This window comes from Thamnophis sirtalis, unplaced genomic scaffold (assembly GCF_051295495.1).
Source record: "Thamnophis sirtalis isolate CommonGarterSnake01/CBP01778 unplaced genomic scaffold, rThaSir2_p1.2 scaffold_5, whole genome shotgun sequence".
Taxonomy (NCBI): Eukaryota; Metazoa; Chordata; class Lepidosauria; order Squamata; family Natricidae; genus Thamnophis; species Thamnophis sirtalis.
Genome location: NW_028261385.1, coordinates 60,356,430 through 60,428,518, shown reverse-complemented (window position 1 = coordinate 60,428,518; position 72,089 = coordinate 60,356,430). Strand labels below are relative to the sequence as shown.

Sequence of the window (72,089 nt, the reverse complement as noted above, 5' to 3'; positions counted from 1 at the left end):
GACTAGCAAATAGATCTCTAGAATTTCCCACCTTATAGCTCTCTATAAGGCCTTCGCTTTCCCATCCTTCAGGTTCTTCTTTCTTGTAATACCAGGAAAGATTCTGGAAAAGATAATCAAGCAACGAATTAGCGAACACCTAGAAACAAACAAAGTAATAGCCAAAAGCCAACATGGGTTTGTCAAAAACAGATCATGCCAGACTAATCTTATTGCATTCTTTGATAATGTGACAAAATTAGTGGACCAGAGGAATGCCGTTGATATAGTTTACTTGGACTTCAGTAAGGCATTTGATATGGTAGACCATAACCTACTACTAGATAAAGTAGAAGAATGTGGGTTAGACAGCATCACAAACAGATGGATTCATAACTGGCTGACCAACCGCACTCAACATGTACTCCTCAATGGAACTGCATCTTCATGGAGGGAAATATGCAGTGGAGTACCCCAAGGCTCTGTTTTGGGCCCAGTACTCTTCAACATCTTCATCAATGATTTGGATGAGGGACTAAATGGGGAACTCATCAAATTTGCAGGTACACCAAGCTGGCAGGAAAGCCAACACTCCAGAAGATATGCTAAAGATATAGAATGACCTTGACAAACTTGAACATTGGGCACTGTCTAATAAAATGAAATTCAATGGTGAAAAGAGTAAAGTTGCACATTTAGGCAACAAAAACTATGTACTAACGTACATAGTACTAACTAAATGTACTAACTGTGAGAGGGATCTTGGAGTCCTAGTGGACAACCATTTAAATATGAGCTAGCAGTGTGCAGCAGCTGCCAAAAAAGCCAACACAGTTCTAGGCTGCATAAACAGAGGGATAGAATCAAGATCACATAAAATGTTAATACCACTTTATAATGTCGTGGTAAGGCCACACTTGGAATACTGCACTCAGTTTTGGTCACCACGATGTAGAAAAGATGTGGAGACTCTAGAAAGAGTGCAGAGAAGAGCAACAAAGATGATTAGGGGACTGGAGACTAAAACATATGAAGAACGGTTGCAGGAACTGGGTATGTCTAGTTTAAAAGAAAGAAGGACTAGGGGAGACATGATAGCAGTGTTCCAATATCTCAGGGGTTGCCACAAAGAAGAAGGAGTCAAACTGTTTTCCAAGGCACCTGAGGGTAGAACAAGAAGCAATGGGTGGAAACTAATCAGGGAGAGAAGCAACTTAGAACTGAGGAGAAATTTCCTGACAGTTAGAACAATTAATCAGTGGAACAGCTTGCCTCCAGAAGTTGTGAATGCTCCAACACTGGAAGTCTTTAAGAAGATGTTGGATAGCCATTTGTCTGAAACAGTATAGGGTTTCCTGCCTAGGCAGGGGGTTGGACTAGAAGACCTCCAAGGTCCCTTCCAACTCTGTTATTGTATTGTATTGTAAAATCAACAGGTACTCAACGGCAATAAATCTGGTTATTTCTCCCCAGTGTTGTACTCTACTTCTGAATTACTCATGACGCAGATTGTTTTTGCTGCATCCAATGGTCATCACAATTCCACCTCTTTTATACTCTTAATACAGATGCCCAATAACTAGATTTCTTTTCTAAAACTGAGTATTTTAATTTAGCTCAAGCGATATGTGTGCTTTCTTAGTGATGGGTATATACTTTAGAAATCAGTTTTTTGAAATCTTCATCAGCCCAGGAGAAAATAATATAGAAAGCAGGAAAAAACCTAGCCTCTTATTTTAGCTGAGAAAAAGTCCCCTGATTCACCTAAAGTTTTACCCACCATAGCCACCTTGATTTCAGAGAAATAAACAGGCAGCAGCCACACATTCAGATTACCAAACACACTTACATAAATCACTGAGAAAGCTTTCCCTGCCCTTCCTGGCAACTCCTGGACGCATGTAATAGAGAAACTAAGACATTTCTTAGTTTCTCTTTCTCTGAGCAATTATGTGGCCTATTTTGCCTGTCAGCAGCAACTTCCTTCCAAGCAAGAGCTGCCAACAGATTTATTTGTTCGGGAGCATTTGATTCCCAACTTTCCTTTTTTCCCAAATTTAAAACTATATATCAAACCATGGAGAAAAATGCAAAAAAATCCAAGAATATTTGATACCTGCCCACTCCTGCTACTATCATTTTTTCAACTGGTTTCTGAAAGTCACGAATTCAGCATTAGGACTCACTGGATTTACCCCTCCTCCTTCCAAAGACCAAAAACTCTTGCTGAGTCATAAGTGTTGCAACTTTCTCGTAATCGAAGTCCTGTGCCTTTAACAGTGGTTATCAGGCTGAAATTCTACAAGTGAACCTTTCCCTGCCCCAGAGAACAAAAAACCCCACTGCATGATTAGATTTGGCTCACTGTGTTGTTATAGAAAGGCCAGGAATCCTCCTAGAGAGGATGCAGACAGTTCAAACCATGGGCAATTGCCTTAATTGCCTTAGGGAAAAGATCAAGTCACTGATTCAAGTAGCAGAGTGTTTTTTTACACTCAGCAGTCACAGTTTTTCAGGCTTTGGGGCAGGAGTTTCTATTACATTTGTATCTTTGCTATTAAAAACTCAAAACAGCAGGCATTATTTTTCCTGCTATCCTACTGTATATTCCAATTATAAGTATATAGATGGATAGGCAGGAAATAAGTCATTGGTCAAAATTGCCCACTAGGTTTAAACATGGCTCTTCACATTCCTGCCTTATACTAACTATGTTAGACTGGTCTTAAAAATCACAAAATTGGATCTCACTTATTTTGACCCTGTCATGCAGGGGAATTCACTGGAGAAGCAAATTATATTTGGAAAAGTTAGCCCTAAAAGGAAACCAGGCCACCAAAAACCAGGGTGACTAGACACCATCAAAGCTGACACCAGCCAGAACACAGAAAAACACACAGAAGTCGTGCAAGATTAGAAAATATGGAGATATCTTGCCCATAGAATCGTCAATAGTCGGACACAACTAAATCAACATTATCATCATCAGACTTGTTTTATTGATGGATAAGGACAAGCACTTCATACAAAGGAAAAGAGATGCTAGGTATAACTGATTTTCTGTTGGCCATGAATAACTTTGGGGCATTGAGAAAAATCCCGTTGGGTATCATCTCATCTCTTTTAACCACTTTACTATGCTATTTGTTCCTCTTGCCTACAGAGGAACAAATAGCTTTTCAGGAATATCCAAAGGACATGTGTAATCTATGGCTACTTTCAGTCAGGTGGCTCCTATGCAAAGCTTCTCCCTGACTAGGTAATATGATTTTTGTGACAACATCTCTCAACTATACCAGCATTGTGATAATCACCTGAACCTCACATCTTCAGCTATTGATCACAATCACTTAATTTTTTTATGGGGAATTGTTCCATAAGATCTTGGGTTGCAAAATTACAATTGAAAGATTCACATTTTAATATGAGTTTAAACTAAGGGATTATAATATGAGATTCCAGGGTCTCCAGTATGTCCCCCATTCAAAAAATCTTTATTAAGAGCTTCAAAAACCTCTGTGAATACTTCTGCTGAATTATTATCTTTTAATATGGCCTAATAAAAATATTCAGTACATGTACTATAAGACTCTTTGTCCTGATCCTGTATTCTTGTTGGAGTATAATCCTATTATACTCTGCGTATTCTTGTATATATTATATAATGTATATTTTATTAAGTTTATTAATCATATATTATATTCATGCCCATATAGGCCTTACCAGCCACCTGCGGACACATTGTGGGCAGCCCACAACCTGTTAGATGTGAAGCTTCTCTTTCACCACGATGGAAGAACATCATCATAAATCCTATTATATATCAGACAAAGATCAACTCTGTATAGGTAGTCCTCACTTAACAATCATGGCAATAAAAATAAGACCACTCACTTCACAACAGCCTTGCTTACAAATGAAAATGTTGGTACCAATGGTGATAGCAAGCCAAGGACAACCTGTATTTTAAAAAAGGGTTATATGGAAGAAGAACGTGAAGGAGGTATGAGGCAAAGATGATAAATAGCATGAATTAGAAAGTAAAATGAAAATAAAACATCTTGCATATTTGTGAAACTAAGAGCAAGGAGAAGAATATAATTCATTTATGGTAAATGAAAATGGCCTTTTCTGGATTTTATGAAAATATCCAGGAAAGTGATGATGTAGGTTTGATTATAAACAAAAGCCCTAAAGCCTATGTCCAAAAACATGAATTTACAGTGTTGTGGGATAGGTATGAAAATAGGAATCCATAGGCAGCTGATAACTGCATGATGTTGTTGTGTGAATGACAATAGTGGAATAGCTAGATTTGAGTTTGGGATTAATTGTGGAACATTCTGAAATATGCGATTTGGGGGGGGGGAGATATTCTGTTGAGCTCCATGAATAACTGAGAATGAGACAAGACAGATAAAGAACTTGGGCCATTTGGAGACCTAAGAATGAAAGTGAATGCTTACTTGTGAGCATTTAGAAAAAGAAGTTTTGTTTATTTCAAATAAGTGATTTGAAAAAAATAACTAAGACCTGCTATTGCAACATACTACAAGGACACCAGGATTAGAATACTAAGGACAAACTGTTGATAAAATAGCACTCTGGGCTGCACATATGAGGAATAGTGTTTTGATGAAGATGTTTTCAATTTCCTTTGCTAGAACTCTCCATATAAAATGTTCAAAGCTTTCATTTAAATTTAACAAAGACATAACCATTGTTATGTACATATGTTGTACAGTACTTTCATTGACATAGTTGTTTACAACTCATCATTCATTAATTTGCATCTAGCCTACTCCATTATAGTAATGTTCTTTGTATAAATGTAATAGGAAGCATGTTTTACAATGAACAGCACAACTGAAAGACAGAACAATAACATGAAATATAACAAACAATTGGAGGAATAGGTTAATAAGTTAATTTTTGGGGGATTTTGTTTTTACACCCAACCTGAGGATAGCAATCATCATGCAAATTAGCCATTAATGGACACATAGACATAAACAATATTTACATACTATGCAAAAGAGAGACTCAACAAGCCAAAATGTAAACAAAAACTTCTCCACCAGCAATCAACACCCAGATGAGCATAGATTAACTCCAAGATTAACATCAAATTAACAATCAACTTTGCTTGCTTGCAGTAGGTGTGAGCTTAAATGGACTCCAGAAGATGGTAGAGGACAGGAAGGCCAGGAGGAATGTTGTCCATGGGGTCATGATGGACATGACTGACTGACTACTAACAACAACAACAATCAAGAAGTAAACAATACACTGATCAAGGAACTGCCAAGGAAACTAACAGTAAACAGTCCAATTAAAGAACTTCAAAATCACTCTCACCAACACATCCCACTCATTCCAGCAGTGATAATGTTACCTAAATTGGGTGATGAAATGTCTGCAAGTACATAACCAAGCTCAAAAGAGCACCAAAGTTCATCATTTCAACCTTGAGCTACAAATATTCTTCTTTATCGATACCATCCTACTGTGATCAGACTTAGACATACCATACTTAAGACAATCTATGTTGTGTAAAATAAGAGCTGTGGTGGTGCAGTGGTTAGAATGCAGTAGTACCACAGGCTAATTCTGCTGCATGCTGGTGGTTTCATTCTCACCTGGTCAAGGTTGACTCAGTCTTGCATCCTTCTGAGGTGGGTAAAATGAGGACCCAGATTGTTGAAGGCAATATGCTGACTCTGTAAACCGCTTAGAGGGAGCTGTAAAGCACTCTGAAGTGGTATATAAGTCCAAGTGCTATTGCTATTGTTCTAATCCAGTAACTTTAAACCACTGGAGATTTTATAGTAGTTTGTAGTAGTTCTATGCTTTGAAAATGAAACATGGAAGTATCAAAGTGGTGACTGCTGAAATTGGCCGACACCAACATCTGAATCTTTTGAATGGAAATACTAGGAGGGAAAATGATCTTCATCATTTGATTTTGCAGTGAAATGTAAATCATACCAGGCAGAATTGTACTAGAACTAGATACTTTTCAATTTAGTGTTTGTAAACAAATCTTTTGAAGGAGCCCTCTAATTCAATAGAGAGCAGCTGGTAGCCAATCACAATGTCAAGTTTTCATCCTATGATAGCATTGAAGGTTATTCAAGGTCACATCACTTTACAGAATAGTATGAACACTTGCAACATTTGTCATCATCACATGTTTCTTCTGGAATAACAAGCAAAACTTCAGAGGATAGACTCTAGGGGCATTGTGACTGATGTCCTATAGCAGTGATGGCGAACCTATGACACGCGTGTCAGTGCTGACACGCGTAGCCATTTGGGGTGACACGCACAGGATTTCATGCGATTCATCCTCGGCTCCTGCACGGCCGCCGAGGATGAAAGAATCTGTGCTGGAGGAACGGGGGCGTGGCGTGTGATCTCCCCCGCCCACACTCACTTACTGTATCGCCGCCGCCCCTTTCTGAGCACAGGGGCTGCTGGTAAGGCATGCGTGCCGTGCGCACACATGTCATCAGCGCGGCGAGGGAGGACCCGCAGGAGAGGAGCGCGGGAACAGTGCGCGCCTCTCTCCAGTCAGGCCGGCCCAGAGAGTCTACTCCTGGGACTGTCGGTTATGACCGCACCACAGCAGGGAACAGCGGAGTGCCAACGGGAACTGTGAGCGCCATTAGCAGCAACTATTGGGGTGCCAATAGTTTAAGGGTAACTCCATCCTTAAATTTATGAAAGGCTCTACAAATTTAAACTCTGCAAGTTTGAGCATTGCTCACTCCATAGCTCAGCATGCAAAAGCGCTTAATGAGGGAGAATTTATTAAAGAAACTCTCCTAAGATGTGCGCCAGTTCTATTTCACGATATGCAGAATAAAGATGCAATTATTAAGAGAATATCTGAGTTCTCTTGGGGCGGGCTGGAGCGGCATGTTGATGAGGACGTGGAGCTGGAAGCAGCCGACTCCACAGCCCTGGTTCACGGCACCCCAAACAAGTTCAATAATATCAAGGGCAACATACGAAATCGACTGATGAACAAAGAAGTTACTAAGCAGGTATGTTAAATAATTTGTTTTTGGTTTATTAAATACAATTATATATTGCAATTATACATTTTTGTAGTTTAAACTATAAATTGCGCAAAATTATGTTTTTGTCGAAGTGACACACAACTTGAGTTATGCTCGATTTTTTGCCGATTTTTGACACACCACGCCAAAAAGGTTGCCCATCACTGTCCTATAGAGTAAGGTATAGGTCTGGTAAGAGGATTTTTCATTCTTTCTGACACCAATTTTGCACATTTTTCACTGCATAAATCTTAGTTCTGGAAGCTGGTAAGAATGTACAACATCTTCATTGTAAAAATTATTTGATTTCTTTTTGGGTCATTTTGTGGTTCATCCACTTAGACAGACACAGTGTAAACTTTCCAATTTGCAGGAAATGAAGGAATGTTAAGGTCTTGCTTGAAAACATTACTCTGGCTTTATTTATACAGTGAGCTATTTAGGGCAAAGGGGAAGGTGTCTGAATGGAGGTTTTGCTCATCCTTGACTAAAGTGCAAGTTTGCTATTGAGAAATAAAAGAAATACATTGTGCTATACATAGAAAGGTCACCAAGTTCACACCCAATTCGTTCTAGATACGTCTAGCCCGGAACAGATTAATTTCATGACAAGGGAGCAGTTTGATCTATAAGTCTCCATTTCTCAATGCATGTTCCACCCTTACTTCTTAGAAACAGAGAACATCTGATTGAATTACCTATTGTCACCTATACATATCCGTGGCAGATCTGTGGGACGGGGATTGTTTTCAGTGCTTCATGCTATGGATGTCTGGATCCCTTCCTCCTTTTTTCAGTTTTATGCCACTTTAATCCATAAAGCTGATTACAATTCCAACTTCCAATAATTAAAATATAAAAAATCAAATATGTCATCATAATACCAGTAGCAACATCCATCATAAAAATAAACACTAGCCATCAATGCATCTGGATTCCTCTTCTCAGCTTTGGGAAGAGCTAAATAACATGCCCAATTCATTCCTGGAGCCCAACAGAAGGGGCAGAGACTTACAGTAATAGGGATGATGAAACTATTCTTTTTTTCTGGGGATAATAGCTCTAGATGAGGGGGAGATGACTGAAAAAGATCTTCTCCTGGTCTGCTCTAAACAACACGCTGTAGGATCTAAATCCTTTAGGAAATCCTCACTTGTTGGGTGGATTCCACATTGAACAAGAGCTATCAAAGGTTGTTTCAATTGTTTATCAAATTGTTATAAGTGGACATTCTAGATGAACACCTGTATTTTAGCCTGTAAAGATAAGATATGCTCTTAAGGCATCTGCTTATTTGGAAGAAGTGTTGCTATTGACCTTATGAATAATTGTTTGTTTATATGTAGCCTGCCAACCTAGCAGTTCAAAAGCATGCAAATGTGAGTAGATAAATAGGTATCGCTTTGGTGGGAAGGTAACATGTTCCATGTGCCAGATGACCACAGAAATGTCTTTGGACAATGCTGGCTCCCTCGACTAAGAAATGAAAATGAGCACCATCCCCTAGAGTTGGACAGGACTGGATAGGGCAAACCTTTATCTTTATATATCAGGAAGCTCATGCCTGCTATATAATAGATCCATTCTCCTGAATTTTCTTTCTAAAGGTCAAGTAAATGTGTGTTGCCAGCAATCCAACTATCTCAACTCTAGAGCTGCCATATCTGGGTTGCAAAACTCAGGATATCCGCTAGATGAATGCAGAGATAGAATTGCCTGGATCTTTTTGCTGCTACCTGGACTGTTGTAGTTCTCCATTCTACTATATTTATGAAAGATTGTTAACTAATTAAATATGAAGAAGTTCGAACATGATAAGTTGCTTTGAAATGAAACAGAACATACTGTTATCTAACTAATTCACTAAGACATTGATTTCAAAAGTATTTTGCTACGCAGTATTGCAGCGAGGTCACAAACTGCAAAGGACAGAGACTAATCAATACGTAGAATAACCTGCTCATGTGTTCTCCATGAGGTTCACTCCCTTTGAAACATAACATTGAGTCATAAGAGAGAGTTGGCCTTGCAGGTGTCTGGACATACTCTTTGGTCAGAGCATGGATGAATGAGTAGGAGGGTTGACTTCTTCACAGGATAGGATACTTTGATCCTGCTTCACCTTAAGCAATACATAATGATGTACTTAACCTTGGATAGAAATCATCTTCACAGTAGTTCGCACGCTATAACAATTATGTGTAAATTATTTCCTGGAAGTGGCCTGTGTACACTTTGAAAAGAAATGAATTTTTGGAATATTGTTTATCATTGTCATTGCAATCTGGACAGGGATTTGTTATATGCAGCTAAATACATGCATGTATTCAAAATGTGATCAAAACTCTGAATCAGTTTTAAATGTGTTGCGTTGATCCCTGCCAAAAAAAAAGAGGGGGAGGGAGAGGAGAGGAGGGAAATTATGACATCCTCATGACCTCCTCCTTGCTTTTCTTTTTTTATACATCTACTCCCCCCTTGTGATAGTTACCACATCTGTTTGAATACTCTTTCTGTTTTTCTTCCATATTGAAGAGAGTGATTAGGCTGACTCAGAGTTTTGTGAAAGCTTCCTCGTCAACACTGGGAAATTACTTCAGCTGATCAGCATCTAGTTCATAAATTCAAACCATAATAAATCCCAGTTATTTCTATTCCCAAAGCCTTTCATGGACACCTCTAACCAGTTGTCAGTATTCAGAAAGGGAGGCCTGTAACTGGTATGCTGTGAAGTATGAAAGCAAGCCGTATTCATTTCCATCTTCATAGTCTCAATGCCATTCTCATTCCAATGTGCAACAAGTGAGCGGAGGCTTTGCCGTTAGGGATTGGTGTGTGTGGGAGCTTCAGCAATGTGGAAGGATGAATCTGGATTCCCATGGAAAAGCTGACTATTCAGAATTGTTGTGAAAGGCTGGTTTAAAAATATTGCTGCTACCTTATCATAAATTGCCAGCAGTGAAGCTGGCTAAAATGAGTTTTTATGAGAGGCTTTCTTTACTCCATGGAATCAGGCGTTATCTGAAAATATTTCACAATACTTACACAGACACACACACACAGACACACAAACACATGTACTGTGTTTCCCCAAAAATAAGACAGGGTCTTATTTTCTTTTGACCTCCAAAAAAAGCGCTTGGCCTCATTTTCAGGGAGTGTTATTATTTTTGTGGTGCTGGAGGTGGCGAGCGTGGTCACCTCATGGCTGCTGCTATGTTGCAATATTTTCGTGGAGGGCTTATTTTCAGGGGATGGTTTATTTTAGCACATGTGCTCAAAAGCCCGATTGGTCTTCTTGTCCAGGGAGGTCTTATTTTCAGGGAAACAGGTTATGTATAATACAAACACACAAAGATAGATAGATAGATAGATAGATAGATAGATAGATAGATAGATAGATAGATAGATAGATAGAAGTGTGTGTGGGTGTATTACACACACACACACACACACACACACAAACACAGTAGGTAATTGATGTGCCCAATTTTGGAATTTAATTTGAGTTTGAGAATTGTTGAAAAATGTCGAAAAGTTATAGTTAATGATGTTAATGTGAAGAATCAATAAATTCAGATTCTACTTTTCACACGACCATTTCATCTCATTTTAAAGAGTGTTGATCTTCCAGAAAAGAATGAAAATATTTTCACTTTCATTTTAAATGAATCCCTGGGAATTTCAAATTAGTTGCATCCAAAGATATCATTGAATATTCAACCACATATTTTGCTTTTGCATGTTGCATTTTTTAAATCTTCCCCTCTGCTCTTCGTGTTCCTCTGCAGTGAAATTCATCCTCAAAGAATTTTAAATGTTTTCAATCCTACAGATAACTGCATCATATAGGGATTTCAAACAAGAATCCAAATTACACTACTGTACTTTCCTAATAACCCTGGAACAGTTATCAAATTGTTCCCTCCTTCCATCCATCATGATCAATCAAAATAATATCAAAATAAAAGAGCTTGAATTGACATGTGAAATTTCTTACCATTGGGTCAATGCAAGGATCATTTCCTAAAAGTTTAATTTCCAGAACACTGATGATTAGAGAAACCAGAGACAATAACTTCTCTTTGAGACTACTGAGTGCTCCTTCAGTTAGAAGAATTTTGTTTCCCGAGCTGCATTTGCTGACAGAAAGTTCGGGTGGTTTTGATTTTAAATGTCTGAACATAATGTATCTTTTCTGTGCCTCGGAGACTATACTGATAACATCACATGAAGCTCGTCCAGAAAATAAAAAGAAAAAAGAAAAGAAAAGCAGAAGAGTGGAAGAAATACCAAATATGGAGTTTAGGTTGACTTTGGCTTTGTAAAGTCTTCAGAAAATCTTGTATTATCATTTGTGCATCCATTATATCAATAATCTCTTTCTCGCATGACTGTCAAAAGGCATAGATAAAATTACTTTCCCTGCTTATTATCCTGTCTACCTATGAAATAAAATGTAGTACAATAGATTGGTGATTGCACACTTCCCTATTTAAAGAATAACTTTCAAAAGTTTTATTATTTCTTCTAAGTAAAATGAATAAGAAGGTAACACAATTAGAGTCTGTTCTAAAACAATGTTTACTCAGAAATCAGTCTTGCATAATACTACATAAATAGAGCTTGCATGGAGGAAGATAGAAGTCTACCTTTGAAAGAAAAAGAATCAATCCCTGGATGGTTAGCATGGACTATAAAGTGCTCCTTTGCTTACAAGAAAGATTATTGGGAAGAGCATGGAGTTATTAGTGTTCTTTCAGAAGCTAAGGATTGTGACTGGGCATTTTCAATTTGCTTTCTTTTTATTGGTCCTGTGGGGATGAATTGCAAGGTACTCAGTGTCCTTGGTACCAACCGAGTTGCTACTTTGGAAGTCCCTGCAGCAAGTTGAATGCAAGGCCCACCAGATCATATTGGCTTAGGTGCTTTTTCAGGAGGCAACTGGACTTTCTTGTTTTTTTCTTTGAAGATGTTTTGCTTCTCATCCAAGAAGCTTCTTCAGCTCTGACAGGATAGTGGGGAATCCCTTTGATGAGAAGCGAAACATCTTCAAAAAAAAAATAAGAAAGTGAAAAAGCACCTTTGAGACAACTATGACCTGGATTACTGAGAACCTCTACAGTACTATTTAGCTTTATGAATGCATTATACTGTATGTTTTGCTGTAGGCACGATGGTGGGGAATGCGGAGAGACAGAATTGGGTGCCTCTCCTGAAGTGTTTTGTGCAGGGATGGGTACATAATTGAAGGAGGAGTTTTTAAAATAAGGAAAACTCATTGTAGATACTTGACACTTATTCTATTTTTGGTGTCTCCCCTACCTTTCAGAAGCAGCCTACACAGGTCAGTATATCTTCTGATCATGCGCTGCTATTTTTAAATACTAGGTCAGTCCATTATATGACAATTTCCATGTGTACTTTGAAGATGAGGAGACTAACAATGTTTATTATTGAATCTGAGTGGATGAGTTTATTGGAGTTCATCTTATCCAACTTTGCCTCCTGGCGAGTTGATCCGGCACCAAGTAGCGTGCTTTCTTTGTTGCCATTCCAACTTCAACAGTCACTTTCATACAGTGATTAAAGGCACTGGGAAAGAAACCAGGAGTTCTAGTCCCATCTTAATCATGAAGCCATCTGGGTGAGTTTGGGCCAGTCACACTCCCTCAGCCCTAGAAAGAAGGCAATTGCAAACCACTTCTAAAAAAAACTTGCTCAGAAAACAGCACTGAACATTGATTATTCTGTTTCTTATTTTATTTATTTTATTTGATATTTTGATTTATATGCATTGTAGCCAACCTTAAAACCTTCTGGATAATGAGCATATAGATATATTAAACAAATCAACAGTGACATTTTAAAACCTGTGATTTTTTTAAAAAAAAACACTTTACTTAGAAAACCTAAATGGTAATACATATAGTTAAAATGTTTGTTATGAAAATTGCTTGGCCTCAGTGACCTCCCAGCTGTAAAATTTCATAGTGTTAGAGAATGTGAGTTTTAGAGAAGACCTTTACTGAATAGCAAAATGTGTTATTCCCATTTAAAAAAATAATAATTTGCATAATAAATTTGGAGTAGATATGACTTCAGGGTTTAAGGGATATTAGACATGTTTCTTATGATCTAAAACTTGATTAGTTCAATAAAACTTCTTAGAGTGTATCACATAATTGATTGATTTTAAAGGCTGACTTATTTTTTTCTATGTTGGAGCTGTATTAAATTTAAAGGAATTTTGATATATAGTATACATTAATGATGTATATACTTATAGGATAGATACTACTACTATGGTGAACAAAGTTCTTTGAAAGCAATTAAGAGCTGAAATATTAAGGTATTTAAATTGTTGCAAAATGTGCTCACAGAAGAATGTTTCTTCTACAAATTCTATTACCTGTAGTCTAAAGTTTCATTGCTTTTCTTTTGAATATATTTTTAAGCAAAATTCACTGAACTCACCCAGACTTGGTAAATATGTTCATGACTGTACCAAGACACCTAGTCCTATTCTTTTCCAAGTCCAATTTTGTCTGATTACCAAAATTCCCATTTACTGTAAGTCATAGAATTGCAGAACACATTTTACTGATAGATTGTGAAATATGGGAAAAAAGGGAGTGGACAACTCTTCAACTCTTTGGCTATAAGTGACAGACGCAAACCAGAGACACCCTTCTGATTTCTTCAGCACTTTCAAACAACAATCAAACGAGTAATGAGAAATCCTGCCTTGCTTTTCTAGATCAACTATAGAGTACTTTCAATGGCATGCTGGGAAATAAAACATGGCTTCTAGTTCAACAAGCCCTACTTATACATACTGACAATCATCAGTATTGCTTGACTGCTGGCGAGTCTCTTCTTTATTTCCATGGTAAAACCATCAATTGTAACATCCATTCAAGCAGAGGTGGCATTCAACAGGTTCTGACTCGTTCTGGAGAACTGGTTGTGGAAATTTTGAGTAGATAGGAGAACCAGTAAATACCATCTCTGACTGGCACCTCCCCCATCTATTCTCTGCCTATTGAGTCCCAGCTGATCGGGAGGGAATGGGGATTTTGCAGTAACCTTCCACTGGAGTGGGCAGAGAATGGAGCTTTTACAGTATTCTTCCCCTGACATGCCCACCAAGCCACGCCCACCAAGCTATACCACACCCACCAAGCCATGCCACACCCACCAAGCCATGCCCACAGAACGGGTAGTAAAAAAATTTGAATCCCACCACTGATTTCAAGGATTGTTCTTGAGCTCTGCACATATAAATGAATAATATTACAAAACATAATCTATATCACAGAGCATAAATAAATTTGATGTTAATACTGCCAGAGAGTCACATGCAATATAACTCCTCTGGAATATTGAAAACATGACTCCAGCTTAAACTCTGAAAAACTTCCCATTGCTCACATCTCAGATTCTACCACATCCTGGAAAAGATTTGTTAGTCAAACCCTTACAAATGATACTTTTAAATTATTCTCAAGTGAATCCACTGTGTTGAATTCTTTAGGAAAATGAAACCAGTTAATGGCTTCAAAGGGAAAAAGTGTCATTTCTGTGGTCCTCCAGTGACATGAGCCATTCGGATTAAAACTGTGGGCCTAGTACTATCTTACTAGGGTTTATTTTCTGGGTTTAGTCCAGGCCACTGAAGCATAACTGCTTTATTATTTCTTTCTTCATTACTGAAGGATAACTTAGATCACTAGAAAGATTCAATAACTGAATTGTAAAGAAGGCACTATTTAATAGCTACTCAGTGAAAGAGGATATTGTTGAGCTACAATGTGTGGACTAGAAAGACCCAGAAAGCCACTTTTTTGGCACCCAATAGATGCAAAATACTCCTGCTGTGGCCATCTGATGTTACCTGAGTTTTCTCAGCCAAGATCTAGCTAATGTGAATTTCAATTTCAAAGCTTCCCATTTCTGTATTTTCAGCTGCTACAAGGACAGACATGGTTCTGCCTTTTCTGTGACTAACATCTCCAAAATCATAGATGATTTTAAAATAAATGTATATTCATGCCAACTTATCAACATCATTCTGATAATATTCACAAGTGTGTATCCTGTGCTTAGGCTACTATGTATGTCATAACTATTGAAATGGAGATGAATAGGGAACTGCTTTTGATTATAATGGCTCAGTTGGATTCCTTGGAGCTTGAAGTTAAACTGCCCTGATTTTAAATTTGCATCATATTTTTTCCTCTCCAGTCTTTCACCAGCACTGTAGTGGATGGGTTCATTCAATGGTTTGGACAATGATGTCCTCTGAAATTCAATATAGAAATGTTACATTCATGCAGGGAATCATAGCCTGTAATATCTGACTACAATAGGACTCATCTATTCAGGTGGCTTTTTTCCAAACAGGAATCCGCAGATAGATTGAGGCTGACCTGCTCTGAATGACTGGCCTCACTGACTAAGACTTTGAAGAGATCCAGGCCTTAAACATCTGATGTCCTTCTCAGAAGTTGGAAAACTAGTCAATGAAATTGATTGTAGGGGACTTATTACATTGCTACACACTTCGGATTCCCTGCGTAACAGCATTCTCTCACCACTCACAATCACCATTATCTGATGCTGAAATCAACCAGTTTTCCATTTAGTTGTAGATTATAGGTTGGGCCTATACACTCATCTGTTATCTTGGTTTCTGCGTGGTTTCACTGCCTCATTAGTCTAAATACTTCTGATAGAAGTCTTTTAGGTCCTCATTAGAAACTGCCAACATTTGAGTATATTCTTTCAATTCTTCTGTGATAGAAGGAATCATTCATCACATGGAACTATCCTGTCCACTAGGGCTGTATCTACTTTGGAAGAAGTTCTTGAAGTTCCAAAGTGATTTTTTTTCTCTCTTCAGGAGGCAATTGGACCTTCTTGTTTTTTATTTGAAGGCATTTTGCTTTTCATCCAAGAAACATCTTCAGTTCTGACTGGATGATGGGGAATGGAAGGATTTGAAACATCTTCAAAATAACAACAGGAAAGTTCAGTTACCTCCTGAAGATGAAAAAAAAAGCACCTTTGCAACAACCATGATCTGGATGACTGAGAATTTCCATAGATTTTGAGAAGTTCTTAAAGTGTTAAACTACATCTCTTTGCTCTCTACAAAACTTGCCCATGTTTTTTGCATGCTTCTCTGTACCTGAAAAGTGCCTGCGCTTTAGGAACTCTACTCATTAAAGCTAATGGAATACTTTAAGGCAGCTGCACCTTTTTCCACATTCACGTGGATCCCTGACAAAAGTAAATTATATTAATAAATAGTAAAGGGATGCTGTGCACATGCAAGAATGAGATCCGAAACTCTTCTTCAAGAACATTTTCAAAATATGCACACCCTTACTGACCATCATCCTGGTCAAGGCTTCAATTTCTTTAGCTGTCTTTTTTCTGTAGGGGTTATACTGTTCTATAACAACAGTGGAGTTTTTGAACATAACATTTCTTAGTATTTGTATAAAATTATAGACTTTCTTGGGTTTCTTGTAGAGACACAAAGGTTGTTTAAGTTGGCAGCATATGAAGTTCCTGCAAACAGAAACTCTCTAGTTGCTGCCTAATGGAACAAGATGACCTTAACATTGCTTTTGTTAAAGGCAAGGCGTTGGCAAAGAGTGGATGATATTTGAACCACTGTTCATTCCACATGCAGACTTGCACAGTGAAATTTAAAAACAGTGGCCAAAATGAGGAGTGAGGGAAACAAATGCAATTTCAAATAATTTCTGGGTGGGAAAAATGATGCTACATTATTTTGAATTAAAATAGTGCTTCTTAAAGTACAACTTACATCTGACATACTGATTGTATAACACCTATGTCCTCGAGGCAATGTCTAACCCTTCTGCCTGCCAACACTGCAACAAATATTCTCTCCTATCGGCCTCCTTGTTATATCTCTTCCGTTCTCTTGACTACATTACATTCAAGTGATAGGGCCCTCGAAGCATCTGCACTGAACTGATTCCATCATCATGACTTTATTGCAGCAGAGGAGAGAGATGTATGTTTCAAGTTGATACTGAATCTCAGAAAATAATGTGAAGAGCCTAAATACATCTTTGATTTGATCTAGATGGGCCTTTTGTTGTTCGGTCAGCCAGTTGCTTTGGGAGAGTTCATGATCAGATAGATATCATTTTGCCAGGATTATCTGTCACTAACTCCTTCTTTGACTTCTTATCATCTCATGCTTCTTTCATTAATGATAACATCTAACTATCTTATCTTCAGTTGGTTTGGTATAATGTTAAGGTATTAAAGTCACACTCTCTCAGTCCAACCAACCTCAGAGGGCTGTTATTGTGGGGAAAATAGGAGGGAGAAATTTTACACATACTGTCTTGAGTGGTACAACAAAAGTGGAATATAAATCAATTAAATAAAGTTATTATATTTGCAAAATAAATATGAAATAAATAAGGTGATAGCATACAATCATGCCTTAGTTTTGATGGAAACTATCCAGTGGCTTGTTTGACTGATTGCTGCTCCAAGGGGGGTGCAAGGTAATTATTTTTATCATTCTATGTTGGGTTTTTATTTTTTTCTAAGCTGTCCAGAGTCACTGAGTGGGCGGTCATATAAATTTTCTAAATAAAGAAATACGCTCCCAATTTAGTGCAAGTTAATTGCTGCCTGTTTTAGTCTCTTACTTTCCAGTCATCCTGCAAATATTTTAATAGGCAGATGAGGTGGTCTAGTTAGTATAGCCATCTTTTTGGAGGGCTATCCATGTGATTTACTTCATCACAAATGTTTGCATAATGAATAAGTCAAAAAATGTATCTTTTGGAGTTCCTTGCCTTCTCCGTTATTCCTCAGATGCTAGCAGTTTGATCTCTGTTCCTCCTGCCACTTTGCTTCTGAATCCAGTTTCTACATCTGGCAGTTCTCATTCCATGCATTGCTGAAGTCTGGATTGTAAAATTTTGAGCGTTATCTTACTAGCATGTCAGATAAGCATACGTGTCCAGTATTTCAAGCATTCTTTAGCATCATCCTTTTTTGGTAGTGGAGTATAAACTGACCTTTTCCAGCTCCTTGGCCACTGCTGTATTTTCCATACCTGCTGACAAATTGAAGGTAGTGCTTTCACTGTTCATCTGGTAAGGTTATAGACAGATCTGCTGGCAAATGCAGCACTTGCCCTCTGGAATGATGTTCCCCCAGAAATTTTGGTGACTCCTATCCTTATAACATTTGGGAAACTATTAAAAACTTGTCTTAAACGTGCTTTTTCCAAAAGCACCCCTGGATTTTGCCCTCCCCCCTTTTTTTCAAATTTGAAAACGTTTTGCTTCTCATCTAAGAAGCTTCTTCAGTTTTGTTCAGTTAAGTTCTGAGAACTGAAGAAGCTTCTTGGATGAGGTATAAAATGTTTACAAAGAAAAAAATCTCAAGAAAATCTAGTTCTCTTTTGGAAAAAGCAACTTTGGGACAACCATGATCTGGATAATTGAGAATCTCCACAGACATTTAGCCATGCACTGTTTAAATTTTGTTCTTCTCCCAGGCCTAGGACAGAGTGATTGTGAAACCTCCTTTAGTTATGGTATAGTTCAGTGATGGCTAACCCTTTTGTTGCTGGGTGCCAAAAATGCAAGCGCGCATCTACTATCGCGTGTGCGTGTGTCGGCACTCATAATGCAAAGCGCCCTCCCCCCACATGCGCTTGTGTGCACAACCCCTCCACATTCCCCTCATGCGTGCCACACTGCTCGCCTCCAAGCTGAGCTTGGTATTTCCTCTGGGGGGTCGGGGGAGGCCGTTTTTGCCCTCTCCAGACTCCAGGAAAGCCTCCGGAGCCTTGGGAGGGCGAAAAATGGGCCCAGCGAGTCTACCGGAAGTTTGGAAATGATCCATTTCCGGCTTCCGGAGGGCCTCTGAGGGGGCCGGGGAAGGCCGTTTTCACCTCCCCAAGTTCCGAAGGCTTTCCTGAATCTTGGGGAGAGCAAAAACGGCCTTTTCCGCCCTCTGGAAGGCTGAAAATCAGTTGGCCCACGTCCACATGCACGCTGGAGCTGATGAACCACGTGCCAGCAGATACGGCTTCGTCATATCTGTGCCATAGGTTCGTCATCACAGGTATAGTTAGTATACAGCCCACAACCTGTTAGATGTCAAGGTGCTCTTTGAACATGAGGGACAAACATCATCATCAGTTGGTTTAATAGTTGATATGTTTTCCCAGGCATTTGTGACTTTTTGTATTTATTATTTTCTCTTTAATTAAACTATTCAGAATAGTCAGGAGTTAGGCTACCTTGGAATTTCATACATTTGATTAAAAAAAAAATTCAACAACCCCTGCAGCTTAATGGTTAGCAGTATTTTTAGGGCTCAATTTAACTTCACTTTTCAGGCTAACTGGCTTCAATTCAGTGATCAAATTGTATACATTTGGGAACTTTTTTTGCCTAGGTCTTCAGTATACCTATACCATCTTTTCTCTAAATCTTCCTACTCCTGTAAATTTTTGCCTTTTCTCTTGCTCATCTTTATCTAAAATATCAATTTAGGTACTTTTCTTCAATAAATTGATTTGTCTACTTATTATTTATCTTCACTTGGAATTCTCTCCTTTTTGTTTTGCATTGCTGATCTTTATATAACATCTTGCCTTTTCTTTCTTCTCCCTGAACACAATATTTTGCAGGGACAAGTCTTCCTCTCTCTTTCTCCGTTGTCGTTTGCATCCTCTCTTCTTTCAACAGATCTATTCGGGTCGTTCCACCTTCTTTTGCTCTTTTACATTTCTGAATAGTTTTGTTCTTCCTCCTAATAATGTCATGAATTTCAGTCCGGAATTTTTCAGGCACTCTATTTATCACATCTGATCCATTAAAGTTATTCTTCATTTTCACTACACAAACTTTTGGAATGTTGAGGTCAGATCATGGCGACCTGGTGATTTTATTTATATATTTTTTAGTTTAGTTTGGTTTGCAGCTCTGCAAAAAAAAAAAAAAAAACAACAACCAAAAAACAAAAAACAAACAAACCCCAAACCTCCCAAAAACCAAAACGGTCTAAAGTACACTCAGCACTAGTTCTTGTTTTTATTGATTGAATACATCTTATCCACCTTTTGCCTGCAGAAATGTTGGTGTTGTCCATAGTTGTTCTTTTGGCTGTTGGAAGAAAATATTTGCTGTAAACACTACATCATCTTGACAGAACTTGATTAGTCTGACTCCTGTTCCATTTTATGCACCATGGCTATTAGGTATCATGTCCAGCTATTCTAGCTATTATTTGATTTCCAACTTTAAAATTCCTATAATTAGTATGATGTCCGATTCTGAAGTTCTGATGACAAAATATTGCTAGTTGTCTTGGAAATGTCCAACCTCTTCATCTGTTATGGAGAATAGAACTATAATTTTGATTGGCTTGTTTTGGATTCAAATGAGGAGGTTTTGTATTATCCTGGAACATAGACTTTAACATTCATTTGTTAATAATGATTTTCTACTATGTTTTTTTAAATCTTCTGATATAAAATAATCTATTCCAATTCATTTCAGTTTATTGATTCCTGGAATATCAATATTCAGTTTTGACATTTTTATTCTGACACAACTTCATATTTTCTTTGCTTCACATTTCTAGCTTTTTGTGCATCAGTTGTATACCTATCTTTGCAGTACTGAATTCTCTTTTTGTTTCTTGGCATACCAGCATCTGGTGTCTGTCTTTCTATAATCTGGCCATATCGCCAGGGGCGGGCTTCAAAAATTTTAGCAAGGGTTTCTCTGCCTGATTGCTGGGTGGGTGTGGCCATAGTGGGCATGGCCTAGTCGGCCTCCTGCACCACAGCTCTGGAGGCTTTCCTCGAGCCTCTGGAGGGCAAAAATGGCCTCCCCAGGCTCTAGAGGCCCTCTGGAGGCTGAAAACAGTCTCCTGATCTTCTGGTAGGCCCATTTTTCACCCTTCACAAGCCTCCATGTGTGCCATGCACTTATCTGCATCTAAAACGGACCACGTGGAGACTCCTGGGAGGGTTGAGTGGGCGCGGGGACAGCCAGGAGTGGGATTTGGGGGTTCTCCAAACTGCAAGGAATCTTAGCTAGAGGTTCTCCTGAACTCCTACAAACCCGCAGCAGCCCACCCCTGCATATCACACGCACTAGTGTTATATATATTGATTCTCTGCTCTTCTCCAATAACTTGTTGGAAACCTTTTGACCTGGGAAGATCATCTTTTAATATAATGTTGCTCCTCTCTTAGTTGCAAATGTCATTTAGAATTCTTGGCAAAGACTTGGAGGATTATCATTTCCTTTTTCAATGATTGTATCCAGTCTAATCTCTTATCTACAACCTAACCATTTTGGATCTTCTGAGAGTATATATTTTAAACGGTATAGATCACAGTGTCATTGAGATGTACAAGTGTTTTCATCATGTAAGGTAATGAAGAGGACTGAGCTTTTACCTTGTTTATTTCTGTTTCAGAGAAGGAGAACACGAACCTGTGGCTTTTAAGGAAAATTTCATTGAGTTTTCTGGGACTTACTCTTACATTAGCTAAATATGTATTATGCTATTGAGGCCCTTCAGTGAAATCAGTGCTGCAACGTAGTGAAAATCTAGACAGTATTTGGGTGCTTGTTGTGTTGCCCTAAAAATGTTTTTAAAGCCTTCAAAAAAACACAACTCCCTACTTTTGTGGGCTCTTTAATGACCATCTGGTTGTTCACACCTGACACACTGTCATTATTTTGGCATTTATTTTCAATTCTCTTGTTTAAAAGCTAATAGCCAATGAAAGAGCTAAAATGCCTGTCAGAGCTTATGGCTTGTGTCAACAATTACAGCAGAAAATAACAAGCAGCTGGAGTGAATACATCCCAGCCCCATCTTTAAGCTCATGTTTTGTTCATTCATGAGTCTATTGAACAAAATAATGCTTTGCTGCAAAGATAAACCTCTTTGTAGACAACAAGTTCAATTCATGAACAAGATAAAGAGCTAAATTTGCAACATATGTTATTTACAACAAACCAATTGGCTTCCTTTAATCAGAAGACAGAACAGCTTCGTAGGAGCAATCATTGTTTTCCTCTCTGTAAGGCTTGGTGCTTATTCGACTCTTTTTAATTTATGTTTTCATAACATCATTTAATGACAGCACAAACCCTATGACTAAAGAGTAAAGCCTTACCATTTTCTCTTATGAACCTCCCCAGCTGTTGCTAGATCCCTGGGAACGGCTTCCTTTAGACACATTCTTGCTGACTTTTTCCATCACCTGTCAATGTAATGAATTCAAAGGGAAAAAGGTAGGAAGGTAAGGTGGCCATGACACATTGGTTATAGGGCTGAAGGTTCCTGGACCAATAAAGGTCACAGATAGACATAGAGATGTAATGTTTTCTGTAGGCATGCACACTTGAGGTTTTGGATTAGAAAGTCCTGACTTTTCTAGGATGAAACCAACATGGCTGGATCTAGTTTTACTTTACTCCTTATACCATATAGAAGAGGAGTGGATTTAAAGATAGCCCTGATTTAACTCTCCATCATGTCAAATATGACCTTAGATATTTAAGCCGGCCTCCTTTCGAAGCTTGCTAATTTTATTTGGACAATGTGAATGCAGATACTAAATATAATTTCCTTAGTATGCCTATAGCATATTATAAAGTATAAAAGTATATGACCTTGCCCTAAAATTAGATGTGAGGAGAGTCAGATAAGGGAAGTAAAAAGAGGAAAAAATGAATGAAATTGTAGATACTTAAAGAATGACATAATATTTAACAAGAACAGAGATTGTTCCAAAGAAAGTGTTACCATATAGAAGCTGGCATGGAGTTTGGAAAACAGCAGCAATTCAGCCGAACAAACTCTTTGGAAAACCCTTTTTCTTGCTAAATTTCTGCAGAATTCATGAAATGACAGGTCAATAAAGAGGAAAACGAATATTTAGATTGTCAACTTTTTATTATACATACCATAGAAGTTTAGTAACCTTCTGGCATGTACAAATAAAGCATGACAAAATATCGGGGAAGGCTTTACTGCTTCATTTCATTACACAGAGCATAGAAAACTAGTATTGGTTTTAAAGGAGATTTAATTTAAGGTAGTTGCCTTAAAAATGAGCATCCATTCTTACATTTTAGTCTGTAAGAACAGCACCAACAATGAGTCAGAGAACTTAATAGTAAACAAGCTTGAGATGGGAACTTTACTACTTCCTTAATATTTCACAACCATTATTCCATAGATTGACATCTATTATAATAAAACTCATAACCTAGAGATGTTGCAGTCTGTAATATAATACAATTACGTATCTTTTTGTCCCATTTCCCAGTCCACCTGATCTCTGTGGCACAGAGAATTTGCTTTATCAATTTTGTGCACAAAAATTGGTCCTTTTCACAAACTTCTCTGTACTTGATGTTATCCTTGAAGAACCCCTCACTATGCTAAATGAGATCTCCAGGGAACGTGATTTCAGATGTGCACTTATGCCTCATATTATTTTTCAGCAGAAAATCTCACAAATATCATCTTTTTCCTGATAGTAAAATACTGCGATTACTCAGTATTTTAAAATACTTTTCATTGCACCTAAAAACAGCTACCTGCAATAAATGCCTAATAGTAGAGCTGGCCTATGTAATCCCTACAGAAACTGCCTTTGGAGTATTTTATGGCTTTCTACTCTTAACTACTCTTTCTTACAGTAAGTTTATTACTGTATTTTTCCTTATACTTTTTATATTTCTGCATTTTCCATACTGAAACAACTTTGCATACAAGCTACCAAATAAACATACCATTCATTTTAAGAGATGGAAATTTTGTGGTGGCTGAGGAATTAATTTTTTGAAAAGAAGGATGCTGGAATATGATCATGAAGCCAAATAAGATTTGTACATTGTGCTTTAAAACTATGTAATGTATGTAAAAGGAACAGGAAGTTGTGGCTTTGGGATATGATGGTTTACTGCTGAGTTCCTGTGGCCTGCTCTCGGGAATATTTAATCATTACATACAATAGATTTGTGTGTCAGATGTTGCTGGTTGATTACCTACTCTTGCATTGATGGAAAAACTTGACTGACCAAAACACTGTTAAGTCTGGTCTACGTAAGAATGTGCTTGAAGCTGAGAGAAAACAGATCCTTCTCATATGCACATTCCCTGGGGCTGTGCTTACTGTAACAAAAATAAGCCAAGTTTTGTTTGTTTTTGTTTTGTAGCAGCAGCGTCTTATTTGATATAATTATCCCAACTGAAAATCACCATCTTATAATGGCAGCAAAGGCAAAGATGGAAATGTGCTGTTCCTGAGGAAAGAATAGTTCTTTCTCTCTTTGTTTTCCTCCCATCTCTCTATTATAAGCGACTGGGCTGTTGTGTACAGGATGCAAAGCACCTTCTCTAGTGTTTTGCTATTCTCATCGTCAGCCAGCCGCCAGGCAGATTTCTTGGAACAAGAGGCGAAGTAAACTGGTCTTGTGGACATTGGCCAATCTCTTCTCCTCAGACTTGTTATTTTAGCTTAAGCTGCCCTCCCTTAGCAGGAAACGTCCCTCAGAGGGAAGCCGGTAGTCGCGTCAGCCCATATTTACTCTTTTGTATGCTTACCCAATACAATGAATGCTGTCCCTCAGCTGTTAGTGTGCACTTTGGGATATAGCTATGGGTCAATATTTGTCGTAGTTACTTTGAGACTTCATTAAAAATGTAGGCACGGGATTTCTTTCCTCTCCCCCCCTCTTTTATGAGATTCAGATTCACCATTGTGGAGGAGGAGCAGCTCCACGCTATCTCTGTTTTGTTTTTCCAATTACCTAGGAACCAGCAGCAAAAACATTCTGTGGTTTCATATGAATAGATAGTCCTGTACTTCCAAACCATAAAGGAGTATCCAATGCAACCTGATTTTAGACTGAAAAGAAAAACTATTCTGAAGATGAGTAAAACAAGCGTGCTATCTGTTTCTTTGCAACTTTTCTTTGGGGTGGTTTCAAACAAAGCCAGGGTTGTCTGTAATGCTGCTTGCATGCAGCATTACAATCCTGCAGCATCAGGTGCAGGTGGCGCAGTGGTTAAATGCAGCACTGCAGGCTACTTCAGCTGACTGCAGTTCTGCAGTTCGGCTGTTCAAATCTCACCGGCTCAGGGTTGACTCAGCCTTCCATCCTTCCGTGGTGGGTAAAATGAGGACCTGGATTGTTGTTGGGGGCAATATGCTGACTCTGTAAACCGCTTAGAGAGGGCTGAAAGCCCTATGAAGCGGTATATAAGTCTAACTGCTATTGCTATTGCTATCATGTTGCAGGAGAAAATAAGTTCCCTTGGTATCAAGACAGAGCGGGGTGCATTTGGGTTTTGGTTGTAATACTCTAGTTGTGGCATTGTGATTGCCACTGCACCTTTCTACAACTTTTTCATGTAAATAAAGAACAGATTATATCTACTGTAGCTTCACAGCAATTGTGTGACTCATATTGCTCCAGCTACATGGTCTTTTGTGCACAAATGTATCATTAGAACTGGGATATTTGGTAAGCATAATTCCTCCCGTAGCAAATATTCAGAGGTGTTGTGTGCACGCAAGCAGCTTTCTGTAGTCAAAACAGACTGCTGGTGCACAGGGAAGCAGAATGAAGGATCATGCAAGAGAAATACAGCAAACAAATCAGAGGGAAAACCCTTAAGAAAACTCTGCAAATAACACAATTTAATCTAGGTTTGTTTAGTGCTATAGAATGCAGAATCACTCAAGAAAGAAAAAAGGGAGGCAGGAGATAGAATGGCACATCCTGAAAGAGGACACGGATGACTGAACAGAAGGATTTTACGCTGCAATATTTTGTGGCAGCTCCTACTCCTACATGCCCTAACTTTCAAATTATCTAGTTTAGATCTACTGTCAAAATCATGGATGTCCAACATTTTGGCCTGCCTGGGCCAAATTGAGTGAAGAGGAATTGTCTTGGGTCGCTTATAAAATATATGCAGTAGTTAACATATATAAAATCACATAATAACGTTAAAGGTTTTCAATCTTGAGAGGCCTCAGTACTAGCTGTCCAGGGTGACACGGGTTCGACATGCATGGTCTACAATGCTGTTGAACACTGTGTACCAGATATGAATGACAACCTTCCCTAACATTAAGTAAAATTAGGGGCAGCCAAATGTGTCAAATGCTGACTGGATCAGAACTCTGGGTGCTACACATTCTGTCTTGTACTGTTGAGATGCTCTATGGTGAACCTTTCCTCATCCTTGTACTGTAGCATTTAATTACTTGATTCAATTACCAGTCCAGGATGTAGTCTACTTAGGTGGCATGGACAACAAATATCTTGAGCCAATGCATGGACAACACATATCTTGAGTCAATGCAGTTGGCTTGGTGAGCCATGGAAATCTACTCAGATCCATTTGATCAGGCCACATTGGTAGTGGTAAGCAAACTAAAATCATGAATTGCATAATGCATTTAGATTGATCAGAAGCTTCCTTGCCTATGAACTCTTCAAATGTTTAATGAATAGTTGAGAAATTATCGGAATCACCTGAACAGTTTTGCAAATAGGACAACTAGCGCATGTGTAGAGCATCAAGCAATGCTCAGAGTTTCATGGAAAGCGTATTGCAAACCTTCTTGGAAATGTAAGTTATGATCCATTTCTCAAATTATTACAGAAGCATAGCAATTGGGGATTAGCTTGTAGATATTAATGTCAATAATAATGTTACCCAACCCTCTGCGTCAAGGGAGTTTAACATAGTGAAATTGATTGCCATATACTTTTCATGATCTCTTTTGCACTTGGGGGCTAAATATGTGGGTTGATCTATAGATGAGATTTTACCTTCTCATAGCCGTTAAACAATAGGATATGTTTGATGTCAAATATAACTGCTCCTTTTGTAGATTGTGTAAAAACATAGAGCTTAGCAGTTTGATTCTGAGACATTGGGGTTTGGAATTTTAATAAACTCCATTATTTTGTTTGAAAACATAAACAAGTGACTCATGTAATTTTCAAATAGTGTGGGAAAATTACTTCAGGAAGTACTCAGCACTTTATAAGTTATGCAGTCACTAGCATTCTCTGGTGTATTCTGCTGGATTTTAATATCCTAGCAAATATTAGTGCTAAATCAACAGTGTACAACAGATCCAGCTGTATATAAAGATGGTTGTTATAGAATTCTGATTAGCTATGCCTGTGATGGTGAACCGATGGCACATGTGCCTGAAATAGCATGCAGAGCCATGTCACTTGGCACGCAAGCCGTTGCCTCAGGTCAGCTCCACCACACGTGCATGTGTGCCTCCCGTTGGCCAGCTGATTTTTGGGTCTCTTCTGTGTATGTAGGGGGGGGGCGCATGCGGGAAATGTGCATGTATGCATGGGGGTGGGGGAGCATGGTGCGCCCCCCTGGAGCCCGCTTTTGGTCCTAGGAGGCTGCAGGGAGGCCTACCGGGCCCAAAACGGGGCACAGGGTTTTTTGTGTGCATATGCAGGGGATTGGGGGAGGGAAAGGGCACCATGCATTGCATTAAGGATGTGGGTGCAGGTGGTAGTGGTCACGTGCATGCACATGCGCTTTCAGTACATGACGACAAAACGGTTAGCCATCACTGAGCTATGCTATAGTATGGAAAGGGATAGGCAGCTGAATAGGCAACTCACTGCATGTAATATCAAGATTTGTATGTGCACAGAATTAACCTATTCCCACACTAGAAATCTGCCTCCCTGTGTAAATTTACCTCAAACCAGTTGTCAAATTTATAGTCTAATTAACCTATTCCCACACTAGAAATCTGCCTTATTCACAAATTACATAAAAAGAAAGACCCATGTCAAAGCTTGGAACTATTTGAGGAAAGGTTGTATACTTTTGTGTGCATATAATCAATACAATTATTGGTATGGTAAAAGTTGGTGACAATTTTAACACTGCTGTGAAAGCAAGGGTTATGTCAATGCAATTCTTTGCTTCAGTGAGTTTAAATCACGGCCAATTAGAATGCTGAGTCCCATTCAGCTATTCTTCCCATTATTTTTTTTCCTACATACTTCTTAAAAAAACTTTTGCTACTTTCCCCCACTGCTTGCGTAGACTAGTGCTGGGATGGTGCCAGTTGGCTTTCTTAAAGACCCACAATTGGAAAACGAGTTGTCTGTCAGTATATCAGCAGCAGCTGTGATCACGGCAAAAGCAGCTAACTCTCTCCCCTGCACAAAGTATTTGTCTGCCCTGTCCACTCATTTGGGGAAATATCATTATGGAAAACAACGTATTGTGTTAGAACAGCATCATGAATGCTTTTATCGCTTAATCCCACAGATTCTGTTTGCCAGGGACCTTGGGACAAGAGACCCCATGACTGATAGCACCATGGAATTGTGGCTAGCCAAAGTACAGGGAGTTCTTTAGTGAATTTTGTTGACTTTCAGCTGAATTGTGCAACTTAATCCAAGATATGCTCTTTGCTCCTGAGTTAGTGCCTCCAATTCGCATGCAGCTTTTTTTTTTTTTTAAACTAACGTAACATTTGATACCAAGTCTGCTGAACAGGAGTGGCATGCTGATGAAGCAAAGGAAGACATACATTCTGTACTGGACTTGCTGACTTCATAAGAGAATCTGATAAATAACAGGAAGAGTCAACAGCTAATTCTTCCAAGGCAAAGAAAGCAAATTGGAGCTCAGGGCTTACAGGCTACAAAACTCTCCCTGCACCTCCAATCAAATAGTTTAAGTAGGTGTATCTTTACTGCTTTCTTCAGAAAAAAAAGGAGGGGGGCTGTTTTTCTCTAATGAGACTTAGCAGTTGTGCTCATTTTTAACACTGAGTTTACATTTGGGGCAAACACGTAATGCTTTGTTTTTTACGGGATGATCACGGGATGTGGTGGCTCAGTGGCCAAGACACTGAGCTTGTCAATCAGAAAGGTCGGTAGTTCGAATCCCTAGCAGCACATAATGGAATGAGCTCCTGTTACTTGTCCCAGCTTCTGCCAACCTAGCAGTTCGAAAGCATGTAAAAATGCAAGTAGAAAAATAGGAACCACCTTTGGTGGGAAGGTAACAGCGTTCCATGTGCCTTTGGCATTTAGTCATGACGGCCATATGATCACGGAGACATTTTTGGACAGCGCTGGCTCTTCGGCTTTGAAACGGAGATGAGCATCGCCCCCTAAAGTTGGGAACAACTAGCACATATGTGCTAGGGGAACCTTTACTTTTACATCTCTTCATTTGGTTTTGAAATACAAGGAGGGTTAGAGCTGCTTATAGCTTTGTGGGGAGAGAATTCTGCAAAGTGGGAGTTATTGGCAAGAAAGCCTGGTGTGATTTTCAGACCCAATCTACTTTGCAGGGCCTTCTCTTAATGTTCAGAATAGATATTCAGATCCAAAGTGCTACTTTAGGCATCTTGGCACTGTTCCATGCAAATCTTGAGAGATGTAATGACCAGCATTTTGAATGGAGCTCAGAAATCTACAGGTTGTTAGTGCAGTGACTTTGGAAAAGATATTCTGCACACAAGGGCTTCTCCTGCCAGCAGCCTCACAACTGCATGTACTTGGACTTGATCCAGAGGATTAGTTTGAAGCAGAATAGATGCTTCATCTAGGTCAGATTTTTTCCCCCCATAAAATCCCTTGAAACATTTCTTTTTATTTTGATAAAACTGCTGAAGGAGTCATCCAACAGAAAGAACACTATAATTAATTCAACTGGGACAAGATTATTATTCATAATAAAAATGAAAATTTCAACGCCTGAAAAGGAAAGAGCCAAGTGCTTTTAAAATAGGTGATAACTTCTGGGATTGCACTTCAGGCTGCCAGACACATCTATCAGACAGTGGATGGTGGAATTTGATATCGTGGTTAACCGTGATACTAGCTTTGCCGAATAAACGGCCATGGATACCTAGCAGAACGCCAGCTGGATGTATTACTGGAAACAGATGAAAATGTTACTGACAAAATGTTAATTATATCCAAGTACCGTATTATGTCCCACTGAGTAAATAAACATGCCCCTGCAGAGGGCATCGGCTCTGCGGCTGCATGTGGAAGAGTGTAGCCTGGAACAGTTGTAGTGGCACATCCAACTATGGGGGTGAAATACATTCATGCATATTGCAGTGTAAGAGCAGAAGGCAGAAGGCAACGTGCAATCATCACCTATATTTGCCCAAGAAAATAATGAATAACTGAAACGGTATTGCCGGTTGCAAAACACTGGTAGGAAATGGAATTAAAGAAAAGGTAGAAGATGGGGAGCTGAGATTTGATGTTTGGAATTCAACACTGAATTGAAGATATTATCACACTAACCTTTAACTATTGGTCAGAAATATGTGTTTTGCAGAAGTGAATTGCTCTTGGTTCAGCCTGGATTGGGCGAACCGGTAGTGGTGGCGGCAGGAGGCTCCGCCCACTCGCCCGGATGCTTCTGCACATGCGCAGAAGCATTGTGCACAAGCATGCACACGAGCAAACCGGTAGTAAAAAAAATAGAAACCCACCACTGGTGTTTTGTAATAAAATTTAGAGAAAAACCATTTTATTTGACCCAGTGGTGAACAAGAGGATGTTAGAGTTACCCCAGCAGTTGCTACCCCAAAGCCAACCATCATGTCTAGGAGCCTTTATAGAATTACAAATTCCCTTCATTTATGCAATGATGTCATAATGCAAGATAATTTGCTTTGTATTGTCTCCCTCGTGGAGGGCCACAGTTCCATGTTTGAACAACTATTGCCAAAAAGCATTTGAACATTTGGAAACTCAATACTTTTCACTCTTAAAATAGTTTTTTTTAGTAAAAAGATTTTACATATAGAAGAAGATTAGAAGAAAAAGGGTATAGTAAATAAAGAAAAAAACAAAAGATACCAACAATGGAGAGAAATACTGTATAAAGAAATGGCTTCTGATCTTGCTTTTGGCAGCTATACATTCAATTCTAATCAAAGCTCTCTTTATAAGATTACATCATAATTCCCTTCTTTTTATAACCTATTCTTTCTAATCATCAAAGCTATTAAGTCATAAAATCATTTTCTTTTCATCATTTCCCTTAAAACTTGATTTTATTTCGCATTATTTGTGGTACATTACACATACGAAGCTCCTATTGCTGAGTAGTTTTGAATAATAACAAGTCTTCTGGGGATCTTTTATTCTCTTTATCTGTCTGTTTCCTTACTCCCCCACCTTTTCTTGAGAAATTTCTTCCTTTGAAATCAAATGCAATTCTAGGTGTTTCCAGACAAGATTTTTATTCTGGAATTGCTCTGCATGATTTAACAAATGTTATGGGTAGTCATGATTCCAAATATATGGTCTATTTGGAACCCCCCAGTATATACCTGTTGCTTTGACTGAAACTAGTATTTCACAGTAAATCTCTGTTCCTGGTTTGAAGCAGGTAGCAATGTAAACGCACTCATTTGCAGGATCTTTCGTGCATGCGCAGAGCGTCAAAATGGGGGGGGGGCAGGGTGGAGCCTATCACTGAGCGTGCCTGGCAAGCAAGTAAGTGAACAGTGAGGGTGGGGAGAATCCGTTGTGCCATGCAATTTAGATTAGCTAGAAAGTAGAAAATGCTGCTTTCTAGCTAATATAAATCACATAGCATACTAATCGACGGAAAAACCGGTTCGCTTGAACCGGTAGCATTTTTTTACTACCTGTTTGGGTAAACAGCTGGCATCTTTGCTACCGGTTCGGGTGAACCGGTCCAAACCGGTAGCATTTCACCCCTGGTTTGAAGGCATATTATGGTTTAAGTTAGGGTTGAGGAACTTTTTCCTATGAAGGACATTCAGCACCAGGAAAAATGAAATAAATGCAACATAGAACAATAAATGATGAAATCTGAAGGGCTAGATACTTAATTTTCAATGAGGAAATCTACCCATTATTTTTTATGTAAATACATATACAGGGACCACAAGCAAGAGAGGAAGCAATTCCTAGAAGGGCAATCTGGCAAGTAAGAATTATTGACATAGGCAGGAGATGCAAAGCAATTGGCCTGAGAAAATTTCTGCTGCTGGTTCCCATTCTTACCTTGATGCAATCTATGATTTTTGTAGATGGGAAAATAGTAGCATATTAGGATTTGCTTAAAAAGGCAGAAGGGAAAATATTTAGAATATGCAAAGGGAGAAGTGATGATATGCCTGAAAGAATTTATGAATCAGTGGCATGTTCCTATAGCAGTAGCATTTAGATTTATATACTGCTCCGTAGCGCTTTACAACACTCTCTAAGCAGTTTACAGAATCAGCATAGTGCCCCCAACAATCTGGGCCCTCCTTTTACCCACTTCAGAAGGATGGAAGGCTGAGTCAACCTTGAACCAGTCAGGATCGAACTCTTGATATGTGGGCAGAGTTAGCCTGCATTACTTCATTCTAACCACTGCACCATCAGGGCTCCTCCAGACCACTATATTATTTTCATTTATTAGATATGAACTGGTCCTCATTGTTCAGTAATATTAGTAATCTAGCCCATTAAGATTAAATATGCAACTCGTGGCTTCTGCTGGAAGTTGATTATTCCTGTTTTCCACATGAAATAGAAGTGTCTTACGTATTTGCTTCCTTATGGCCATGAGATAAAACAAATAAAAGCATTTAGATTTATAATCAAGAAAAATATTTGCCTATTCCATACAGGCCTTAAAATTTAAACACTCTCCCAAAATAACTTGGATATACAGTTTTGTAATAATGTCTTCTGCCTTTAAATAAACCTAGACTAGTTTGCAATGTAAGCAAAAGCTAGCAATAATCATTTCAGCTGAATCATGTAGTAAAAGTATGACTGTGTAGATTTAAATGCAAATTCTTTCCTGGCTGTAGTATTAGCAGAGCAGCTGCTCCATTGTAAACTTATAAAACATTAACTTTGGGGAAGAACACTTGATTTCTTGCAGCGTTCACAATTTATGTCAAGATTAGTCAATTCTATCTGCGCTGAATATTCCCCTGATGACGTTTGCTTGGCGTTTTAAGAGTTGGACTCAAATTAGAGGGGCGGGGGAATTCTCAAACAGAGCCAGTGCAAAAATTTCATTATGGTTTTTGAAAGACCATCCCAAAGTAATACCAAAAATTATATAATATTGTTGGATGATAAGAGCACACGTTATTCAGTATTTGCAGGAAATCAAAGACATTGAAAGACTAATCACTAGACCCTTGATGGCGAACCTATGGCACACGTGCCAGAGGTGGCACCCAATGCCCTCTCTAATGGCACATGAGCCGTCGCCCCAGTTCAGCTCTGCCGCGCATGTGCACGTGCTTCCTGCCGGCCAGCTGGCCTTCGGGTCTCTGCCCATGTGGGTGGGGCACATGCATGGGGGGCATGCACACATGTGCAGGGGACAGGGCACATATGTGGGGGGGTCTGCACACACATGCACAGGGGAGCAGAGGCATTCATGGGGCTGTGTGCATGCACAGGCGTGGGGCATGCGCAAGGTGCCAGACACGCAAGTGTGGGGTGCCACACACACATTGCATTTTGGGTGCACACTTTGGACACTCGGTCCGGAAAAGGTTAGCCATCACTGCACTAGACTAAAAATATATATATAAGGTTGTGAATCCAAGCAGAATAGATTGGCAAAGTCTCAGACTCAAACTGTGTTTATTCACTGAATTTCACAATATGATTTGTGCATGTTCACTTGTAGGAGATGTCCTTCAGTTTCCAGCAGTTTGCTCCCCTCTTGGATCTAAAAATATTTAACAATCCACAATATCTTTCATTCTTCTCACCTTCTCTTATATCAGCTTATAAAGCTGATATAATATATTTATCTTCTTTCTTTACCAACTTTTTCCTCTGTGAGAAAACACACACACGCACGCACACTCTATTGCTTTTTGGCAGAACATCCTGTTATGACATTTGATCAAATGCAAGCCTTTGCCACTGTCACAATGATTTGATCACATGGCATTCGCTGTCTGTTCCCCGGGGACAGGTTCTGGAAATCATTTCTACCCTTATTAAAGATTCCAACTAATTTGGGAAGGACTTCCAAGAAAAGCTCTTGCATTTCAACAAGTAATGCTATTTTTTTGCGCAAATCTTCAAGGTGCAAATCTTCTCTTTGCACCTTTCCCAAGGCACACCCCTCCCCAACCAAACTCGCAATCCAAATTTTGCAAAATGCGGTAGGCGGTATCACAGAGAAATCTAAGTCAGGGCACTCTCCGGAGAAATGTAATGACACCAAAGGTTGCTTCAGCTGGTTTCCCTCCACCCTCGGTACAAACGGAGAAGTAAACAAAAACGTATCATAGGAGAAAGAGAAAGGGGATCTCTCTTGTTTATTTTTTGCTTCTCCGAAACTCTCTTCTCTCAACAGGCCGCGCAGAGAGAATGAAGTGGTGAAAAACACCCAGAGTAAAAATAAGCTGCAGCCGGAACATTTGGAAACTTCCACGACGCCTATCCTTGCTATGTGAATTCCAGTGAAAACAGCCCTGGGTTTCGAGAGAACTGCGAGAGCAAAAGGTTTGCGACGCTCGGAGCTTTCATCGGCGTCTTTGAAGTCAAGGCCTGTTTTGCAACAACCTGGCTTTCGAACGGCCTCGCGTAATTGCTAACAGGTCTCTTGCTTGCGTGCAACTCCCATAGTTTGGACGGCAGCGGGGATTGTTACACTGAATGCCGCTCAATAATCGTATATACGCTGTTCAAGCAACAGGCCCAGGAGCCTGCAAGAATCTGAGGTGGGCGGGGGCTGAAGCAGCTGAAATCGTCTTTTTCCTTTCGGTAACGATTTGCCGGGCTAGTGCTCCGGGGTTGTTTATCTGGTGGTGATGACATTATGTAAGGGGTATGATTACCTCGTGCCTGAGAGTTATTTGTAAATAAGAACTTTGCAGCTAATCCCCCAAATGCTTGCTACACTTCGCTGCTTCACAACAGTTTTCAGGCACTGGCACGTGGAGAAACTCCTGCGTTGTCATTTCTAGATTAAATTTTACTGCAAGGTAAGGACCCATAGCTTGCAGAGAAGGCTTCTTCCTCAACTGCTTAGCCAACTACAGAGCATTTTCTTTGATCTTGGAGAACATCAAGCCAAATATCACTTTGTTTTCCTGAGACTTTTTTTTAAAGGCTGGACTCTCAGAATTTTCCATAGGTGGTTGTGTTGAAATGGGACTTTCAGCAAATGCAAGTTGCTGCAGGAGCCATATCTCCTTAATAGCAACCATCCTAACACTATGCACTCCCATAGGTGTTTTCTTAAGTGAACATTTTCCTGATGAGTGGGGTTTACTGTCAGATGGGTAAAGAACAGCACACCTGAGCAACTACTCTGGAGCAGGCTTTCCCAACTTTTAGGCCCTCTGGGGTTGCAGTCTAATATAGAGGTTGGCTCAGTGGCTAAGACACTGAGCTTGTCGATCAGAAAGGTTGGCAGCTCTGCGGTTCAAATCCCTAGTGCTGCATAACGGAGTGAGCTCCTTTTACTTGTCCCAGCTTCTGCCAACCTAGCAGTTCAAAAGGATGTAAAAATGCAAGTAGAAAAATAGGAACAACTTATGATGGGAAGGTAAGAGCGTTCCGTACACCTTCTGCATTTAGTCATGCCGGCCACATGACCATGGAGATGTCTTCAGACAGCGCTGGCTCTTTGGCTTTGAAACGGAAATGAGCACCGCCCCCTAGAGTCGGGAACAAGTAGCACATATGTGCGAGGGGAACCTTTACCTTTATGTCATAGAGGTTCTTAAGAATGCAGCCAATGGTCACCTTATAGAGATCACCTTGGCCAAGCAATCCATTGTACATATTACATGTTACCTAGGAATTAATGTATGATGCTTATTTCCTCTTTCATGTGTTCAGGTCAACGTCAGGGTCCATTGCTGACACCATTTAAATTCCCCAGGTCATAGGTAGAATGGTGTTTGTTTTGTATGCATTTTTGAAAATATAATTATTTTGGTTTGTTTCATATCCGTACCCTTGACATTGCATTTTAACATGTTTTCCATGCTAGCTATTAGAAAAACATGTGTCTTATTAAAAGAAAGCAAGAGTGAGTGCATGAATGCTCATGTGATCTTGTTTGGGAACATACCAGGTGGGTGTCTTCTTGAAACTCTATCAGATTCGGACAGGCTCTCTGACTGCACATGGTACTTCTCTCTAGGAAATTAGTTGCTAACTTCTAGGAAATGAATTCAGTATTTATGAACTTCCAAATACTAATCTCCTCCTAGTCTGCCTAAATACAAAAACAGTGAGCATGATTGTTTAACTTCCACATATTTATACTGTCTGCAAAACCCACTTAACCATTGCTCTTTTTTTCAAGATTAAATACCCTCCTTCCTTTCTGCTCCTTAAAAAGTGCTAGCTCTTCAGCAGAGGGAGGAGATACAGTACTAAAATTCAGATCTAAACTACACCAATATAAATCAGAAATAAGGAAAGATGGTTTAATGGTGGACAGGACTACATGGTTTGAGTTCCTGGGGGAAAAGATGATCACATGCCTCAAGGTGTTGGGTGAAGAAGAAAAAGAGCAGAAAAAGGGGCTTGCTGAGAGTTCCTGAATTTTTTATACTCTCTGTTGGGCCCCATCTCTCTGTTTCCTGTTCCTGTGTACGAAATGTATTCTGATTGGTAGTCAGACTTCCAGAGGTGGGGGTCTTAGCTAACTTTGTAGGTTGTGGGCCTTTTGAGTCCCAAGCTTGATTGAGTTCCCAGATTCCATGATGTGAGTTTCTGTAGAGGGTTAATCCTACATTTGTTATGTAGAGTAGACTAGCTCAGGCATTTTAATGGCTCATTGACAAGGGTGGGGGCTATTAAGATTGAGTCTGTTTCCTGCCTAAAAACATGTTTCTCCATTTCTTATCCAGGGAAATATAATATTCTGCTTTTTCAATATTTCCTAGGATATTTCATTTTTCTAGGAGAGGGGTGGATTTTAACTTCCTCCAAAGCATTTTGGAATTTCTTTGGGTGGTGTTTCTGAAAGTATTCTCTCATTGTGAGGTAGCAAAGAAACTTCACTGATGTTTTCTATTGTATATGAATCCCTTGCTTTGTTCTCTGCCTGGAGGGCCAAGTACTATGAACTAAAAAATGTCATTGGCTTCTCTCATGATATTTAACTGTCATCTGATTTCTTTACTTAGAACTTCATTGCTGCGTACGAAGCTAGGGAAGCTGCAATCTGGTAGAGGGATAATATTATAGTGAAAGGCAGGTTATTTACTCCTCTCCCTTCAGCCTGTTATTTCATAACTAAAGTTAAGCATAAGGAATCCCATCCCCAGCCACCAGGATTTTACTAAACATGACCTCATTTGGAAAAACAAATAAAGCAATTTCTTTCCATTAGCATAAGGGAAGGTGCTTTTATTCCAATGGAGAATAAAATTCTGGCTCAGAATCAAATGGAAAAAAAAGTTGAAATTTGGGAGGAGTCAAAACTATGATTTCCCCCACTTTCATTATGTGGGATGAAAGCTGCCTGTGAAGTTCTGCAGCTGTCACATCAGTTGCAGGACCCTCTTTTTATAGAACAACATGTGCTCATTTAGTACATTCAGACTGTAATCCAACTGGTTTGATTCAGAGCATAAAATTCAGCTCTCTGGCTGCAAAGCAAACTGGGCCTCCCCAATGGCTCAAGTGCCAAGTCCGCCCACTCCTTAGGTGCATTGAGGATGCACAAAGCAGGGGCATATGGCCTGTTCCTTCTTGCTGCTGCTGCTCTATTAGGCCAGAGCCCCAGGAAAGGCTCAGAAAGAGAGCTGCCAGCGCTAGTGACGCTGCCAGGTTCTCTGAGGGCCCTGTTGCCAACATTCACTCCAGGACCTCCTTGGCCCCTTTCCAGGAAGTCTGTAGCCGAAGCACCCAGAGTTTAGGTCTGTGATGGTGAATCTATGGCATGCGCACGGTTGCACACAAATATGTGGGGGGCACAGGGAATCACATGTGTGGGGAGCGTGGGGATCATGCACGCATGCGTGGGGAGCAGGGGCGCACATGGGGGATTGCACGCACATGCAAGGTAGGGCGGGGCACGCGGGGGGCCATCACACACACATTGCATCGTGGGTGCTTGTGCACGTGCTTTCGGCATGCGGTGACGAAAAGGTTAGCCATCACTGGTCTAGGTAAACCAGTGTGTCTGGGGGATTCTGGGAGTTGAAATTCACACATCTTAAAATTGCCAAGTGCGTGAGGAACAGTGATGTAGAGAGAGACCCGGAGTTTGTGCACACTGGGAGGAGTGGTGGCATTGGAAGCTCATCTTTTATGCAAGGTGCTTTTTGGGTGGTGGTGGTGGAGAGGCATCATCTGTGTCCCTAGAGCAGCCTTTCCACTGGTTTTTGTGTCCCCATTCTGGGCTAATCGGATTTCTTTTATAAATGTATATTGACTGGATTGTTGCCATGGGGGTGGGGGGTGGGAGTGGCTGGATGGCTGGGTGCTGTGTTTTGTTTATAAGCCGCCTAGAGTTGCTGTGAGCAAGTAAGTGGTGATATAAATTTTCTAAATAAATATATAAAATAGAAAAGTGTGTATCCTGAACTCTTCTAAAAAGAGATGACAACTTTAAAAGCACAATGACTATATATGTATACTTTTTTGTTCTATTTTTACTTTATATGTTTAAAATTAAATATGTACATTGAAAAGGAACTATAAATACCATCAGCATAAAATGGAGCTTTTTCCAGAATGGGAGGAGGGAATGGTCACACGTGGGTTTTATCACAGCCTGATTGGTCCAAGGCTGAGAGGAAATCTATAAATACCGGTGCCTGTCCATTGCTACCCCAGATTCTCTCTCAGCCTGGTCCAAGCTGTAGAGTAGTTGGATAGGTTCTGTTTGTTTTCTCCTTTTGGGTGAGTTCTATTCAATCTGATTCCTATTTGGCTAATTGGGCACTTTAAATTTAAATTCTAAATTGATCTGCTGCGGCCCCAAGGGACAGATCTCTGCCTCGGGCGGCTGGGGGAGAGCCCAGTGGGGCACTAGTCTCCCCCCCGCAGGCCAGGAACCTTTGCCCGTCCCTGGGTGCGGGGGTGCGGTTCCATTCAAACTGCTTCGTTCAAACTACTTGAAGAGGCTGTGTTTTTGCAGCAGGAAAGTGAAAGAGAAACTTTAAGCCTCGAGGCTCCAGCGTGCAGATCGCTCCGGAGGGGGCCCCTCGCTGCAGGCTTCCTTTGTTTGTGTTGCCGGGGAGACAGAGCAGGGGGGAGAGCGGCTCTCCCTGCTCAATTTAAAGTGAAGCCGGCTAGAAAAGGCCTGGCTGGGCTGCTGGTGATTATTTCCAGCCCTTTTCTCCCGCGCACGGAGTTCCGGTGGCCATTTTGGAGGCTGCCACGTGCGTGAGGCCTTGCCTTTATTGATGGGCCTAGTGCGGCCTAGTGAGAGGCCTTGAGCCTAGGTCTCCCCACAGGCTTCAGGCCCTGGTCTCAGGTGGGACTTTGGAGGCCGATTCCTGCTCCTTTCGTCAGACACGTGAGTGGGGCATGGACGAGGGAGCGGAGATTCCCCAGGGGCAAGGGGCAGGCCCTACTGGGAGTGAGGAGGCCTTGGATCAGGAGGTGGGGAGGGGGGCTCCCCCTCAGAGATCCCTTTCTTCAAGGCGCCCCTCCAGTTCTGTCTCTAGGGATGAGGCAGCTCGCCATAGGGCGCTGGAAAGGACCTTTGCCAGGGCAGAAAGGCAGGCCCAGTCCTCCAAGCCTTTATCTAGGGACAGATCCAGGTCCCCTGTTAGGCCCATTTCAGAAAGGTCTCTACTTAGAGGTTTTAGCCCGGCTTCTTCATGCAGCTCCCCTGGTAGGTCGCAGGCCTTCTCCAGGAGGGGGCGTTCTCCATCCCCCATAGATGATCCTCTGGAGGGCACGTCCAGAGGCCCCTGTTCCCCCCAAAGGTTGGCCCCTCAGGGCCCTGCCTCTACTTTTGGGGATGTGGAGGATCTGGATAATCTCCCTGAAGGGATTAAGAGGCTTATTTCGGCAGCCATCACTCGGGGCATTGCCCAGCGGGACAAAGGCTCCCTTTACTCTAGGCATGGGGGGCTGAACAGGGCTCAGTTTCGGGCTTCCTCCCCTTCCATGATCAGTGAGGCTTCCTTCCTGGGTGGGGGGGAGTTACCCCAGGAGATGGGATTCTCAGATGATGAGAATACCACTGTTTCGGAGGAACCTTCTTCTAAGGTCCTATTTATGCCCGCCTTGTTTAAAGTTCTCTTGGATAAGGCGAGGCACACCACCAAGGTTGGAACTGGGGATCCCTCTGTGCCCCCCCCAAGGGATCCCGACATGGTCATGTTCTCTGCCACGGCCACCAACAAGGAAGAGATCCCTGCCCCTCCCTTGTTCCTAGAGGTTCTGACCGACCAGTGGGCTAAACCTTCCACTTTCTCTTCTCCAGGTAGTACCGACCGTCGGCATTATAACATGGAGCAAACCTTTGCTCAGGCCATTCAGCTCCCGACGGTTGACACCCCTGTGGCCGCATTGGTGTCCTCCTCCCCGGTAGTGTCGGGCGATGCGGCAGATAAGATGAAGCCGGAGGATAAGCGCGCAGAGCTTACGTTGCGGAAGAACTTCAACGCCACAGCGTGGGCCATTAAGGCGGCGGCCTCGGCTTCCTACTTTAATCGTGCCACGGTCATGTGGCTCAAGAAGCTGCAGGCACGCATTCCCATACAGGAGGACCGGATCCATCAGGATCTGGTCAAGATTCTGGCGGCGTGTCAGTTTTCAGCTGACGCGACCTTGGACACGGTCAAGTTTGCTTCTAGCGCCCTGGCCACCTCGGTCACCTCCCGTAGGCTCCTGTGGTTGCGCCATTGGCAAATGGACAACAAAGCGAAATGGGATTTGGCGGCTGCCCCCTTCAAGGGGTCTGATCTCTTCGGGGAGGCTCTTACTCGCATCCTCGTGGAGGATAAGGACAAGAAGAAGGTCCTACCCTCCACGGCTAAGAAGGCCGAGAACAAGTCTCGTCCCTTCCGTAGGCAACGGTATAGGGCCCCTAACTTCGGCTATAACCAGCGCTTCTCTTCTTTCTCTTCTGACAGGCATTTCTTGGGGCAGCCCTTCCAGGACAGGAGCCATTTCCAGGGCCAGGCTCGGCGGCCCTTTCGGGGGGGAGGCGGCCGTCCCTTCCGCAGGGGGAAGTGACTCGAACCCGAGTCATCCCATCGGCGGCCGCCTCGCTCTTTATGCGGACCGGTGGGACGACATCACGTCGGACGCCTGGGTTCGAGCCACGGTTCGTTACGGGCTCAGGTTAGAATTTCTCTCCACTCCTCCAAATCTCTTTCGGTCGTTCCCTCCATCTCGGAGTCGAGAGCGCCGCCGCCTGATGAGTCAGGCGATCGCCCACCTCCTCGAAATCCATGCGGTGGAGGCGGTTCCCGCAGGGGAACGGGGCCGGGGCCACTACTCAAATCTCTTCGTGGTCCCGAAGAGCACGGGGGGTTGGAGAGCAATTCTAGACCTCAAGCGCCTGAACAGGTTTCTGGTCTACAGGCGGTTCAAAATGTCATCGCTCAAGTCCATCCTTCAGGGCATCAGGAAAGGCGATTTCCTGGCCTCCGTGGATCTCACGGAGGCCTATCTTCATATTCCCATCCTGCCCGTTCATCGCCGGTTCTTGAGGTTCTCCCACGGGCCCCACCATTACCAGTACAGGGCTCTTCCCTTCGGCCTGGCCTCGGCCCCGAGGACCTTCACAAAGGTCCTGGCGGCTCTGGCGGCCCATCTGAGATCGGTCCCGGTCCGCCTCCAATGTTATTTAGACGATGTCTTGCTTCAGGCGGGCTCCCTGTCTCAGGCCGTTTCAGATCTTCAGATTACCATTCGAAGCCTCCAGGCCCTGGGGTTCTCGGTAAACTTCGAAAAGAGCCATCTCACTCCCTCCACTCGCATTCTGCATCTGGGGACAGTCATAGATTCCAAGTTGGGGGAGGTGCGTCTGTCTCAGGAGAGGCAGGTCAGCCTCCGTCGGCTGGCAGAGAGCGTTCGCACAAAGCGCTCCGTTTCCATCCTCTCTCTGTCGCAGTTATTGGGCAAGATGGTCTCTTGCATAGGGATTGTCCCGTGGGCCAGACTCCATCTTCGGCCCCTTCAATGGGAGCTTATCCCCTATCAGAGGGGACGAATGAGCAATTCCCTTCGGACTCTCCGCATCTCGACGGGAGTCCGTGCATCCCTGGTGTGGTGGCTCTCCCCGGCCATCCAGCGGGGGTGTCTGTTCTGGGAGCCGAACAGGGTGACCGTCACCACGGACGCGAGTCTGTTCGGGTGGGGGGCCCTGGTGGGCTCTCGGATGGCTCAGGGCAGATGGACGGCCTCGGACCTCCGTCACAACATCAATTGGCTGGAACTGAAGGCCACGCGTCTGGCTCTGAGTCACTTTCGCTCCTCGGTGGAAGGGAGACACGTTCTCCTCCTGACGGACAATGTGGCCACCAAGGCGCACATCAATCGTCAGGGCGGGACCCACTCGAGAGCCCTCTGGCTGGAGGCTCTGCGATTGGGGTCGTGGGCGGAGAAACACTTACAGTCCCTGGTGGCGGAGCACATCTCGGGACTCTCCAACGTCCAGGCGGACTGGCTCAGTCGAGCAACTCTGGACAACGGCGAGTGGCAACTCCACCCGTCGCTGTTCCGGGAGATCTGTCGTCGGTTCGGGTCCCCCCGGGTGGACCTGTTTGCGTCTCCCGAGAACACACAACTCCCGCGTTTCTTCACCCGTTTCCAATCCAGCTCGGCAGAGGGCACGGATGCCCTCAGGAGCCGGTGGCCCCCGGGCCTTCTCTATGCCTTTCCCCCCATTCCACTCATCCCGGGGACCGTCAGGAAGGTGGTGACGGAAAGGGCCCTGGTCATTCTGGTGGCCCCGTTTTGGCCCAGGAGACCCTGGTTTGCGGACCTGGTTCAGCTGTCAGTGACTTCCCCGTGGAGGATTCCGCAGGGGGAGGTGGTCTTACGGCAGGGGGCCCTGATTCACCCAGAGCCTCAGTGGCTTCAGCTGACCGTTTGGCTCTTGAATGGCGGCTTCTAAGGGGGGCTCATCTGTCTTCCGGGGTCATTCGCACCATCGAGGCGGCCCGTCGTCCCTCAACGACCCGCATTTATAACTCCACCTGGGCAGCGTTCGTCCGCTGGTGCTCCCCCAAGGGCATCTCTCCCGTCAGAGCCACCATCCCCAACGTCTTGGATTTCCTTCAGAAGGGCCTGGAGGACGGGCTCTCACAAAACACCTTGCGTCGCCAAGTGGCGGCTCTGTCCTCGGTCTTGGGGGGGGCGGGATCTTCTTCTCTTTCCCAGTCTCCTCTGGTCAAGCTGTTCCTCAAGGGGGCGGCAAATCTCAGGCCTCCCCCCGTTCATAGATTCCCCACGTGGGATCTTCCGCTTGCCCTCAAGGCATTAACAGGAGCCCCGTTTGAACCTCTCCGCTCGGTGCACTTGCGCTTCTTATCACTGAAGGTGGTCTTCCTGGTGGCCATCACTTCCGCCCGGCGTATATCCGAGCTGGGCGCCCTGTCTTGTAAGGACGACCTCTGTCATTTTCACCAGGACAGAGTGGTCCTTCGCCTTGACCCGGCATTCGTCCCCAAGGTGAATACCCCCTTTCACAGGGCTCAGGAGATCGTCCTGCCTGACTTCTGCCCGAGTCCGTCCACTGACAGGGAGCGTCTTTGGCATCGTCTGGATGTCCGCCGTGCCTTGCGGATCTACCTCCGGCGGACCAAGGATTTCCGCAAGTCGGAGGCCTTGTTTGTCTCCTTCCTACCTGGAGCTCTGAGTTCGAGGGTGTCCTCGGCTACCATCGGCCGTTGGCTGCGTCAGGCCATCTCGGAGGCCTACGTGTCCTCAGGGCGGCCGGTTCCGTCAGGCGTCACGGCGCACTCTACAAGGAGCGCGGCAACCTCGGCAGCGTGGGCCACGAGGGCCCCGTTTGAAGACATCTGCCGGGCGGCTACCTGGGCCTCTCCAACCTCGTTCATCCGGCATTATCGTCTGGATGCTTTCGCGTCAGCGGACGCGTCTTTTGGTCGTAGGGTCCTACAGGGGGTGGCAGCTGAGGCTCCCCTTGGTTCCTAGAGTTCCTGTTCTCCCTCCCTGGGACTTTAGCTTGGGTATGTCCCACGTGTGACCATTCCCTCCTCCCATTCTGGAAAAAGGACGTTGGTCTTACCTGAACGTCTATTTTCTGATGGGAGGAGGGAATGGTCACAACCCGCCCTGAGTTCTGTCTGTTGGGGCCAAGGGGAGGGCCCGGGGGGTGTTTCCCGGGGTTTGTTGTGTTGTTTCTTGTTTTTCAGTTGTACCGTTCATGTTCGAGAATCTGGGCTAGCAATGGACAGGCACCGGTATTTATAGATTTCCTCTCAGCCTTGGACCAATCAGGCTGTGATAAAACCCACGTGTGACCATTCCCTCCTCCCATCAGAAAATAGACGTTCAGGTAAGACCAACGTCCTTTCTCAGAAGCTGAAATACACCAAGTAAATGAGATGAAGAGTGGGAAGAAAAGGAGAGAGGTAAGGGAAGGAGAGAAGGATAAGAGAGAGGGTAGGAGGGGGGAAGAGGAGGAGAAAAACGAGGAGTGGAAAGAGGAGAGAGGAAGGGGAAGTAGAGAAGGGAAGGAGGACAGAGAGAAGGTAGGGAGGGGGATGAGAGGGAGAAGAAAGTGAACACAAATATAGTGTATGGAGAGCAGAAGAGCCAATAACGGGGTTTTTTTCTTTTTCTTTTGGGGATTTGATGGTAAGATGAATTGATATAAACATTTAATAATACAATACGATGTTGGCTATGTAATAGTATACATACGATTATATGTTATGAAAATGAAAAATAAAAAAAAACTTTATGAAAAAAGAGAGATGAAAACTCAGGCTTCATTTCTCTATAGGAGGAAGCAGTAGGACTCATTGGCCTCACTTCTCACTGGCTCAAGTTGATTCAGCCTTCCATCAGAGCTGGGTTGCTCCCGGTTTGGCCCAGATCTGGCAAACCAGTAGTAGCTGCAGTGGGAGGCTCCGCCCACCTGCCCAGATGCTTCTGCGCATGCGCTGAAGTGTTGCGTGTGCGTAGTAAAAAAATTGGCAACCCACCACTATCTTCCATCCTTCCGAGGTCGTTAAAATGAGAACCCAGATTGTTGGGCGCAATATGCTGACTCGGTAAACAGCTCTGAGAGGGCTGGGAAGCACTATGAAGAGGTCTGTAAGTCCAAGTCTTATTGCTGTTCATCCATATCAGTGTTAGAGAAACCATCCCACCATTCAACCCCTCCAACATTCTCCATATTTGGATTGCATTTGCAAAGCAACATTATATAGTCTCTGTAACAACCCCAGCAACAGCAATAAAAGCCAGCAATATCACAAAATGCTTAACAAAGCTGCAAATGGCTTCCCGGTCAACTGGTTCAATTTGACCCCCTTGAAGGTTCTCCCTTTTCAAATCTGCTTTGAAACAGGGATTCAGTGGAAAACCCAGCAAACACTTCAAAAGTTTCCGCAGTGCTTGTGCCAGAAAACTGCTCTCCTAGCAATTTGTTGTAGGAATAAGGTTACTAGACATCTGACAGGCAGAAGAGGACTTGTGCAATTGGAAAGGAGGACAAGTAGGGGGAAAGGAGGACACACTGATCATTTACCTTTCTTGGCATCCATGACAAAAATGACAGTGAAAAACTGCAAAACAAAACAAAAACCCTGTACTTAAGCCTACATATGTATGACATTACTTTTTCCAGCATCAGAAAGACTGGTTTTTCAGTTTCAGGAATGTGCTAGAACCTGTTAAAGAGACAAAATCTTTCAGGATGTAACTGATTAAGGTCTGGTCAATTTCAGGCAGCAGGCAAGCTGGCTGAAGGGTACTAATCAACTAATTAAGTTCACAGAGTTGAGCTTGTTAACTTGTGATTAGCACTTATTAGGGAAGCGCTGGGCCATAGGGAAAAGCTGCTGAGGAAGATATACTCAAAAAGCTGCAAATTTGCTTTTAAACCTATGCCTGCTAGGAGGAGGAACTGAGGACAAAAAGGAAGATGTGTCCTCCTTTTGCTGGATCTTTGTTAGAATGGATTCCTGTACGGGGTTGGACTACCTGATATCCAAGATCCTTATATTCCCTTATATTTCTAATCCTTATATTCTGTGATTCTATGCACAGGGATTGGAGACAGAATGATCCTATGGTGTTTCCAATGGAATATTTCATATAAATCTAGCTGCAAAGAAATACCATAAAAGTGCTTGTCCAGTGGATTAAAAATGTGAACTTAGACAAGCACATCTCTCTATTTCTCCAGCCTCCTTTCCAAAGCCTTCCAAATGACATGTGACAAAGAAAACCACTCATATGTCTGCAACTTGACATCTTCATCCATTATGGGCATACTTATTTGAATATTTGAAATGCAGTTGCAATGTTCTATACTAAATTTCCAAAATTAGGTTTCAGAGCAACACTTCCATGTCACTGATTCAGAAACTCAAAAGGGCAGGAAGTTTCAATAAAACCCAGTAGAAGAGTATTTATGCCCTGGCTGTTGCTAATTCATTGGCAAGTCAAGCCTTTCCTGGAAATCTGAATTTACTTGATGGGGAGGGGTAAAGGGAGGATGGTAGTTTTAACAGGTGGCCTGTTTTTTGTTTTTATTTTGAATAGGCTTCTCTTGCTGAGTGTAGTTGGGGATTATCATAACTGAGAGCACACTTCCTGGATTCTCGAAAAGAGCCTGGATTGAATGGCGCTGGATGCCTGCCAATCCAACTGGCTAGCTATTACTGCTAATTTGCCAAAGAAAAGAGTGTAAGGTGCTGTTCAAATGACAACAACAACTTCAGCTCCCTAAATTACTCCTTCATCTTTCTTCTTTGCAAATCGACTGCACTGCTAGAGGTAGTCATCCTTTGAGATAAGTTTTGTTCATTTAAATATATATATATATATATATATATATATATATATATATATATATATATATATATATATATATATATATATATATATATATATATATATATATATATATATATATATATATATATATATATATATGTAGGAAAGGATATACATAATTCATAAATGATAAACGCATGAAAAACACCTTGATAAAGCTGTCTGTCAGAAACTTTAGCTTAATCTATCTGTCATCTTGCCTCAAAAGGTTGTTGTGAAGATATAGATAAGTAGGATTTCCAAATAAGCTCATTTTAACTCCTAGAGGAAAGATGGAGCCTAAATCTAAACATTAAAAGCAAAAATAAAATACACAAACTTTTTGAGCAAAGTAACTCCTGCAATTTGCCCTGTTGATACTGTAGTTACTCTTCTATTCCTCATCCTGCAATAGTCCTCTCCTCTTTGCTGTTCTGCAAAATGTGTTCACCCTCCTCCCTGGTAGTTTTAAAACTTTGATCTAATAGAGTTGTACGCTTTTCATATCTAGATTTCCTAACCTCCTTTGTACAGGGCCCTACAACATTTTTCAAACTGAAGTTTGACTTCCCCTTGATGCTCCTCTGTCTTTATGTCTTGGGCCTGAACCAGTAGTTCTTGGAATGCCTGGAGACTGGCGAACTGCAAGAGTGCTGCTTACCATGAGACTGGGTTGAGAGAAAATGCTTTGGTATTGTTGTTTTTGTGTAATGTTGGTGGAAGGTTCTAATGGGAATATGTTCCTATTGTGGTGAGTTCATTGTTTCCCTTCATTGTGGGTGGCATGATATTGTTTTTGACGCGTTTGGGTTGTTCAATGGATTTAGAACAGGGGTGTCCAACTTGATTTCATTGAGGATCGCATCAGGGTTGTGTTTGAGTTCGGGGGGAGAGGCAGGGGGGCATGGCCAGGGTGGGCATGGCCAGCACAACGTCACTTGTGTTGGGGGGCGCCTGTGATGGCCCGAGGGCTCTGCCAGCGAAAACAGCTGCAGTGGCCTCCTGCAACCCTCTGCCAGCAAAAATGAAGCTTGGAGAGTGGCCGTATGGCCCTCACGAACTCCATTTTCGCTTGTAGAGGCACCGTGGGCTGCTCCTTCCCTATTTCCAGGGCAGCCTGGCAGGCCAGATCTAAACACTCTGCAGGCCAGATCTGGCCCCCGGGCCTTGAGTTTGACAGCCCTAATGTAGAATGGCGTTTCAAGGCATGCTATGGGAATCTGTCTTTGAATAATTTGCGGGATGTTCTGGTTGTGGATTTTTTTCTTAGGCTGAGAAAGATGGGACATAGCATTCCAGGGGTGGGTTCCTGCCAGTTCTAACCTCTTCTATAGAAGAGGTTCCACAAAGCTACCATGCCATTTAGAACTGGTTCCAGCTCCCTCCTCCTGCCCGTCTGCACCACGTTTGCCTCGCCTGCCGCTCTCTGATTGGCTGGTTCACCAATCGCCCCGCCCACCTCTAAGAGTCCTATCTAAACCTTAAAGTCTTAAAGCTGTCAAGTTTGAACATCCCTGAGGTTTTTTTCTAAAGGGTTAGGGGTGCAAGGGTCTTGTAACTTGACAGCTTTAAGACTTGCGTGCTTCAAATGCCAGAGTTTCTGAGCCAGCATTTTGGTTGCTAAGCAAGAGCGTTGTTAAGTGAGTCTCATCACATTTTACAAGTTAGCCACGCCCACCCAGTCACATGATTGCCAACCCACTCCCACTCGGTCACATGGCTGACAAGCCACTCCCACCCAGCCACATGGCCGGCAAGCCACTCCCACAAAGCAGGCCACACCTACAGAAGAGGTTCTAAAAAAAAGTGAAACCCACCACTGTAGCAGTCCATTCAGCTTCATCCCTCTCTCTCTTAATTCATCACTCCTGATGTAATGTGAGCATATTGGCTTGCTGTGTTTGCTATTCTGGCTAAGTCTATATAATGAGTCTTGAAAAAAATAATTGAAAGCCCTTTAGAGTTTAGCTTTATCCTTAGAGACTATGGCATAGCACTGGATAAAGACAGCAAATGTCCGATGTACATTGAAAATTCTTTGTTACATTTTTATTTACAGAGGTTATCTGAATAGACATTTAAATGAGAATTTCTGCAACAAAGGTTATTTCAGAATGCAGGGACTGCACCATTGCTTTCCTTTTGTGTTTCAAGAAACATGTTAAGATGTATTTTGTGTGTGCGCACACATTGCAAACAGTAGGCTAAAATGAAACAACTCTCTGTTTTTGCTTGAATGAATAACACTCTAGGGAAAAAAAACACAAAATAAGCAATAAAATCCATATTTTGTTTTGTCTTATAGAAATGTGAATTGCATCAATAAACATGGTATTTTTATTGCAGCTCTCACTGAGTTAAAAGCATACGAGACTTGGGTCACTTATTGTTAGAGTACTTTTTCAGAATATTAGACATGAATGCTCTGTGACTCTAGAATTCTGCTTGGCAACCAGACCACACTCCCATCTGCTGCAGCCCATAATGTGATAAAACAGGATCTCTGGCACAAGCCAACTTTTATTCTTCTATTCACTCAGATTTACCCTTTCAGTTTCCCATTGTTCTTTGCTAATGGCCTTACAGTGGGTCTCCCAGTTGCCTTTGGAGTTATCTGGAGGCCACTGTTGGGGGTAGGGAGGAAAAGAGCCTAATCCCCCCCCCAGCTTTGAATTTAAAGGGGCTTCTCTAAATGAATGATGCAAATGGGAAGAGGCTGCCAGAAATGTCTGCTGCCTGCAGCAAGAGGATGTTCAGCCACACAGCAGCATTCTCCAGCCATCAGCTGCTGCAATGAGTTGGGCCTTCAAGTCCCAGGCTGGGTCTCCTCCTGTCCCAACATTCCATCCAAAGCTTCTCTCCCCACCCACTCACCCCCTGCCATCTGTAAGCCCTATAGTTGCCACAAGGCCTATCTGGCATCATCCCCCCCCCCCAAAAAAAAGCCTTGTGCAAAGATGGCCCAGATAGGGTGACAGATGGGGCTAGGTTACAGCAGTTTAAGGCTAGACTGAAGCCGGAGAGTGTGTGCTGATAGCTCAATTCCAGGCCAATGAACAAGAGAGAAAGGGTGGGCGACGGGGGAGTAAGAAGACACGCTAACGGGAGCTCGGGAGCTCTGTTTCAACTTGACCAGTTGTGCAGCAGAGAAACCACCTGTGTTTGTAGTTCCTTTCTTCTGCCTCCAGAGTCACTCAAAATACACAAAAAGATAAATGCTCTTTCACCATAAGTTGTAGGTAAACCCCAAGCTGGTATGTACAGTTAATTTGGAGGAAGTGGGAGAAGCAAAGTTACAAGAACAAGGAAATATGCTTACTTTGCTTTAGTGGTCAGAGTCAATAGAATTGATTCTATTGTGCAAAACACGGTGGGCAGAAGACAGCTGGTCTGCTAATTAAATCTTACTTGGACTTATGAGTGAGAGGACAGCAAAAGTAGGTGAGAGGGCATGGGATAGGATACTACATCTAGACATCCAGTAGACGGCAACCAATCCATCTGCTCTCATTTAGTGGTCATTTGGATTTTTGCACCCCAAAGATAGTAACCCAAATACAAGATAGGTGCCTCGGATAAACAGCAACCTCCATTTTACCCATCACCTGATATCTAAGGTAAATCTCTCAGTCTGCCTAATGGTAAGCCTTTGGAAGAAGAAACTGGTGAATGTTTCCCCCTGGGGTCAATACTGATACAAAAATGTTGATTCAAACAAAGAGTTAGAGTAGAGAACCTTTTGAAAATTTCTGTGCAGTATCTAGAACGGGTGTCAAACTCAAGATCCGGGGACTGGATCTGGCCTTCAGGGTGCTTAGATCTGACCCGCGGGGCTGCCCTGAAAACAGCAAAGGACTGGCCCACTTTGCCTCTGCCAGCGGAGCTCAGGAGAGCCGCCTCCGTTTTCGTTGGCAGAGGTTGCGCGACGTCATCGCAGCCAAAAACGGAGCTCACAAGGGCTGCGGGTGGCCCTCCTGAGCTCTGTTTTCACTGGCAGAGGGTTGTAGGAAGTCTTCACAGCTAAAAACAGAGTTTTGGAGTCTGTTTTCACGGGCAGAGCCCTCAGGACACTATAGGTGCCCCTGACACAAGTGATATTGAGCTGGCTATGCCCACTCTGGCCCCGCAAGGTCAAACACAACCCTGATGCGGCCCTTAATGAAATAGAGTTTGACGCCCCTGATCTAGAACATACATACAAATGGGGATGGATATTGCTGGCAGTGCTATAGTACAGTAGTCACCAACTGGTGGTCCATGGACCACTGGTGGTCCATGAGAAGATTTTGGTGGTCCGCAGAAAAATGATTTGCATTTTTTATATTGCACTAAATACTGTTTATCTTTTTTAAAAATCATATTAGTGGTCCGTGGGATTTAAAATTATGAATTTAGTGGTCCCTGAGGTCCGAAAGGTTGGTGACCCCTGCTGTAGTATTATGATGTAAGCCTCATTCCTTTTCTCTATCTGTGCTTTGTTGTTGCACATGTTACCTGATAGGAATAAAATTTGAGGAGCTTGAATGAAATGTTGCATTTGTCAATCTGAAAAGGCAACAAAAGTCTGGATGTTGCTGCTCTGTGGGTGTATTCATTACTTGTTACATTAACTTCTGTTGCAAGTATATTTTCCTTACTAGCTTCCCCTTGCAACAGGTTTTTGAGTCTTGCAAACACTTGTTGCTTATCTAGTCATGTGATCTCAGTTTCATCATACATATGTGTTCTGGTACTTGCAGAAGAGTCAAGCCCATTATCTCTCTTTATGCCTTATTCCCATACAATGTTTGGATGTACTGATTTTTTTTGTTTGTTTGAAAAAGAAAAAATACCATTTAGACTGGTGTTTTTCATACTCACCAATTTAAGATGTTTGGATTTCAGCTCCCAGAATTCTCCAAGCAGGCATACTTAAAGTTGCCAAGTTTGAAAAATGCCGACTTAGATCATGTATTTTAGGGCGTATTTACTCTATGTTGTATATTAAAACAGCAAGAGGAGATGATTATTTCAATTCTGCATCCAATTATCTTCATCTATGTACTGCCACTGGATCAAGTGTGCATAAAAGTAAATACAAATTTTTAGTGTAAATCTACACTAGATGGATTAAAAACAATGTATAGGTTTCAATTACCATGCATATAATGACTTTATTGCTTAATTTTTAAATTTATTAAATGCAAATTTTCAGATGAGAAATATACATATTTTATTACCATTTGTAAGTAGTTTATTGTTTTAGTTTTGAGCTTATTTTTATTCAGAGGCAAATGTGGCCTTTATATCAAGTTTATCCAAAAATAAAGTCTATTGATTTCATTGGGATTTACTTTCAGGCATATATGAGTAAATGGACATAGTAGTGACAGAATATAAGCATAATTAATCAGATCTAGTGGTCTCTTATTTGTCTATTTTATTTAATGTCTTTTAATGAAATTAAATGATTTAGAATTCTTTGCCAATGAATATTCAGATTTTGTAGCCCAGATATGAAGTCCTATTTCAATATCCCATTGAATATATGGACTCCTTAAGACACCTTAGATATTTTTTGATTGCTTGTGTGTAGAATTTGTGTTACCAAGTGAAGGAAAAGAAAAAACAGGCTTTGTCATACAATAATAACGGAACATTTCAAAGTTTTTCATTAGCTTTAAATTTAGAGCCTCTTTGAATGGAAAAGATTTTTTTTTAATTTAAAGAATTAATTTATCTAACCTGCTTAACTTAAGTTGGACATTTCTAAAGATGGCTAGAATTAGTGTTTAATCAGGATTTAAACAGCGATAACAAACTCCATGAGAGTTCTCCTTGAATTAATTGCATTTATCTTGACCACAACTTGCTATGGCTGTGAAGAAGATCTTTTTATTCTCTGATTTCTGCATTGTCGAATCTCACGACTATGTCAGCTTTCTTGGTATGATCAGCTGTACGGCCGATACACAAATGCTCTTAATGAGATAGCAATGCTCATACAAACTAATTTAAATGGCATTTTTGGTTCCTGACTTCCATTTCAATAGAACAACTGTGTACTGTATGTTTTTGAACTCTGTATAGTTGTCTGTATGCAGATGGTTTTTCCAGAGAAGGCTGTCACTCTCTTCAGATTTGCTAATAATACAGAAAGCCTTGCCACACTGCTGAGTTAGCCTCCTCCAAAGTCCAGGCACGTGGCCTCAGTGCAGCATGCAAATGAGCTGGAATGCTTTTGCCCCCTGGCCCACAAAGCTCCAGGCAGAAGCCCGACTCCCGCAGAGCTATTCAGCAGGTGCTAAGTAGCGGGCAGGTGTACCATTGGCCATATGTTGCACTTAGTATAATGTTTCCCTAAAGTTCTGTAAATTGCAAGCCAGGTGAGAGGAACTGAGCAAAAACAGGCATTTGCTTAAAAGAGCAGAGCTAGACGCATGTTCAATATGCTAATAAAGGGCGATCATTATAGGCAGTGATTTAATACTGTTTCTTCGGTGCTTATCTTGAAATAAACATGATTCCCCAGAAGTATTCATGAAAAGGATTCTTCTTTGGCCGCTTAGTTTATCCAGGAGACACGTTATCAGATGGCATTGTCATTCTCAATTTCTCCAGGCCTTTTTATTCTTCAAGATTTGGTTTAATCAGTAGTAGATGTTTTCTCCATAGATTTTTCAGCGCACATTTCAACTCTGCTGAAAAACACCAAAGCAAATGTTGTTGGTTTTTACATGCTTTCTCCACCTCAAAAACTGAATTGTCTCAAATGCTCAGGGGAGCCTCCTTTGATCTTTGTGCAGCTGCTGTCTTGTTGCTGCCAACCCAGAGCTCAGACGAGACAGGCTTAAAAAAAAAAGGCACCATACAAAAAAGAGGGCAAAGCTGCACATTTAAGTTGAACTGCTCTATTTTTTTTTTTACCTCCAAGGCTGCCGCTGCTGAATTTTGTTCTACTTACATCTAAGCAAAGTACAGTCGAAACCTAATTTGAATCTTTAGCATTTTCATTCTTGCAGGTTGCAATTTTCAGTTACTTAAATTGTTTAGAAGGTTTCACTTGCATGCATATCGTTTACTGCTGTAAAACAGTGCAGGCACTCCTGCAGCCTTCAGTTTTGCAAAAGCAGAAATTTTATATGCAATGTCATAACATATGTGAACTATTTTTTAAAGAACATACAGAGAGTGATTCTCATATTGTACTCTTACAGGCGCCTGATAATCCTGTGAAAGAGACGTTCTCAAACAAGAGAGTCCCTGAATTTGCTTTATCGCTTTTAGCGTTCGTCTACGTACATTTGTTATAGTAGTTCTGCTGTGGAAAAGGTGTGGAAATCGTAAGAGTAGAAAGTCACATGTAATACTTGCAGAGTTTGTTTTTTTTAATCTATGCAGTTTTCAGGTTTGACAACTTATACATGAGCACTGACCTTTTTTTTCAGTGCAGAAATGCTTTCTGCGCAGGAAATGAATCATGCTCAAGGATCCCGACGTCTGCCAAATAAGAAAGACAAACTACTTAATATTCAGACCTGGGCCCTTACTTTTGTTAGTCATACAAGCAAAGAGTGCAGATCATTGATACTGCTCTTCCCCACTTTACATATCGACTGCATACTCTGCTATTGCCTCCTGTATCAGAGCAGCCAATTATCTGAAGAGTGTGCAGTAGGCCTAAGGGAGCACACCTTAGCTGCTTCTTCCCCCTCTTACCCTGTCATTTCACAGTTGATCATTTCGGTGTGGCAAAGTTATAATACAACCAGACAGGGTGCCCTGCCCTTTCGAGATGAACTTTTTGTTACCCACCAAACAAAGCTGAAGTTTGAACGTTCCTGAAAATGTTGACTGTGGCTGGCCAAAAAGTGGCCTTTGGGAGCTCGTGCTGCCAACTGTTGAAAATTTACAGCCATGTATATCTTTCTATTTGCCCACTCCCTCCCCCCTTTCCCCCTTGTGTGCCGCTGAAGGAGGCCACAAGCCTGCAGCTGACAGCTGTGCCCTAGGCAGCTCAGGAACAGCTGCTTTTTTTTTTCCTGGGGTGAAATTAAAAGATTAGGGGGCTATGGGCACGTGCTGGCTTCTGGGGGCCAAGACAAGGCTTGATTTAGGGTGGAACTTGTCTGCAGCGACTGACAAAGGGGCTGGATTTTGCACTCGCCGTGGGGTCAAAGGGGGGGGGGAGCACGCTTTACCGGAGACAAAAGACGGGAAGGGGGAGGAGGGAAAGTCTCTGAAAAGAGCACTTCGGCTCCCGCAACAGCTGCTCCTGCATCAGAAATTTGAGAGTCTCCTTTCACGAACACAAGAGGCCCGCCGGAGCAAAGAGGCAGAGAGGCCACGCTTTGCAGTGGTGCCATTGTTGGCAGCTGAAACGAAGGGAGCTTCCAGCAGTCTTTCCAGATTGCACCTTCTAGGCAGAGAGAAGGGGGGGGGAGGAAGAGGAGGAGGAGGAATGGCTAAGTGCAAGGCCCAAGGAAGCAGAAAAGTGTGCCACAGCAGACCACACAAGGGGGAGTGAGCCTCCTTCCTAGTTGAAATGTGTTTGTGGGTTCTTGGACACCAAGGGAGATAGTATACACATGGCTATAACATTCATTATTGGTAGATTTCTGAAACTTGAAAGGTTACACATAAACATCAATCAATACTGGAATCAGAAAAGATATATTTGGACCTACCTTGCTTATTTCTTTATTCTTGGAGTCCTTCTGAATGAAGCATTTTTGCAACCTATTTTCATGGATTTTGGTGGGTGAGGGCAACACAATTTCCACTTGTAACTGGCTCCATCCCTCCTATCCAATCACATTTTTCACAATGAATCTGACTTTAATTTTTTCTTTTTTTAAAATCAAAACTGCCAATCCATTTTATTTGCATGGCCCAGACAGATAATCATTTAAAACTGTTGTTTTTCAACCTTAGCGACTTTTAAATGTTGATGATAGTGTGAGTTCCAAATACTTTCAACCTATTGACTGGGGAATTCTGGGAGTTGAAGTCTCCACATCTTAAAGTTGCTGTGGTAGGGGTACAGTTGCTTTTATTATTATTGCCTGAGGTAGAAAAGTTCAGTTAAAATCCATTCAGGACACGTGAAATTATATGAGCGTTTTGGTTGCAATAATAAATTAATGGCAAAGCAATAATTGAGAACTGCAGCTGGGATAATGTGTTTGTTTTGACTTGTGATAAGATACTACACTACAGTATAAACATGTTTTCAAGATCTTTCAAAACACACTGCTTCTGACTTCTAGAAGGCAGGATGAAAATGTCAGGTTATTTTAACCTTGGCATAAATTTTGCCTATGGTCAGAGCCATTTGAAGAAATGGAGGTACTGAGTGCAGAAGAAGACAGTATGTAATACACATGAGCTTTTCTCAGAACTGCTGTTCTAATATGTTGAACTACAACTACTAGAAGAGCCGAGGTGGCGCAGTGGTTAGGGTGCAGTACTGCAGGCCACTTCAGCTGACTGTTATCTGCAGTTCAGCGGTTCAAATCTCACGGGCTCAAGGTTGACTCAGCCTTCCATCCTTCCGAGGTGGGTGAAATGAGGACCCGGATTGTTGGGGGCGATATGCTGACTCTGTAAACCGCTTAGAGAGGGCTGAAAGCCCTATGAAGCGGTATATAAATCTAACTGCTATTGCTATTGCTGTTCCTCTCAGAAAGCATGGCTGTGCTGCCTAGGGAAAGATGGGAGTTGTGAGACCATATGAAACACAGCAGTTTAAGAAATGTTGATTTAGGAAGCATCTGGTATGCTAGACTAATTCCTGTATATTCCTGCCTGACTTCTAGCTGCAAAATCATAAATGATTAAGTACAGAACAACCCCGAGATAATTTGTTCAGCAGATCAAATGGTTTTGAAAACTATAGCCAAATATGAGAAGGTTTATTGGAAAAGCTCAAAGGATGGCAAGCATTTGAAATGTTTGTTCCAAATGAACAAAAACACAATTGTGTAGGGTCCTTAATGTGAATATGAAAAAGTTAATAAAGCAACTTCCTTTCCTCCTGTTTGTAGAACATAAATTTTATGGCCCCAAGCTGTTCTACTATTAAATGATTTCTGCACTTCACATTTGCCACCAGCATAGTTCAAACTTCAGCTGCGAGAGAAACAAAATGTGGAAAAAGAAAAGTGCAAGAAGGAGCTATTATTTCTCAGGCCATTATTTGTGGGGATGGAGAGATATAGTCCAGAAGTCCAATCTTTTTTTTTTTTAAATTAAAATGGTATGGAGTACAATTCTTTAGTATATGCCTGAAACTTGATTTGCGATTCATCAACAAACAAGCAACCCTATATGATCTCTGTAGTTCCCTCGAAAGATTAAGCAAAATACAGGTAGCCATTAACTTTTGGTCACATTGAGCCCATAATTTCTGTTGCTAAGCAAGAGAGTTGTTAAGTGAATTTTACTTCATTTTACAAACTTTCTTGCTACAATTGTTAAGCAAATCACTGCAGTTGTTCATAGTTGATAAACAAATCTGGCTTCACTATTGACTGGGACACTGCAACCATCAAAAATATGAGTCAGTTGCCAAGCGTCTGAATTTTGATCACATGATCATGGGAATGTTGCAATGGTTTTAAGTGTCAGGCATGCAGCCGGTTCCCTTTGGGGATTTTTGGCCTGCCACATTTCTATTCTACTTTGCTGTTTCATTAGTGGGGAATTGGGAGAGGGAATAGTAAGGAGTAGAATGTGATGTTGCCAAAATAAAATTCCTTTCTAGAATCCAAGGTCATCCTTTGTCTCTGCACCTCTGCACCTGACCGGAACTGGATGGGTGGAACTGCCAGCATGGCAGTGGAAGATTGGACCATGTGATGGACTTGTGGGTGTGGGGGAAAGATCTTGAACTTTCAACTGAGTGGGGAAAACTGGGAAGCTTTAGATTCGGGTTTTCCCAGATGTGCCGTGACTCTCTTAATAAATTGGAACTTTGAGAAATACTTTACCTTGGACTCTGATTTAATTTTGAATGTTATTTGGAACCCTGACGTTAAGTGTGAAAAACAATCATGTCACTTTTTTAAGAACAGTCACTAGACAAACTTTTGTAAGTCGAGGACTACCTGTGTATGCTAGTGGAGCAATGCTGAACATTTCTCTCACCATCCTCTCATCAATCACACTAAAAGTCATGTGCTAGAACAGGGGTGTCAAACTTGATTTGACTGAGGGCTGCATCAGCGTTGTGTTTGATCTCGGAGGCCTTGGCTGGGGTGGGCGTGGCCAGCTCGATGTTACTCATGTCCGGGTGGCTGTGGTGGCCTGAGCGCTCTGCCAGCGAAAATGGGCTCCCAAGCTGTTTTCAGCTGTGATGGGCTCCTGCAACCCCTCTGCCAGTGAAAACGGAGCTCGAGTCCACAGCCATCCTGACCTCCATTTTTGCTGGCAGAAGCATCGCGGGCCAATTGTTCCCTATTTCCAGGGCAGTCCTTTAGGCCAGATCTAAGCACCCTACAAGGCAGATCTGGCCCTGGGACCTTGAGTTTGACACCCCTGTGCTAGAACACAAATGGTTTACACCAGGGTAGAACATTACTACTCCCACTATCAAGTACAAGGTAAATTGTCTATGGGCATTCTCAGTCATCCAGGTCATGCTTGTCCCAAAGGTAATTTTTTTCCAGACCTGAAGAAGCTTCTTGAATGAGAAGCAAAATGCCTTCAAAGAAAAACCAGAAAGCCCGGTTGCCTCTTGAAAAAAAGCACCCTTGGGACAAGGCGAATTGTTCAGAGACAGAAGAGCTCTTCACTTGAAGTCTATCAGTTTCCCTTGCTCAGGTTCAGTAATTTGCAGCCATTAAGTCTGCACAGACTTTCCTGCAGTTTGCGTAAAGCACAGAGAGTACAGATAGAGTCGATGTGTACTGAGCTCAGGAACAATTTGGACACCCTAAAAGGCAGGACCAGATGGGCTTTGCTTTCCCTCCCAGATGTGATTCTGTGATGCAGCAGGTAATCTAGTGTAATGCTACATAAAATCCCTGGCCAACGCTCTAAAGCAGTGTTTCCCAATCTTAGCAACTTTAAGACGAGCGGACTTCAATTCCCAGAATTCCCCAGCCAGCACGGCTGGCTGGGGAATTCTGGCAATTGAAGTCTGCTCATTTTAAAGTTGCTAAGATTTGGAAACATTGCTCAAACAACTGTCTCCGTTTTCACCCAGGGCTGAATGAAAGCTGGCATTTATATTTCATATGTGCAGTAAAGAGAGGGCTAGAATGTGAGTTTGGAAATCATGACAGCGAAGTTGTGTTATTGGTTCTACCATTGCCAGTAATAATAGACGAGAAGTTAACAAGCAGACCATTACTGTGCACAAGTGCTCTGTAATTGTGGATTCATTATCTTTCCATATAAATATTTGGCAGTAGCTACCATTTCTGTACTACTGCTTTAAATACATCAAAATCTACACTAGTAATTAAGGGCAGAGAGTCCCTGACAACAAGGGGAGGGGAGGAAGACACAAGTATTCCATCCCAAACATATGCAAATTGTGGTATTCTCCTCTTGCAGTCCAAAGGCAGCTGCCTACCGATAGCATCAGCTCATGCGTGTGGAGATCTCATTGTTTCAGTCTGCCTCTTGGTTCTCTTGCTAAGAGAGCAGGTGATTGTCAGCAAACTGGTTCTGCCTGACCTAAATGGCTTCGTCCCTTGGGCATCGTGATGCCAAAAAAGAGCCCACGGTTGACCTGGTTGCAACCAAACATAGATGAATTAAAACTAGAAGCATCCCTTTCCTGCTAAGATCTGCCCACCCAATACAGAGAATGCATGCTAAGCATCCCCAGCTACATGTGGTACAGCAGGAGACCATGTGGGAATGAGGACATCCTGTGGGCTTGCCTTCCTCGGGGGCGTTTTCCTCTTCCCTCCGAGGATGAGATCAGCTCCTTCCCTTCAAACTTTCAGGGAAGACCTAACTAGTCCACATAAGCGCTGAGGAAACAGCACTGGAGAATGATCAGTGTGGTATCTCTGGGATGAAAAAATGATACTTAGGGAGATTAAGGATTTTGTTGAAATATTACTGATTATCAACTTTTATTCTTTATTGTTGCTTTGTGGATATTTTGCTGTGTTAGAAGATTCAGTCAGCCAGTCATTTTGACTGAAGCAGCATAAAAGGTATAGAAGCAAATAAATACAGCATATGATGTAGTGGTTAAAGTGATGAAACAAGGAGTAGGGAGACCGAAATTCTAATCTAGGCCATCCTCGGTCACTGCCACTCATCAGGTAACTTTCAGCCAGCCACTCTCAGTTGAATTTACCTCATAAGATTGTTGTTGGGAAAAATAGAAGGAACATTTGTATGCCATCTTGGGCTCCTGAACAAAAAAGGTTAAGTTAAACGAAATAGATAATTCACAAAAGTAGGAGCTACAGAGAGAGAGCACTGAACATTATTGCTTGAGTCATCACATGCTTACAGGTAATCTTCAACTTGTGATCATAATTTGGACTGCACATGGAGATCATGTGACCCTGAGATGCCGCAACTGTCATAAATACATGCAGTAAAAATTTTGATCATGTGACCCTGGGAATGCTGCAACCATTCTAAGTGTGAAGACTGGTTTTAAATCCCTTTGTTCAGTCCTGTCCTAACCTCAAACTGCTTTTAAACAAAATAGGTGTAAGTTGAGAACTACCTGTACACAAAAATATATACTAAATTTTAAGCTGAGACACCTGTCCGTGTGGGTCTACCTGGGTGAATGACCATGAGCACCTGCATAATTTTCCTCATATCTTTAAAGAAAAAAGGCTACAACTAGGCTTCTGACTTTTATTAAGGTTCTGTAGTATATATTTCAATGCAATATTCAACCATTTATAAATGAGGATTAAAATCAGCAGCGCATTGGTATTAAGTGTCTAGTCCAGTATTTCTCAACTTCAGCAGGTTTAAGATGTGTGGACTTCAATTCTCAGAATTCTCCATCTACCTTAAATCTGCTGAGGTTAAAAATGCTGCTCTAGTCTTCAAACTGCATAAGATCACTTTGGAAGCCTCTGGGCATCTAGATTACTTTGAAGAAAGGCTATGATGTTCATGAAATGCCTGCTGAGAAAATATATATTGTTAAATGAATGATGGATTTCTTTTGGCTAATACATGAAAGTGGAGCTCTAATCAACTAATTCACACTTGCAACATTGGTTGCACAGACATTTTCTTCACAAGGTCCTCTGTTCTAAGTACATTCGTGCCAAGAATGATGAAACATGCACTGTGACATCACAGTGCAAGTTTTGCCCTTTTCTACTTGCGTGACAACAATGCACACAAATATGTAAGGGATGGAGTTTGTGTTACAATGCCATTGTGCTTCCTTCCTCCCTCCCCCGCCCCCATGCCTGTGTTTCTGTATTATGCATGGTCCCAGAACAAGGCATTGCATAAACCTTGGACAGTTTATCTTGAGCTGTTCTCCATGTTTGTCAATCTTTTACATAGGCTACTAAACCAAACAAAGAAAGAAAATGCATATTGTTTGTAATTCTAATTTGCTGTGTCACAGCTTATCCTTCAGCTAAAACATTCATTGCCAAATAAGGATAATAAACTGCGCAATTCGAGAAACTGAATTCTCAGTCGCCCACATGTTCTAGAACGGATTCGTGTCCCTAAATCCGAAGGAGTGAACTGAATCAGCTCCCCACCCACCCCATTTCTCCCACTTCATTGTGTGGAGATCTTCTGTCGTCTCCAGTCCCCCACAGAAAAGCATAATCTCTGTAACCGAACATAGAAGAAAATCACAGCCTGTGGAATGTAGGTGAGAGCCCATGTTTTAATGACTACCTGGGCATTTGTGCAAAAGAAAAAAAAATCCTCAGAAGTTAAGCAGCCTGATTGTTGCTTGGCTAGGAGATTGGGAGAGGGAGGAGGGGAGGGAGGGCGAGGAGGGTAGCAGGGAATCTTAGACTGGAAAGTTGAAAGAACATCCCCAAAGACAATGGCTAACCACATCCTTATTGCTGCCAAGAAAATTGAACATACACTTCTTTGAAGTTAGCAGAAATGAAGTTTGACTTAAAGGAGCTTTACCTTTACCCTGCCAACAATTTTCTATCAAGGGACTGAGCAGTTTTGACAGAAGCCTAGTGAGGGCTGGTTGCAACCATAACTGATTGACAGTTGGTTAAAAAGCTATGATGTTATCTCTGCCGTGCACAAAAGTCACAGCTGCCTGATGCTAACATCAGAGGGCGGTGGGTGGGGGAAGAGTCCCTGCTCCCCCCACCTTCCTTGCTAGGGGAGCAGGTGACTGCCAGCTGTCTGAATCCACTTGACCCTCTGTGCCTGGTCCCTTGAGAAGCCCAACCCAGAGAACCAAACAATGCAGGCCTTGCCACCCCAAAGAAGCCAAATGCTTCAATGGGGCTTTGGGGTGCCACAGAATGCCTCTGTATTTTCAGAGAGGGATTCAGCAGGTGCTTCCTCAAAGAACTGCAGCTGTTAACAAAAGCTACACAAATCCTTGCCGGGACACAGAAGAGGACTTCCATGGACTTGGATTCCATGCTGCAGCATAAAGAGGGCTGGGGATTCACCGGGCTTGCTCTGCCTGAGTCCAGAATCCTCTTCCTGATGTTCAACTTGGATGGTATTGAAAAAGTAAATCCCTCTGACCATGTGGAAAGTGCCTTCACAAACAAGACTATAAGCACCCCCAGTTCTCCTGTATTTAGAAGTAGGACTTACTGAAGGTAGTTCTCTCCCTCCCTTCAGTGGCTGTTAATCCACAACATTATTTTGATTCATTTCTTTATAGCCTGCTTTCTTCCAGACAGATGGCTTTTAGAGCTTCCAATTATAAGATATTAGGCAGGTTATCTGTCATCCTCTCCAAACTGAAAAAAGCATACAGAAATAAAAGGAAGGAAACTTACAGACAGATTTCATCATTGTCTGGAACTCCCCCCCCCCTCCAATAAAATGCTAAATTCATGAACAGGAAATTGTATAGTAAATGTACCCGCTTTCATCGTTGGTATGACAAGCAATTGCATGAACATAAGCTTTTGTTGACTCACAACAGGTTGAGCCTAAAGGTTCAGTTTTGGTGATCAATGTGTTTATTCTGAAATGTATCTGTGTCAACCAGAAGCTAGCCTGGTTATGCGGAGATTTCTCTGTTATGTTATTTTATAGAGTGGTTGTTCTTCCAGGCAATATTAATCTGTAAAAGGAATGGCACAGCAGTGGACTGAAAGCACTACCAATTAGAGACAAGAAACATAACACTAAGTTCGGGAAGTCATAGTTGTTTGGATCGTGTTATAAGAAAAGGAGACCAATTCTGGAAGAGAATCTGACAACATGGCTCTACAGTGTGTCACTGGATTTCTTGGAGGGCCCGATCAGTATTGTAGTTGTCCTCTGTGGGCTGGTCAGGGTGGAGAAGATGGAACAGGTGCCCTCCTGAAGCACCCTGCTGACCAAAATGGGGGGGGGGGCAGAGGGCCAAGGGCAGCTCCCGCGTGCCCCATTTTTGGCCTGGATGGCCTCCTGCATCCTGCCGGACAAATCGAGGCATGGGTGGCCCCTGCATGGCCCATTTTGGCTGGCAGAATGATGCAAGAATCTGTCTAGGCTGAAAATGGGCAACGTGGGAGCCTGTGTGCCCCCCGGCCCATTTTTGCTAGGAGAGGCACCATGGGCCGGTCCTTTGCTATTTCCGGCCTGGCCCTGTAGGCCAGATCTAAGCATCCTGTGGCTGAATCTGGCCCGCAGGCCTTGAGTTTGACACCCCTGCTCTACAGAGTACAAGTGAAGCCAGGAAATCTTCTTATTCTTTGTGTTATTCCCATCTTTGTTTTTTTTTTTCAGGGTCTGCAGTTTTATAGTTCACTCACCACTTATTCTAGTGTGCAGCATCAATGGGGCATACATCTATGGGTCGTACGTCTTCATGTAAGCAGTCCATCCATTGCTTTTTTGGTCATCCTTGGGGATGCCAGCTGTCAGGGTTGAGTGCAAATGCCCATGTCACAATTGTTTCTATATCAGCTCTGATCATATGTCTATACCATCACACCTTTGCTTCTCTCATTTTTTTTTCTGGAATTGGGGTGACTTTGAAAGCCTCTGGATGGCTTTGTTCATAATACGATCCAACTGTGTGACCTCCAAAGACCTTCTCATCATTCACATTTTCACTATATGCAGTGTCTGTTTGTGTCTCTTCATCATTGGCCAGCCTTCTGCCCCACAGAGTGCTCCTGGAAGGACAATTGTGTGGTGGATCTTTGATTTAAGGCACAGTGTGTTATTTTGGTCAGAGAGGATGGCAGTGACATGGTGCTACTTTAACTACGCGACGTTGACTCATGCCCAGGCAGCCAGAAATGTGTCACCATCAGTTGTTATATGGGATCAAAGGTAACGAAAATCAGAGACCTTTACAAGTGGGGTACCATCGATTATGATCATACTATCTGTCTGGATGCCGCATTCCATGTGTTCAGTTTGTCAAAATTCGTAGAGGTGTGTTTTCTGTTGGTTACCAGTCCCTCAATTTCACTCCAGGTCTTGCAAGACAGCATAACATTTTCGGCATAGAGCAAGGTCCATGGGTGCAGCATTTGCAGATCCACAGTCACTGAGGGTACAGATGAGTTTATGCGGGATCTGATCAAATGTCTTCTCTGTAGCAAGAAACACTGTTTTCTTTTCCCTGTGCCTCTCTGTCAGCAGTCAGGCATCATGGATCTCATCCATTACTTCATTACCTTTTACAAATCTGCACTGGTTTGGTGACATTGTGATGATGTTCCATAGGTGGGCATCAATGACATGTTCAAAGATTTTAATTGTGTGGCATGGCAGGTGCATTGGTCAGCAATTAGTATAGGCAGTAACATCACCTTTGTCTTTCCAGATGGGCACTGTGACATTGGCCTATGCCCTTTTAAAAAAGTCTTGCCAGGAAAACCACTCCCTGAAGTCCCATCTTCTTCCAGATTTTGGCTGGGATGTCATCTCATACAGTCATTTTACCATTTTTTTATGGTGCAAATGGCAGCTGCAACTTTCATGGACATGATGGAGACCATTGCACCCTGGGCTGGCTTGGCTACAGGGATAAGGACAGTGGTGAAATTCATTTTTTTACTACTGGTTCTGTGGGCGTGGCTTGGTGGGCATAACAGGGGAAGGATACTGCAAAATCTCCATTCCCTCCCCACTCTGGGGCCAGCCAGAGGTGGTATTTGCCAGTTCTCTGAACTACTCAAAATTTCTGTTACCGGTTCTCCAGAACCTGTGGAATTTCACCCCTGAATCAGGAGGTGTAGAAACTCCTCATTGCATATTCCATTAAAGTGACAACACCTTGATAAGCCAGGAAAACCTTATTCAGGCATTTCTGATAAATAGAATGGGGCACAGAATCAAGTAGGTGTCTTGACCCTCAGCTTCACCCACATCTTATATTCCCTCCCTCCTAATGCCTACACATTTGGAAAGATGCTTTCTATGACGCACTGTTCACAGTGAGTTATGTGGCTTAGCCTTAAAACCCTACCTAGCACTAGTTGGATAGAACAAATGAGTCCCACTGGCCTCTTGCCAATGACTGACAAGTCTACCATGGGGCATTGATCAGGGGTGGGTTCCGGCAGTCACTATTGCTGATTCGCTCGTGGGTGCACCGCACACGCTTGATGTGCGCTGTGCATGCATGCACAATACAATAAAATTGTTCTATGCATACGCAGAAGCAAAAAACAAGAACCCAGGTTCGTGGGCGTGGCAGGCCTGGGTTGCTACAGGTTTGGCTGAACCCATCTGAACCAGTAGGAACCCACCACTGGCATTGATGTAGAGAACAGGACACAAGTACTCTTTTCCACTTCCTTACAACATGTCCTTACAGTTCAGTGGTGGGTTCCGGATCCTGGTGCAACCGGTATGGTGCAACAGGGCCGCGTGTCCACCACATGAACACGCAGAGTGCACACATGCATACTTACCAGGCAGCGTATGCTTCACGCTCGTGCATGGAAGCCCCGAAAACCTCAAATACTGGCAAGGAGGGCAGGTGGGCCTTCCAGAGCACACTACCTGAATGGTACCTGGTGCTCCTGGCAGGCACCAGTACGCCCATACCGGGGCGTACCGGTCGTAACCCACTACTGTTACGGTTCCTTCGATGGAGGGTTTATCTACCAGTGCAACTTGAACTTCCGCGAAGAACCAGCCAGCAGCCCGTCATCTCTGGTTCTGCATGGGGCAACAGTTCACATGTTCTTTAAATACAGGGAGACTGTACTTAAGTGTACGATTTGTTGTACGTCAGATATTTAAATTGCTGCAAAACAGGTAGCTGTTAATAGCCATGTAGAATAACATTTGTTGCCTGAGAATAATCAAACCATGCACAGAGAAACCATTCTGTGGGCGTACAGTGTTTTGAATGCATAGCACAAATGGTTGTTTTTCTAAGTCACATTTTCTCAGAAGCAACTCATAGACTTACTTTCCAACATGCAGAAGGGTTTTTTTCTCACTCTGAATACCAGCTGGAGCTGCAAGATATACATGTCTCTAAATATTCCAAAGGCTGCAGAAAACAATGCAGTTTCAGCTTCTCTCTTCTTCCTGCAGCCCTTCACAACCTGTTATGATCAAAACTCAAATCCTGCTTACGAAAGGCATGAGAAAACCCACAGTCTCTGCTTAGCTCTTCAAGTACTGTAGAATATTCTGTCACGTGATCCTCCTGTAATTTCTTAAAGGAAAATAACAGTGATTCTTTGAAGTTCCAAATTAGATTTATAAAGCCATGTATAACTTCTGTGCCACACTTAGTTGCTGAATACATGTTAAATACAGGTACTATTGTTCATAGGCTAGAATATTTATTACAAACCCTTAAATATATTTCAGTGGTGATACAGGTAAGTACAAACCAGGCTTTATAAAACAATTGCACAACAAACCCATAACAACAATCCTTAAAATTCAATGCATCTTTTGCTGAAATAATGTTAGCTGCAGAATGTACTTAACAATATTCTAAAATTAACAATGTGCAAATTGGAATTTCCTTCTGAAATTGCTTCTTTCTAAAACTAATAATATCATGCTAAACTAATTAACAAAAGAAAATACAATACATAAGACATTATTAATGAAATAACATCACTCAAAACTAATAACAACAAAGAAAATGGGCCTGAAAAATTATGTCATAAATAATCCTAAGTTGTCATGTGCTGCTTCCCTTGCACTTTTGTCACTAGGGGGAAAAAAATCCCACAAATTAGTTGACTAACAACATATGTAACAAATTGATTGCTGCAGATCAGATATAGCTTCCTGTGTTAATGCTTTTTTTTAGCCAGCTCCCATGCCTGGACCACACAGGCAAAGAGATGGATTTACTAAACAAGAACTGAAAGGCAGCTTTGTACTTGTCCATATCACTATTCCCACTGGTTGACCAAAGAGTAAGGTTTCAAATGCAAATTTTAAAATCAAGCTTTCAGTCCAGGGACTAACTAAAAGGCCATATTGGCAAAGCACTTTGAGAATTGTAGTACTAAAACATATCTTGGGAAAGCCTGCTCAAAATAGTAATACTGGCATTACTTGTTACAGCAAGGGATATATTGTAATGAAGAATGCTTTCAACATCAAGTCTAAACAAGATCTACCGGTTCTTCAGATGAGCTGTGTTGCTAATTTTCACCGCAACAATCTTTTTTTAAAAAAAAAACAAAACAAAACCCAAAACCTTGAGCCAAAAGGCTCTCTATAATTTTCTTATCTCTCTAACCTTTTTAAAGCAGAGACATAAAGATCATGGTTTTCCTATTGCAGAATGTTGCTAGTACAGGTAGTTCTTGACTTACAACAGTTTGTTTAGTGACCTTTCAAAGTTACAGCACTGAAAAAAGTGACTAATGACCCTATTTTCCACACTTACAACTGATATAGCATTCCCATCATCACGTGACAAAAATTCAGGGAGTTGGCAATTTACTTACATTTATGATGGTTGCATTATCCTGGGATCATGTGATCATCTTTTGTGACCTTCTGACGAGCAAATTCAATGGGGAAGTCAGATTCACTTAACAACGGTGCTACTAAATGACTGCAGTGATTCACTTAACAACTGTGGCAAGAAAGGTCATAAAATGGGGCAAAATTCACTTAACAACTCTGTCCCTTGGCAATAGAAATTTTGGGCTCAATTGTGTTGTAAGTCAATGACTACTTGTAATAGGCATAACATCACTTTCACATCTTTTTAGAACTTTCACATGGAACTTATGAGATTTTCCAACCATACCGTGTTTCCCTGAATTTTCTTTTGACCTCCAAAATAAGTGCTTGGCCTTGTTTTTTGGGAGGTCTTATTATTTTTGTGGTGCAGGAGGTGGCTAGCAGCCATGGTCAGTTCATGGCTGCTTCTGTGTTGCAATATTTTTGGGGAAGGCTTATTTTTAGGGGATGGCTTATTTTACTGCATGCACTCAAAAGCCCAATTGGGCTTATTATCCAGGGAGGTCTTATTTTCAGGGAAACAGGATAGTTAGACATAAAAGCAAAGCCTTCATGCACTCACCATGTCAACTTAAACCCACTGATTTCATACTTTCAGCAATTACATTAATGTGAGGAATGTGAAAGTAAACCTGCCCTCTTAGGCACATTATTGACAATGATCTGAGCTTGCTAAATGGAAATGACTTATTGTTCTTGATAATAAAAGTTTCCAACTCCTTGCTGCAACTCTTTTTTGAGATACATGAAATTTATCTAGGAGCAGTTTTGATGAAAAGTCCATGTTCATAACAAACATTTTTTTAAGGAAGAGTTAGCTATCTTCATTAATTGGGGTGTTTTGAAGAACCAAATACTTTCAGAGTCCACCACATATGAAAAGTTGGCAAAGGCTATTTTAGACAAATGAGGTAATAAGAAATGTGCCGTATTGTATGGTTCCTGCTTATATAATTACAGGTTCTTCTGTTTTATACCTGTACATCTGTAGGTTAAACTAGATCCAGGCTTGCACAAACACAAGTGTCCTTTGTGCACAATCACACACATACTCTGTTCTTGCTATAACATATCAGTGATAAATAAGTAGTTGGATATGCTACTGTTGTGTGTTGCAGTAAATAAAACTGAAGAATAGGCCAAACACAATTAACTTCTATGAAATAGCTAGGAAAGACTGCTGATGAAATGCCAAGAAACGACATGATTCAACAGATATTAATCTCTCTCTCCCTCCCTCCTCTCCCCCCCCCTCTCTCTCACACACATCATTTTGCTTGAGGCCTTCCATACACACTCATTGATCACTATTGGCCAGAGTGGTGATCCAGCTTTATAAATCTATTTTGCTTTGCTGATCCACATTGGATTCCTTTCCCTGCCGCCCTACTAAGTCTTACTGAGTTGTATCTAAGATCCAGTGTATCTTGAAACAGTGTGTCTGATCCTGAATCCTAGTTTGTTTTCCAGTCCTGGTTTGTTCTTAGTTGCTGGGTTTTTTAAAAAGTTCTTACTCATAGTTCCTTAGTCTTGATTTTCCAGGCTGCTGCCATTGCCAGGTCAAAGGGAACAGTTTCATTGTTTGTAATTCTAAACAACAAGACGATCCTACCAGGACATTAACTGTTTTATAATTGTGCATGATTCCTCATGGCATTTTTGGAATCAAAAGTATTCTTACTAAATAACAGTTCTGCTAGATTAGCAGGTGATTTATGCGCCCCCCCAAACCAGCAAATATTTATAGAAAAGATAATGACAAAATCTAATTAAAATCGTAACAGGCTAGCAATAATGTAAAAACTGACAGAGTGAAATGCAAAGTTATGATCCACTTTTGAAAAGGTTAAAAAATAAGGTTAAACAAGATATGTCATCCTGCTAATCAATTGACCCAAGAACTTTCTGTACGTACAAGAGAACTCCAAGTCAAAAAAGTATTGTACATCCAAGTCATAACGTTCTTTAGCTGCCACAAACTAACAAAATCAATATGTAAAGAAGGAAACAAACATACAAAGAATAGCACTAGCTTTCCAAATAGCAAAGAAACAAGCAGAAACTGTTACGCAACATCCCATCAGCATGCAGAATGTGAGTACTAGAAAAACTGGCTGTCAAACTCTTCAAAGACTACATATTTGCTGAATGAAAGGAATATCACAATATGATTTCAACCTGGCTAATCTGAAATTAGGAGGTGAATATTTTATTAAATAAAATCATAGCAGCAATATCCACGATTAACAGACTACTGTATTAAAAATATGGCATATGATGATCAGCCAACAGTCTAAGGTCTGAACAATTATTCCAACTGAATTTAAGCATTCATTTCAGCTTTGCAACGCAAATTAATCGCAATCTCTCCATTCCAATCCAGTTCTCTTCCAGTTTGTCCTCTCCAGAGTCTTGTGGTTACTTTGCTCATCTTTAAGACAGGCTGGGTTTGATGTTGGCTTGTACAATAAACCAGGACTAAAACACTATGATTTAGAGTGATGTGGGTGTGTGTATATGGGAGTGAGAGAGGTAGGTAGGTAGGCTAAAAAAAACTAGTTACTTAGAAAACAGGGCAAAAATAGTTTATCTACATTAACTGTTGTGTACCTCTATATATTTGGTTTCTACAGTAACTAGATATTTACTTTTTTCAGTTTGAAAACGAAGTGCTGCATTGATACAGTGAGTCCTTGGGGAGGCCTCTCCTGGTGGTTGCATTGGACTGTCTACTAAACCCAGGGGTGGGTTCCTGCCAGTTCTAACCTCTTCTATAGAAGAGGTTCCACAAATCTCCAGTGTCGTTTAGAACGGGTTCCAGCTCCCTCCCCCCGCCCGTCCGCACCATGCTTGCCCTGCCCGCCACTCACTGATTGGCTGGGTCACCAATCACCCCGCCCACCTCTAAGAGTCCTATCTAAACCTTAAAATCTTAAAGCTGTCAAGTTTGAACATCCCTGGGTTTTTTTTTCTAAAGGGTTAGGGGTCCAAGGGTCTTGTAACTTGACAGCTTTAAGACTTGCATGCTTCAAATGCCAGAGTTTCTGAGCCAACATTTTGGTTGCTAAGCAAGAGCGTTGTTAAGTGAGTTTCACCACATTTTACAAGTTGGCCACACCCACCCAGTCACATGACTGCCAAGCCACTCCCACTCAGTCACATGGCCGGCAAGCCACTCTCACAAAGCAGGCCACACCTACAGAAGAGGTTCTAAAAAAATTTGAAACCCACCACTGACTAAACCCTACTCGCTACATAGAGGAGGTGGGGCAGGGAGGCAACATAGCCGCTCTACTTTGTTCTTCTTTCTGCTTCCCAAGCCAGCTGCTACCTGAATGCGGCAATTTCAGTGCTGTCATTACACAAATGGAAGAATGGAGTGATCTAGCCAGAACAGAGAGAAAGAATTCAGACAGCCACCAAGAAGAAACCTCAGTCAGACAGCCACCAAGAAGAAGCTGTTATTTATTGTCTGCTGCTGCGCATAACTGCAGCTTTCATATTCAGTAGCAATGTTTGAGGGCATTCTGGGGGTTGCATCAGTCTGGACTCCATGGGTTATAAACTTCTCTTTAGCCAATGCTTTACTTAGGACTGGCACCTCAGCTAATTGCATTTTAAGACTCCAGTGGTTGGCCAGACACTCTAACAAACACAGTGCTAAGCAAATGAATGCCAAAGGCTTCATCACATTTTCCACAAATAGTACTTTGCCACAATTTAGTGAAGCATTCTGAACTAAATAAAGCTTTGGCATAGGATTGATAAATCTTGGGATTTATAGCAAAGGCTTCCTCTGAGGAAAAACAAACAGCTCCACATTTGCCATTCTGTATTCAAAAGCAGGAGACGAATCTATTGCAGGCTTAGTCAGAGCTCTTTCTTTATGAAATTATGATTTCAGTCAATGTGGAACAAATAGAAGTTCAAATGAATA

General features: G+C 41.9%; 1 long non-coding RNA gene across 1 annotated transcript; it reads right to left on the bottom strand.

Annotated features, from left to right (window-relative positions):
- Positions 1-53,430: 53,430 nt before the first annotated feature.
- LOC148045396 (uncharacterized) lies at positions 53,431-66,720 on the bottom strand. Its single transcript, XR_015696575.1, has 3 exons — positions 66,618-66,720; positions 54,514-54,577; positions 53,431-53,778 (listed from the first exon to the last, which is right to left on the bottom strand). It is a non-coding gene; the product is annotated as an uncharacterized LOC148045396 (long non-coding RNA).
- Between the last annotated feature and the right edge of the window lie 5,369 nt (positions 66,721-72,089).